This window comes from Pinus tabuliformis, chromosome 4_1 (genome assembly GCF_031772625.1).
Source record: "Pinus tabuliformis cultivar Carrire ecotype Pingquan chromosome 4_1, CPIR1, whole genome shotgun sequence".
Taxonomy (NCBI): Eukaryota; Viridiplantae; Streptophyta; class Pinopsida; order Pinales; family Pinaceae; genus Pinus; species Pinus tabuliformis.
Window position 1 is genome coordinate 644,477,951 of NC_142303.1, and position 72,089 is coordinate 644,550,039.

The 72,089-nt window shown below is 36.1% G+C and overlaps 1 protein-coding gene and 2 pseudogenes across 1 annotated transcript; 1 reads left to right on the forward strand and 2 right to left on the reverse strand.

Moving 5' to 3' along the window:
* Positions 1-14,927: 14,927 nt before the first annotated feature.
* Positions 14,928-19,230, reverse strand: LOC149177698 (transcription factor MYB1 pseudogene; annotated as a pseudogene).
* Positions 19,231-19,255: 25 nt separating this feature from the next.
* LOC149177699 (outer envelope pore protein 16-3, chloroplastic/mitochondrial pseudogene) lies at positions 19,256-19,943 on the forward strand (annotated as a pseudogene).
* Positions 19,944-65,175: 45,232 nt separating this feature from the next.
* Positions 65,176-67,134, reverse strand: LOC149177700 (putative disease resistance protein At4g27220). The gene is made up of 2 exons (XM_089421846.1): positions 66,508-67,134; positions 65,176-66,426 (listed from the first exon to the last, which is right to left on the reverse strand). Exons 1-2 carry the CDS (start codon positions 67,132-67,134, stop codon positions 65,176-65,178), a joined length of 1,878 nt encoding a protein of 625 aa, XP_089277972.1.
* Positions 67,135-72,089: the final 4,955 nt, after the last annotated feature.

The window sequence follows — 72,089 nt, forward strand, 5'->3', positions numbered from 1 at the left end:
CAGAACGTTGTTCTCGAGCAGCTGGAAAATTATACGGCCGGGCTTTGAGAGGCAATCAGCTTCATTATTTTGGACCCGGTAGATATGAGATATAGAGATATATTGAAACTTTTTGCTGTTAGGGCCTTGATTCTGAGTTTCCATGGATCAAGAGCTGGAGAGTTTAAAGAACCCTTATCATTTTCCTGTTCAATAACTGATTTAGAATCTCCAAGTACAGTGAGATCCCTGAGACCAAGCCAAATAGCACAGTGTAGTACCCCAGAGTGTGAGAAGTTTAGCCTGAGTGTTGGGTCCCGAACCACAGTGCCAATGAAATATATAGGAGCGCTCAGGCCCTAAGTGAATGACCATGCCACATCCACAGAGGCAGAAAGATGAAGCACTGTCAAAGAATCCAGCTGGAAAAGAAAACCAAAGGTCACTAAGAGGAGGAGGACATTTAGGAACAAGGGGCGAAAAAGCAGAAAATTCTGAATAGTATGATAAGATGCTGCAGCTGGTCTTCCAAATATCCGACTTTACTTGATCAAAGATAAGGGCGTTTCTAGACTTCCATATGCCCGATATGATAAAGAAAGCCAATGAACGATGGGGAATGTGATCCACGGTCCACCGGCCAAGGCAAGAGACAATGTCAGAATGATCCCATTCAGCATGATAGTTTATCAAATAAAGCACCCAAGTCCAAACCGATGAGGCAAAGGGAGTGGATAAAAAAATGATTTATGTCCTCTCCATATGATTGACAAGGACTACATCTACCCGGGCCCTAGTAGTCCTTCCTGCATAGGATTTCCCAGATAGAGATGCAGTTAATCATTAACCTATCTGTCTTCTAGGCATGGAGCTGAAACAAAAATGTCTAAACAAGCTGAAGAAAAAGAATCTACTATGTGCCGAGTAAAAAAGCATTATCTGATAGCAAAACCGGCTAGTCAAAAGGAACAGAGGGCTAGGATCATTTCCAGAACAGGGGACACAGTGAGCCCTGTAGACAAAGAAAACAGTCAGATCCTTAAATGGGAATATGGCCAGTCCCCTTCAGAAGGCTGTTCTCGAGTGGCTGGAAAATTATACGGCTGGGCTTTGAGAAGCAATCAGCTTCACTATTTTGGATCTGGTAGATATGAGATATAGAGATATATTGAAACTTTGCTGTTAGGGCCTTGATTTTGAGTTTCCATGGATCAAGAGCTGGAGAGTTTAAAGAACCCCTATCATTTGCATATTCAATAACTGATTTAGAATCTCCAAATATAGTGAGATCCCTGAGACCAAGCCAAATAACAGAGTGTATTACCCCCGAGTGTGAGAAATTTAGGCCGAGTGTTGGGTCCCGAACCACAGTGCCAATGAAATCTATAGGAGCGCTCAGGCCCTACGTGAATGACCATGCTACATCCACAGAGGCAAAAAGATGAAGCACTGTCAAAGAATCCTACAGGAAAAGCAGACCAAAGATCACTAAGAGGAGGAGGACATTTAGGAATAAGGGGCGAAAAGGCAGAAAATTCTTAGTATGGTAATATGTTGCAGCTGGTCTTCCAGATATCCGACTTTACTTGATCAAAGAAAAGGGTGTTTCTAGACTTCCATATGCCCGATATGATAAAGAAAGTCAATGAACGATGGGGAATGTGATTCGCAGTCCACCGACCAAGCCAAGTGACAATGTCAGAACGATCCATTCAACATGATAGTTTATCAAATAAAGCACCCAAGTCCAAACCGATGAGGCAAAGGGACAGTGGATAAAAACATGATTTATGTCCTCTTCATATGATTGACAATGACTACATCTGCCCAGGCCCTAGTAGCCCTTCTTGCATAGTTTTTCCCAGGTGAGAATGCGGTTGTGAACCACTAGCCATGAAAAACATTTGAGTTTGAGTGGAAATTTCCATTTCCATGATTGAACTAGCCAAAAGTGGGCCACAATCTGTCTAGAAGGCTCTGTGATTAATCTATATGCCTCCTTAACAATGACCTTTCCCTGTTGTGAGCCTCCAAACCATATTAACCTGTCTTCTTTAGGAGATAGGACAATCCCAAAGAGTTTTAGGTTGGTGATATAATTTTGCCTTTTCGGGTTCATGGCATCTCGTATCTCAAAGTTGAGTTACATCTTTCCAATGAGTGCGAAATGGAGATGAAAGGGCATCATTTGTAATGTCTTTGATCACAAATAAACCCCGATTATGCAAGAAAATAATGAGGGCACGAGGGTGAACTAGTCATACCTCAGAGAGTGCAAACCTATATCTTAAAAAGAACCTGAGCCAACATCCCATATAAGATTTCCAGAAAACCAATGGTTAGTCATAAGGAGATTACGCCAAGATAAGGCGATGTTGGGAGGGTCCAGGGCACCAACAAGAAGCCAACAAATGAGCTCTCGATTCTAGAGGTATTTGGCGTTGATGACTTGATGCTAAAGGCCATCGCTGGTAACAACTCTCCAATTTATTTTTAATAGTAGAGCCATGCTAAAAGAGATGATATCTTTTATGCGAACTGCCATGTCTTACAAGATGATTAACCATCTCCATATTGTCAAGATGAATTTTGTGCTCTTTTTGTGTGCCCATCCACAAAAAACATGATATAATAGAATTTAATTTGCAGATCACACCCTTGGGAAGTTTAAAAATGTGCATCCATAAGATAGGGATGGTATGGAGTACATATTTACTAAGTACTAGGCATCCCTCCAAAGAAATCTAATTATGAGCCCACTGAATGAGCCTCTTCTCTAATTTTTGTATGATCCATTTCGATTCCTTGTTTTTATATCCATTCGGCTTGAGATAGAATCCCAGTTACCGAAAGCCTGCATCCATGTGAATGATTTTAACCCCAAAAATATTGGCAATCATCAAGGTCGAAATTGCATTAGGCTCCTTTGAGATCAGAATGGACTTTGTTTAGTTCATGAACAAACCCGAGGCGAGGCCAAAGTCATGAAAGAGGTCCAAAAACACTTGCCATTCTAAAGGGTCTGATTTTCCAATAGCCATAAAGTCATAGACAAACATCAGATGGGAGAGGGTGACCGCTTTTGCTATCCTGCAACCTGTTAAAATGTTATTAGCTCTAGCATCACTAAGTTTTCTTCTAAGGCCATCAATGATAATGAGGAATAAGAGAGGTGACATTGCACAACTCTATCTGAGTCCTTTGGACACTGAAAAAAAGTCTGTGGGGATGCCATTGATCATGCTGGCAAAGGTGGCATACTTTATGCATGATTTAATCCATTTTATCATTGTTTTACCCAGACCAATCTTCTCCAAGATCATCCATAGGAGTTTCCAATCGACATAGTCAAAGGGTTTAGTTAGATTTATTGTTGGGTCCCTATAATACTAGTGATTACCCCATTACTATTGTAGTTATACCCCTTATTTATATTGTTGTGCCCCTATTACCCCCATGTTGTTATTTCTATGCCCTATAGAATCCCCCTATTGTTATTTTTGTGGCTTTATATTATTATTGTTAGGTCGGCTAGGTTATATTGTGACTCCTTAGACTCCTATATATAGAAAGGAGGTTTTGTCATTTGAATCATCCAAGAATTGTTCATTTATGTAATGTAAAGGAGGTTGCCCCCTCGAAGAGGCTGAATTCTAAGGCGTTGATCTATCTTTTCTTGAGCTGGTTTCATAACATTTGGTATCAGAGCTTTGGATTCTAGGGTTTCGCTGCTCCAAACAGGTCATCGTGGCATTTTCGCTATAACTTTTTTTCTGTGATGTTTCAGAAGTCGCAAAAAAAAACCCATTTGAGAAGAAATCGCGCTGAAGCTTGGGTCCAAATTTCAGAGCTTTTTGCGCGATATTTGCGGAGATATGATCTGAGGAAGTTGGTCTTTTTGCAGACTCCTGAATTACATTCAAAACAGGTGACCTGGGGAAAATCGTCATAACTTTCTCTCTGGGGATCAAATTGAAATTTCGTCAGAAGTTACAGAAAGAGGACGGACTGTAGTTTCTTGTATGCGTGTTTCAGATGCAGAGGTTGGAACAGTGACTTGTGGCACATTGTACAAGTTCGCTCTACTGAACTAGTCTAGAAGCAAGTCACTGTGGGAGATTTCACATAACTCTACTTTGGAGAATCCAATTTGGGTCAGACTTGCGGCATTGGAAAGAGGACGCAGAAGGCTACTACAGGTCGCAATTTCAGAACTGGATGATTTGAAATTACAGAGATACATCAGATTCAATATCAAGCTTCTACAAAGTGAAAAAAATGTGTGTAGTTTTTTTTTTTAATTTTTGCGTAAGATTTGTTTAACGGAATTCAAAGGGCATAGTAAAGAATTATTATCGGTAACTGATGGGCCGAAAGAAAATGAAAACACCTAGTAAGGAACCTGAAAGCTCTAGCACGACTCATGAAGAAGAGGAAGAAATGCTACATGATATATCAAAATTACAAGAACAAGTGCAACATATGTCACGCTCACAAAAGCTAACATAAGCTAAGATAAATGGCGTGGAATCTGAGATAAAGGGCATCAAAGCTAAAATGGATGATTCGAAGACAGAGCTGAAAAGAGACATGGTAGATTTGAAGACAGATTTGAAGACAGACATGGACGAATTGAAGATAAATATGAATAAGTTGCTACAAGAAATGGGCACTAAGGGTGAAAGGGTACTAAAGGAAACTCATGATGAGAATAAAAGAAATGTTAATCATGATTCCATAGATGCTAATGTTGGATCGAAGACTCACCATATTCCAAAAATCGATATGAGGAAGTTTGATGGCAAGGATCCTGCCACATGGATATTACAGATGGAGCAATTCTTCGATCTCAATAATGTGCAAAACACACAAAAGGTACGTATGGCAACTTTATATTTGGAACCAAATCAGTTTGTATGGTATCAATGGCTTTGCTCTCGTAAACAATTTATCACTTGGGCAATTTTTACGGAAGAATTGATAGCACATTATGAGGATACAAAAAGCAACACTTTTTTTAGCCAATTGATAAGTCTCAAACAAAAGGGTTCAATAATGGAGCACATTGAGGAGTTCCAAAAATTGAACATAAGGGTAAAAGATATTCCAGAGGAGCATAGGATTGATGTGTTCATAGGGTCTTTAAAGGATAATATCCAACATGATGTTCGCCTTTGGGAACCTGATTCATTAGAGAAGGCATTCAGGTTAGCAAAAAAATGGAAAGCAAAATTATGGCAACCAGGAAGCATACCACTCACAACTATAAAGACGGAAGTGTTGTTGCCCCTAGTCTTCCACAACCTATAAGGTTGACACCACAACAATTGGAAGAAAAAAGAGCAAAAGGGCTTTGTTACAGTTGTGATAGCAAATACACTAAAGGTCATAAGTGTGCTGAGAAGAAATTATTCTACATAGATTGTGAAGAGGAAGAAGAAAAGGAGCAAGAAAGGTCAAAAGAAGAGGATATACTCCAGGAACAAAGCCTAGATGAAGAACAAATAAATCCGACCATATCTTGTAATGCATTGGCAGGAATTACCACTCCTCAAACCATCAAGATAGAAGGACAAATCAAGAAGAAAAAGGTAATAGTGTTGATTGATTCAGGAAGCACCCACAATTTTATTCATTGTAGGGTAGCAAAAGAATTGAATTGCTTCCTATATCCAGCACCAGAGTGTCAAGTGATGATTGCAAATGGAGGAACAATAAATTGCTCTGGAAAGTGCCATAATATCAAGCTATCCATGGGAGAATATGTATTGACTAGCCCAATGCTTTCCATTCCAATGGGAGGTGCTGATGTTGTACTAGGAGTCCAATGGCTACAATCCTTGGGTACAATAGCTTTTAATTTTCAAGAACTTTTCATCAGATTTTCTACGGAAGGAAAGGAAGTTGAATTAAGGGGTATTGCAGGGAAACCAGGAAAGATAATCAGCTCTAATGGTATGACAAAGCTTCTAAAAAAGGAGCAAAGAGGTGTAATTGCACAATTATGTTCGCTAGATGTTTCCACATTGGAATCATCTATTTCTCCAGATCTCCAAAAAGTCTTGGACAATCATTCCAAGGTATTTGAGACTCCCAAAGGTCTCCCACCTATGCGTGACCATGATCATGCTATTCATCTAGTTCCAGGAAGTGTTCCTCCAAACATCAGGCCGTACAGATATCCCTATGTCCAAAAAAGTGAAATTGAACGTATGGTTGCAGAAATGCTAGAGGCTGGTATAATTCAACCAAGTCAAAGTTCTTTCTCTGCTCCAGTAGTATTGGTGCACAAGAAGGATGGATCATGGCGCATGTGTCCGGATTATAGGGAGCTCAACAAGCTCATTATTCCTGTCATTGATGAATTACTGGATGAATTGCATGGATCAATTTACTTCACCAAGTTGGATCTTCGTTCGGGATATCATCAAATCAGAATGAAGATTGAAGACATTCCAAAAACGGCATTTAGAACTCATGAGGGTCATTATGAATTTTTGGTCATGCCTTTTGGCCTTACCAATGCACCTTCAACATTTCAAGGTTTGATGAATTCAATTTTCAAACCATTCCTTAGAAAATTTGTGTTAGTATTTTTTGATGATATACTAATCTACAGCAAGTCTTGGAAGGATCATGTTGAACATGTTGACAAGGTGCTACAACTATTGGAGGAGAAACAATTATATGCAAAAAGATCCAAATGTTTCTTTGGAGTCCAGGAGGTGGAATATTTGGGTCATATTGTATCTCATGAAGGAGTTAAGGTAGACCCTAGCAAAATTAAAGCCATTAAGGAATGGAAAATCCCCACATCCATAAAGCATCTGCGAGGATTTCTTGGGTTGACAGGGTATTATCGCAAGTTTGTTAAGAATTATGGGAGAATAGCAGCACCTCTAACAACATTATTGAAGAAAGATGCATTTTCATGGACTCCGGAAGCAACAAAGGCCTTTGAACATCTTAAAGAGGCAATGTGCCAAGCACCGGTCTTAGCTACACCAGACTTCACAAAAACCTTTATTGTGGAATGTGATGCTTCAGGAAATGGAATTGGTGCTGTTCTAATGCAAGATGAAAGACCCATTGCTTTTGAAAGTCGTCCAATCAAGGGAAAGTTTTTAAGCAAAGCTATTTATGAGAAGGAAATGTTGGCAATACTCCATGCACTTAAGAAATGGCGACCCTACCTAATGGGAAGACACTTCAAGGTAAAAACGGATCATGATAGCCTTAAATACTTTTTAGAACAAAGATTATCCTCTGAAGAGCAACAAAAGTGGGTCACAAAGATGTTGGGTTATGACTTTGAAATCATCTACAAAAAAGGGAAGCAAAATGTGGTGGCAGATGCACTCTCAAGAAAGGATGAGGATGTGGAAGCATTGTTGTGCGCCATTTCTATTATCCAACCAGATTGGATAAACGAAGCAAGGGAGGAATGGAAGAATGATGAAGAAGTGTGGGCACTTATTCGAAAGCTACAACAAGATTCCAGTACGTCTGATACATTTAGCTGGAAAAATGATTCGTTATGGTACAAAGATCGCTTATACCTCTGTAAGAATTCCCAGCTAAAACAAAAGATTCTTATGGAATTGCACACTTCTCCCTTAGGAGGGCACTCAGGATTTTTAAAAACTTACCACAGGGTTAAGAAGGAATTTTTTTGGGATGGCCTTAAATCAGATATTCAAAAGTTTGTGGCGGAATGTTTGGTTTGCCAACAAAATAAAGTTGAAACAATTAAGACACCGGGTCTATTACAACCTTTATCCATTCCAAGCCAACGTTGGGAGGAGGTTTCAATGGATTTTATCACAGGTTTACCCAAGTCTGAGGGAAAGAGTGTCATCATGGTGGTAGTTGACAGACTTACCAAGTATGCACACTTTTGTGCATTATCACATCCATTTAAAGCCAGTACAGTTTCTACTGCATTTATGGAAACAATTCAAAAGCTACATGGAAACCCAAAGATTATTGTAAGTGACAGAGATCCCATTTTCACTGGAAATTTTTGGACAGAATTATTTTCTTGTCTTGGTACTCAGTTAGCTCATAGCTCATCTTATCATCCTCAATCTGATGGGCAAACTGAGATAGTAAACAAATGTTTGGAAGGATATCTTCGTTGCTTTGTATCTGATAAACAGACACAATGGGTCAAATGGTTGCCTCTGGCTGAATGGTGGTATAACACTTCCTTCCATACAGCAACAAAAATGACCCCATTTATGGCACTTTATGGGTATCAACCACCATCCATCACATCATATTTAAGAGAAAATTCTAAGGTTCAGGCAGTGGAACATCACATCGAACATCAACAACAAGTCCTCCAACTCTTAAAGGATAACCTCGTGTTGGCACAAAATAGAATGAAACAACAGGCAGATCAACATCGCAGTGAAAGAAGTTTTGATGTAGGTGATTGGGTATTCCTACGGCTACAACCATATAAGCAAATGTCCCTAAAGCAAGCTAAGAAGGATAATAAATTATCACCAAAGTATTATGGTCCGTACAAGGTGTTGCAAAAGATTGGTACTATGGCATACAAATTGGAGCTTCCTGCAGCTTCTCGATTGCACCCAGTTTTCCATGTTTCATGTTTAAAGAAGGTTATAGGCGACAAGCTCCCAGTTCAAACAATATTGCCAGAACTTGACGAGGAAGGAAAAATTATATTGGAACCGGAAGCAGTCACAGAAACAAGAACTCGACAGCTACGAAATCGATCAATTTCAGAGTATCTTATCAAGTGGAAGAACTTATCCGCTGAAGATTCCACATGGGAGGATGAGAATTTTATGCAGAAGTATCCAGAACTACTCAAGCGTTGAGGACAACACTTTTTTGAAGGAGAGGGGCATGTTGGGTCCCTATAATACTAGTGATTACCCCATTACTATTGTAGTTATACCCCTTATTTATATTGTTGTGCCCCTATTACCCCCATGTTATTTTTGTGCCCCATAGAATCCCTCTATTGTTATTTTTGTGGCTTTATATTATTATTGTTAGGTCGGCTGGTTATATTGTGACTCCTTAGACTCCTATATATAGAAAGGAGGTTTTGTCATTTGAATCATCCAAGAATTGTTCATTTATGTAATGTAAAGGAGGTTTCCCCTCGAAGAGGCTGAATTCTAAGGCGTTGATCTATCTTTTCTATCTTTTCTTGAGCTGGTTTCATAACATTTATCTTCATAAGGCAGGTGCCCAAATGGCCCGTCTTGACAGAATGTATACATTCCTAAGTGATTGCAACCACATCATGAATCTGTCAATGCTCTAGAAAACCAAATTGTTCAACATAAATATGTTTGGACAAGAATGGTTTAAATTGATTTGCAATCATTTTCGAAATCAATTTATAAAGAGTATTGCATAAGGAAATCCGTTGATAGTCAGAGAACGATACCAATTTTGGGACCTTCGGAATGAGGGAGATGAAAGTAGCATTTGTGGAACCAGAAATCCAACCAAGCCATTGAGACTCTTTGACCATCTCATTGATATCTTCAATCATTATGTCCTGGAAATGCAAGAAATTCCATGGTCCATCCATTTGGACTAGGACTTTTACCTCTGGCATGTTCTTTCAATACTTGGAGGACTGAGTAACAGGGCGTTCCATTTGTATGTTTTCCTCCACACTAATCACATAGGGAAAAAGTTCACACAGTGCCAACTGCTTGCAAAAAGGAACGTGGGCCCTGGAGCAATGGAAGAAGAAAGAGAAGGAGGCTGCATAAGAATGCATTGCTAGATGGCGGTATGGTGCAGACATATATTTCAATGCCACTAATTATGCATATTATCATCTTGTGATTGATGTTTTAATTGCATGTGGTTATTATGTCTGATGGATGGACTAATGGTAGATCTTATGCCATTTTAAATTTATTAATTGTTTTCCCAAAAGGTACCATGTTTTTTAAATATGTGGATGCATCTAGTCAGATGAAGGATGCACAATTATTATTTCATCTTTTGGATGAAATGGTTATGGAAGTAGGGGTCGCAAATGTTGTAAATGTGATCACAAACAATGTCTCCAATTATGTTGTAGTTGGAATGATGTTGGAGGAAAAAAACCCCACTATTTGGTGGACTCCATGTATATCCCATTGTTTGGACCTCATGCTTGAGTATATTTGCAGAATTTAGTGGGTGAACAAGTGTGTGGAGTAAGAAAAATCCATCACTAGGTACATCTACAACTGCTCATGGATTTTGAACCTTATGATGAAACACAATGGGGGAAAAGAGATTGTTCGGTAAACCATTATTCGATTTGTAACAAAATTTCTTTTGTTGCAATTTCTTGTTCAACAAAAAACAAACTTGAGAAAGATGTTTTCTTGTGATGAGTGGAATGCATCTCAATGCATCAAAAAAGCTAAATGAAAACGAGTGGTTGATCAAGTGTTTGAAATAAATTTTTGGAAAAAGACAAAAGATATGTTGTTTAGGGAATCTCTTGTGAGGGTGTTTCGGATGGTTAATGGTGATAAACCCACCATGGATTTTATTTATGAGGCCATGGATCAAGCCAAAGAGGTAATAAAGATAACATATGGGGATCAAAAGGAAAAAGTATCTTCCTCTATGGAGAATCATTGATAAAAGATGAAACAAACAACCCCATAGACCTTTACATGCAGCTGGATACTACTTAAACCCAAGGCAATCAATTTTAATTTTCAAAGTTTATAAGTTTGGCTATTCAATGGAAAAGTTTTGCTAAAAATTGAAAATCAATTGATGAATATTTTGTTTTTTTGAACTTTGATGGTACCATTACACAAAATATTTTGAGGTAGATGCTGAAGTAAAAGCGAGATTATATAGATGCATTGAGTGCATGGTCCCAGATCTAAAAATTCAAGACCAAATACATAGCAAGCTCTTGAATTTCAATGAGAGTGCTGGTACCTTTGGGATTTCTATGGCTATAAGAAGCAGAGCAAAGGATCCATCAAGTAAGAAATGTCAAAGTTTTCAAATTATATTAATCATTACAAGAGTTGAGTCCAAGTTTCAAAGTCATTTTCTAATACTTATTTTCCTTCAACTCTTATTGCAACTTGTTGGTGGCAAAAATTTGGTAGCTAGTGCTATGATTTGTAAAAATTTGCATTTCATATATTGAGCCAGACATGTAGTGCTTCAAGGTGTGAATGGAATTGGATTGTATTTTAGCGTATACATACTAAGAAGAGGAAACATTAGGAGCAAAAACAATAGAATGGCATGGTTTATGTGTTGTACAACCTTAGGTTGAGGCATAACTAGTTGTTGAACGAGACCCCTAAGTCAAACAACATAGTTTTGGGTGACCTCGATCCATCATTAGAATAGGGTGTGCGGAGTAAGCCATCAACGTTTGACAATGAAGACCTTTCTTTATTGGACTTGGATCCACCTCCATAGGGAGAGATATCACAAGCTTCAAGGCTTGGGAAATAGAGTCAGAATCCCACTACAAAGGATGAGAATGAGGGGGACACACTAAAATACACAACAGATGATAAACGTGGGATGCATTCATTACTCAAATGGTAAACATATTAATACATCGTTTATCCCTTGATTTTCTTCTTCTAAGAGGTCTCTTGGACTTTTATGATTGTTGGCATTCGTCCACACCAACCCTAATAGATTAGTTGTCCAACGTCCCCACTTAGTTCGAAGGGGTGTATGTGAGTCCAAGAACAGAGTTGAAATGCTAAGGTGTATAACAACCAATGGTTGGATGTGATATTTGACATGGTGGTTTAAGGAAGACAAAAAACCAAATGAGGTAGTAGAAATTGAAGTCTTCTAATAATGATGATTTAAGGCTGACTACCAAATCTAGAACATGGCTCGAAGTAGTTCCTGGAACAATTCTGAATCTCACTAAAGCTAAAGTATTTTTTCAAGTAAAGGTTCTCCTTGATAATGGTTTAAAGATAACCATAAATTGATGAATATGGAAAGAAAAGCTGAAGTCTTCTACTGGTGGTGGTTTAAGGCTAGCCACCAACCAAATCACGCTCATGGAACATGAATTTGTCTCTAGCTACAACTCTGACTCTAGCTCTAGGCTCTTAGAATTGGCTCTGGTTTAAGTTGTGGCTCAAGCTTGCTTGATATATCTTTGAAGCTAGTAGTTGATGATCCAGGTGGATATTGGTGGCTAGCTACCTATTCCACTTGGACCCCCACTGCTTTTTCTTTTCAGATTCCTTAATTGTAGCACAACTTACTATTTTTGGCAGTTTTTTAGGTCCTCAACTTCCGAAGCTGTTTTGAGGGACTAAAAGACGTTTGAGAGAAAACAGAGAGACCGAAAAAGTCCTATACCAATTTACAAGTTTTTTTTTTTTCAGCCTCCTCTTCAAGATCTTCGAAACAAGGTATTATGATAGCCAAACGAAGATCGTATGCCAAAGTTACGACTCTGTATGTATATGGGTTTTGAATCTTAACAGTGATGGAAGCTGACATTGTAGGAAGTTCTACTATACACAAGTCAAAGTTGCAATTCATTTCCTATGTAAATAAGGGAAGTAGCTGCAAAGCAGCAAGTCCCTACCTGGTTTAACGATTCAATAACTTGCAGGGGAAAAAACAGAAATAGAGTGATAATCTCTAAACCTTTGGGCTAACATGATGGGGGATGGGAAGATAGTTATTATGTGATGTTTGTGTTTGTTACCGATGTTAATAAAACATCGCACAACACAGATGATGCAAATAATTTGCAATTAAATGCATTCAGCTATGACAGTTGTGGATTCACCTATAGAGGAGAGGCACCATTTCTCTGACCTTTCCACTTTTTATTATATTTAAAAAGAAAGTACATATATCAGAGAAAGATTTCTCATAGTTGCCAGTGATAGTGATAGAGATGCAGTTAATCATTAACCTATCAGTCCTCTAGGCATGGAGCTGAAACAAAAATGTCAAAACAAGTTGAAGAAAAAGAATCTACTATGAGACGAGTCGAAAAAACATTATCTGAGAGCAAAACCTGCTAGTCAAAAGGAATAGAGGGCTAGGATCATTTCCAGAACAACCTATTAGTCAAAAGGAATAGACGGCTAGGATCATTTCCAGAACAGGGGACATAGTGAGCCCTGCAGACAATGAAAATAGTCAGATCCTTAAGTGGGAATATGGCCAGTCCTCTTCAGAATGCTGTTATCGAGTCGTTGGAAAATTATATGGTCAGGGTCCGTGCAGCAACCCTCCTTTGAGAGGTAATCAACTTCATTATTTTGGATCCAGTAGATATGAGATATAGAAATATATTGGAACTTTGTTGTCAGGGCCTTGATTCTAAGTTTCGATAGATCAAGAGCTTGAGTCTTTAAAGAACCCCTATCATTTGCCTATTCAATAACTGATTTACAATCTCCAAGTATAGTGAGATCACCAAGACTAAGCGAAATAACACAGTGTAGGACCCCTCAGAGTGTGAGAAGTTTAGCCTGAGTGTTGGGTCCCGAACCACACTGCCAATGAAATATATAGGACCGCTCAGGCCCTAAGTGAATGACCATGCGACATCCATAGAGGTAGAAAGATGAAGCACTGCCAAAGAACCCTGCAAGAAAAGAAAACCAAAGGTCACTAAGAGGAGAGGACATTTAGGAACAAGGGGTGAAAAGGTAGAAAATTCTTAATAGTATGATAAGATGTTGTAGCTGGTCTTCGAGATATCCGACTTCTTGATCAAAGATAAGGGAGTTTCTAGACTTCCATATGCCCCATATGATAAAGAAATCCAATGAACGATGGCGAATGTGATCCACAGTCCACCGACCAAGGAAACAGACAATGTGAGAATGATCCCACTCAGCGTGATAACTTATCAAATAAAGTACCCAAGTCCAAACCGATGAGGCAAAGGGACAGTGGATAAAAATATGATTTATGTCCTCTCCATATGATTGAAAATGACTACATCTACCTGGGGCCTAGTATCCCTTCTTGCATAGGATTTGCCAGGTGAGAATGCGGTTGTGAACCGCTAGCCATGAAAAACATTTGAGTTTGAGTGGAAATTTCCATTTCCATGTTCGAACTAGCCAAGAGTGGGCCATAATCTATCTAGAAGGCTTCGTGATCAATCTATATGCCTCCTTAACAATGACTTTTCCTTGTTGTGAGCCTCCAAACCATATTAACTTGTCTTCTTTAGGAGATAGGACAATCCCAGAGAGTTTTAGGTTGGTGATATAATTTTGTGTTTCTGGGATCAGGGCATTTGGTATCTCAAGTTGAGTTATGTATTTCCAATAAGTGTGAAATGGAGATGAAAGGGCGTCATTTGCAATGTCTTTGATCACAAATAAACCCTGATTATGCAAGAAAATAATGAGGGCATGAGATAATAAGTGTGAACTAGTCATACCTGAGAGTAAGTCCAAACCAATCTCTTGAAAAGAACCTGAGACGACATCCCATCTGAGATTTCAAAAAAAACTAATGCTTAGTCATAAGGAGATTATGCCAAGATAAGGAGATGTTGGGAGGGTCCAAGGCACCAACACGAAGCCAACAAATGAGCTCCTGATTCTAGAGGTACTTGGCGTTGATGACTTGATGCCAAAGGTCATCGCTGGTAACAACTCTCCAATTTTTTTTAATAGTAGAGCCATGTTAAAAGAAATGATATCTTTGATGCCAATTACCATGTGTTACAAGATGATTAACCATCTCCATACTGGGAAGATGAATTTTGGGCTCTCTTTGTGTGCCCGTCCATAAAAAGCATGATATAATATAATTTAATTTGTAGACCACACTTTTGGGAAGTTTTATAATGTGCATCCAGAAAATAGGGATGATATGGAGTACATATTTAATAAGTACTAGGCATCCCTCCAAATAAATCAAATAATGAGCCCATTGAATGAGCCTCTTCTTTATTTTCTATATGACTATTCCAAGTCCTTGTTTTTATATCCATTCAGCTTCAGATAAAATCCTAGGTACCGAAAGCCTGCATCCATATGAATGATTTTAACCCCAAAAATATTAACAATCATCAAGGTCGAAACCACATTAAGCTCTTTTGAAATCAGAATGGACTTTTTTTAGTTCATGAACAGACCCGAGGTGAGGCCAAAGTCATGAAAGAGGTTAAAAAACACTTGCCATTCTAAAGGGTCTGATTTTCCAATAGCCATCAAGTCGTCCACAAACATCAGATGGGAGAGGGTGACTGCTTTCGCTATCTTGTAACCTGTTAAAATGCCATGAGCTCTAGCATCATTAAGTTTTATTCTAAGGCCATCAATGATAATGAGGAATAAGAGAGGTGACATCGCACAACCCTCTCTAAGTCCTTTGGAGACTGAAAAAAAGTATATGGGGGTGCCATTGATCATGATGGAAAATGCGACATAATTTGTGCAGGATTTAATCCATTTTATCATTGTTTTACCCAGACCGATCTTCTCCAAGATCATCCATAGGAGTTCCCAATCGACATAGTCAAAAGCTTTAGTTGGATTTATCTTCATAAGCCAGGTGCCTAGATGGTCTGTCTTGACAAAATGTATACATTCCTGAGTGATTGCAACCGCATCATGAATCTGTTGATGCTCTAGAAAACCAAGTTGTTCAACAGAAATATGTTTGGACAAGAATGGTTTAAATCGATTTGCAATCATTTTTGAAATCAAGTTATAAATAGTATTGCATAAGGAAATCGGTCGATAGTCAGAGAACGATACCAATTTTGGGACCTTAGGAATGAGGGAGATGAAAGTAGCATTTGTGGAACTAGAAACCCAACCAAGACATCGAGACTCTTCGACCATCTCATTGATATATTCAATCATTATGTCCTGGTGTTGGGCCTCAAAATAGTCCTTATTTTCACTCCATTATTCCCCAATATCTTCACATTTTACCTTCATGTCACCTCCATTCCACCTCCACATCATTACATTTACCTCATTAGTAGGTCACAACTATGCTTTTCCAAAGTTTACTAATTCTTAACATTTTTAAATGGATTTATGGCTAAACTTTAGAAAATAATATGCTTATACTTATACCTAACAATTAGCATGAGTTTGTTGACATGTGTAGGTACAAAGGAAGCTTCCAGGGCATCTTTATGTGGCCTTGAATGATCAAATTCGAATTTGATAAAGATAAGCCTCATGGAAAAGATCGTGATCTCATGGAGAAGATCATGGACCTCATGGAGGAGATCATGGAGGATAGGGTTATGTGTCTAGATGGTTGAGAAATGTATGGAACTAAAGAGAGATTAGTGGATCAGCATTATGAGTTTGTTATCTCATCCCATTGTATAAATAGGAGTACCTCCTCCATTCCAAAGGGAGGACTCTTAGAGCATGTATCCAACTTATGATGGAATAGAATAAAGCTTCATTTTACATATATTTCCATTATGTAGTTTTAGATATAAGTTGCCTTAATGTAGTATATGGAATAGCTTGTCACTTTGTTCTTAGGAGAATTGAGCTCACTCTAGAAGGATCAAAGGAACATGTTATTTCATATTAGATCTTATTTCATTCAATTGCTTAGATGTTTGAGGATTTGTTTGTGATTGATGAATGAGTTTTAAATTAGAATCTTATCAGCATATGAGAGGACAACCAAGGGTCTAAGTTAGGCTCTCTCTCCATTTGATTTGTATGATAATTGAAATTCATTCTTTTGCTTTTATGTTTCAAGTTATTTCATTTCTTATGCTTATGAATGAATCTTAGTTTAGTTTGGATTAGTATATGAGGGGACAATCAAGAGACTAAGTTAGTCTTTCTCTCTCTTTGAATATGAACAACAATTAAAGTTCATTCTCTTGTCTTTATTTCAAGTTTCTGGTTTTATGTAATCAATGATTTCTCTATGATACTGTAGGGAAGGACAACCAGGACCTCCTTAGTTAGGAGCCTCTTCCCTTGCATATTATATTGAATCGTAAATAATTTAGCTAGACATAGAGTTAGTTGCCTACTCTTGCATATATATTGCTGGCACCATCACAAGCTTACGAGTTTCCCTGGTCGATAATTTAATGAAGCAATTTAAGCAAATAAATTGCCCAACATTTTGGCGTCGTTGCCGGGGATGGTGCTAAGGGATTAGGCATTAGGAATTTAATTTAGTACTAGTATTTTTCTCTAGAAAAACTAACTTGTGATACCTGGTGACAGCAGGATCTTCATTAGGGAGTTCACGTTTGAGTTTTCTGATGGTTTAGTGTTAGCTAGTTTTAAATTTCGTCTTTTCAAAAACACCCCCCTGCATAAATAAAAACAAATCAAGCGATTAGTATGCTCTCTTCCTGTGCTTCATGCGATCAGGAAGATCAGAAAATCTATTGATTTTGTTCAAATAAAAATACTCTTGCTGGAGAGCTAATTTGCAAAAAGACAATAAAGAATTTTGTGAATAAAAAAAAAACATCTTTAAATTTTTAGATGAAATTTAGTTTTTTTTTTTTTTTTTTTTTTTTTTTTTTTTTTTTTTTTTAAATAAAAATTTCGGCTAATAATAATAATATATGTATCATATATACACATATTATTATTAAAAAAATAAATAAATAAAAAATAACCATTTTTTTGTTTTTGCTTTTTTTAGATATTTAAAAAAAAAAAAAACACTAACCATTTTTTTTGTTTTTTTTAGATATTTAAAAAAAAAAATGCAAAACATTAAATAAAAACAACATTAAAAAAAAAATAAAAAATCATCTTTAAAAATTCATTTTAACAACTAACCATTTTTTGATAGGATTACCATTTTTGTTTTTCAAAGATAGGATTAATTCCATGTTTTTTTAGACTTAAAAAAAAGAAAAGAAAAAGAAAATAAAAAAATCCCACCAACATGCTCATGGCAACAAATTCATAATAAAACCATTCTATATGCATTAAAAGAGATTACAAAACGAAATCTACAAAAAACTAAACAAACAAAAAAAAATTGAAAACAAAAACTTGGTGTTGGTTACAACTCTGCCATGGGGTACTCATTCGTCTTGGCTCTTTCTTCCTCCGTGCGATCTTGAATTTCTGTTGGACAATAATTAATTTGAATGCAGTCAAACAACAACATGCGAGTTGTGAGCATTTCCTTCTAATTGGATTCCATTCAGCTTTGCGGTTCAAAATAGTAATTTCTATTTTTATTTTTTATTTTTTTCTCTGTTGAGCCATTTCCATGCAAGATCCTCGCATCTCATTGTATGCGTAATTGTACTCAGTGTAGATTGCAGCAACTTCTTGTGAAAATTGCAAAGTAGGATTTGGTGGTTTGAACACCAGATTCCCTGTTTGCCATCATAGCTTTGGCATCTTGCGACGTTGAGTATTGTCCTACCAATGCTACGTGGCTGTTTTTATGTGCTTTATATGGCAACATGTCCAGGGTTTGGTCATTGAAAGGCAAGTGATATGGTTGTGTGATGTTTTCTTGGACGTTATACCTTGCAGCACAAGGCGCTGACAATGGAGTAGATGATAAAATCTCATTCTGGAAGTACGGAAATGATTTCCAAAAAAAAAAAAAAATATGCAAATGAATGCATTAGCCTTGCAATAAAAATCTCTGCACATGGATAATCGGAGATAATCCTACTAAATCCGGCATAAATTTCCACCTTTTATGCCTCTCAAATTTCCTGTGATCTCTCTTCAAGATCTGGAATGCCCCAATCCTTAATTAAATGCGATAGATCTTACTCATCGTTCCCCACATGGCAATGATGATCCTCCCAACAAATCTTCTGATTAATCCATTTTGTAACAAGATCCTAGAGAGACTGTAGGAAATCATAAATTTGGAGGATTTTTCTCTGATTAAGTTTAGCGGATGCGTACAAAATTGCAGGTAGTTTAAACTGTTTATTGCATTATTAGTTCTCCCCTGTAGCATCCTTGCAATGGATGCCCATTTATTTCCATGGATTGCATGAGCAGCAACAATTGCTCTATCTTCTTCATCAGTGAAAGGCTTGCGTTTAACCCCTGGGTTCAGCTGATTACACCAGCGAAGACAGCATGATTTTCCGGATCGACCAGGAATGCCTCTGGCAATCAAGCTCCAATTCCTGGCTCCAAATTTATCCACAAGCCGACTCAAAACGGCATCCTCTTCAGGAGACCATGGCCCCTTAATGCGCTCATCTTCCCCATTCCCATTGCCAACCTTGCTGTCACTCTTCATTCTTCAGCTGCTTTCAGTACTTATAAACTCTCTCTGGAACTGCCGAGGTCTTCACAGAGTTTCCGGATCGCTTTGCGGGCAAGATATCGGTGGCACGATGAGTGGTTTCATTGGGGGCTCCGTCTGGAGAGCTGTGGTGGCCAGTTGGTACGATGTGCCCAAAGTTGAGAAGAGCGTTGCCCTTCAGGGTCTGATCAGGACTGTGAAACTTCGAAGGGGTCTTTGCATTGACCGATCATGTGGCTGAGCAATTTCGAGAGAAGAAGGACTTCTGGAATGGAGCCATTGGTGGCTTTGTTGCCGGCGCCTCCGTTTTGGGTTTGAGAGGCCGCACCATTTCCTCAGCTATTTCTGCTGATGCTGCGTTGGCAGCTACTGCTGCTATTGTTGATGCCAGTGGACAGACTACATGGATTGATAACGGAACAGTGTATTTTCCTTACACTATTGAAAAGAAGCCCTAACTAATTGGTCAGTCAAATTGCAATTCTTATTAGTTTGGGTGAACTGAATTTGAGAGTAATCCGTTGGGTGGATGTTGGTCCAAGTTGAAAATCACTGGGCCAGGCTGAACCTTTCTCATGTTGGGATGAAATATGTTTGGTGTTCATTTGTTAATCTCCATCCTTGTTGCATAATTACACTTTCTGTTGGACAAGGAAGCTTGGACCATTTATTTGTCATTATCAAGTGATGTCTATCATCTTGTAAATTTCAAGTTCGGCTCACCTTGCTTAGGGATTCACTTATTTTTCCTTTAATATATTATTTAGATTTTTATTTCTTTTTGTTAAAAAATAAAATGCTAATAAAAAATAAAAATAAATCAAAACACCACAAAACAACTTTCTTGTAATTTTCTTATTTTTATTTTATTTTTAATAACAAAACAAAACAATTAAAAAAAAAAAAAACTAACTAACTAACTTCATTTTAGTGATAGTTTATTTTAGAAATTTTCTTTATTAGGTTTTAATAAATAAAAGTTTGTTGAGTTTAAAATTTTTTTCAACTTAAATAATAATAGGAAAAATTATGTTTTCATTTATTTATTACTTTTAATATTTTCTTTTTAAAATTTGTTGTTTAAAAAAAAAAAAAAAAATTCACAAAATTCACAAAATTCACAGAGATTTGAAAATAAAAAAATGGAATACTTTGAAACAAATTTCAAAAATCGATTTATCAAACATTGGAGGATTCTTCTTTCGATAGCTTCAAGTTGGCATTAACCCATCACATCTTTCTGTTCTATGCTTTATGATGCACTAATATGCAGAACAGAATTGCCAAGCACATTTCATGAGTTATCTGACACAAACAGGGAGTATTATTTTTCATGGTTGTTTTTAAGATTGGATTGAAATTGATATCATGAATTGAGTTACTTTCAACACTTTGATTTTTCTTAAATCTGTTTTATTTGGTATGAAATTTTTGCGTAAGAATCATGAAGGAAATGCGCAATTCTTCTTGAACAAACTTATGTTTTCTTTCTACCAAGTTTTTTTTACAGGTTACAGGATAACAAAGTGATCATTAAGGAGATTGCATTGTGACCAATCCATGAAAAATTCTGAAGACAAATCCATCTCCACAACCACTACCTTCCACCTCCCTTTCTGAAAAAGATTTTGAATTCCACCAATTGTAAGCATGACATTTCCATATCCATTTTTCATAGCAAGAGTTCTTATTCATACCTCATGCATTTCCTTACATCCATTCCTTACAAGCTTATTGCCATTTTCTTTGTCCTTACCATTCCCCTTCATTTCCGCCAATAAAACCCTGCTTGAGTCAAAGTCCTAGAATCTAAGTATCATAGAAAAACACCTAGAGGCTTGCATGCCTTAATGGCAAGTACTCTTGCCAATGAACAATGGGAGAACATTAATATCCCTTGTTCATTGGATCTTATAGGTGACTTGACCACGACAAATTTATTCGTACCTACAAAGATGTGTTAGGCATCCTGACTCCCATTGGAATCAATGGTGGGAGCTCTTGTGTTGGCTAGGGGCATTCATTAACGGCCACTAAGTCAACAACTTCTTGCTATGTTCGACATCGACACATTTAATCACATAGTAAGATTTGTGCCATCGAGCGTTGAAGACTTGAAGACCCATATTTTGTAGCAGATGAAGCCAATTTCCTTTCATTGTTTTTCAGTTTGTCATCACTTGAGGACAAGTCAATAAATAAGGCTGGGGGGAAATGTAACTTCTATATTTTGTATACCTTCCAAGCCTTATATATTTTCAGCCATATTCAGCGGACTCATCGGATTCATCATCCAGCAACAGAGGATCCAACAGCAGATACGACTTTCAACCATGTTCAGCAAACTCCTCAGATTCATCATCTAGTAGCAGAGGATCCAACAGCCGATACAACAATATAGATCCATCTTTCATCCACAACTTGAAGAAGAAGCTTCAGAGCAGAATTGTGGCAGCTGAACATGCATGATTCATCCACCATTTTCCCAACCAAGTAAAGAAGACTATGAACAACAATTTTTGCAGCCACACGTGCACAACTCTCATCCTTTTTTGGAAGGGTAAGTTAAGGTATGATATTTTCTAACTTTTAAGCATTAAATTCCTTGAAAAGTTAGAATAATAATTTTTGGAAAAACTTCACTTCCTTTCCCCATTTCACATAACTTCCCAAACCATCTATTTAAGGGGAAGGATACATTTACATATATACTTTGTCACATTCATATATCACATTCTAAACCCCACTTACCTTCAAAATATATTCACTATTACATGAACATACAAATGGCTTTGTCAAAAGTATTTAAAAGTTAATTGGATGCCAACACAATCATGGTTGTTACACAAGAACCAACCATGATGCATTCCAACAAAAATACTCTGCAATAAAAATCACATTATCAATATGCAAAGATCATACATTGAATGCAACAAACAAAATATGGTTGAAACACAAGAACCAACCAAATTGCAGTTCATCTAAAAGCTTTGCAAAAGTTAAGCAAATGATATCATGCAGAGTTTAAGCCAAAGCTCAAGTACCAAAATGTAATGTAATAGATTGCATGAGGACATACAATACTTTCAGTTTGGGGGTATGTTGGGCCTCAAAATAGTCCTTATTTTCACTCCATTATTCCCCAATATCTTCACATTTTACCTTCATGTCACCTCCATTCCACCTCCACATCATTACATTTACCTCATTAGTGAGTCATAACTATGCTTTTCCAAAGTTTATTAATTCTTAACATTTTTAAGTGGATTTATGGCTAAACTTTAGAAAATAATATGCTTATACTTATACCTAACAATTAGCATGAGTTTGTTGACATGTGTAGGTACAAAGGAAGCTTCCAGGGCATCTTTATGTGGCCTTGAATGATCAAATTCGAATTTGATAAAGATAAGCCTCATGGAAAAGATCATGATCTCATGGAGAAGATCATGGACCTCATGGAGGAGATCATGGAGGATAGGGTTATGTGTCTAGATGGTTGAGAAATGTATGGAACTAAAGAGAGATTAGTGGATCAGCATTATGAGTTTGTTATCTCATCCCATTGTATAAATAGGAGTACCTCCTCCATTCCAAAGGGAGGACTCTTAGAGCATGTATCCAACTTATGATGGAATAGAATAAAGCTTCATTTTACATATATTTCCATTATGTAGTTTTAGATATAAGTTGCCTTAATGTAGTATATGGAATAGCTTGTCACTTTGTTCTTAGGAGAATTGAGCTCACTCTAGAAGGATCAAAGGAACATGTTATTTCATATTAGATCTTATTTCATTCAATTGCTTAGATGTTTGAGGATTTGTTTGTGATTGATGAATGAGTTTTAAATTAGAATCTTATCAGCATATGAGAGGAAAACCAAGGGTCTAAGTTAGGCTCTCTCTCCATTTGATTTGTATGATAATTGAAATTCATTCTTTTGCTTTTATGTTTCAAGTTATTTCATTTCTTATGCTTATGAATGAATCTTAGTTTAGTTTGGATTAGTATATGAGGGGACAATCAAGAGACTAAGTTAGTCTCTCTCTCTCTTTGAATCTGAACAACAATTAAAGTTCATTCTCTTGTCTTTATTTCAAGTTTCTGGTTTTATGTAATCAATGATTTCTCTATGATACTGTAGGGAAGGACAACCAGGACCTCCTTAGTTAGGAGCCTCTTCCCTTGCATATTATATTGAATCGTAAATAATTTAGCTAGACATAGAGTTAGTTGTCTACTCCTGCATATATATTGCTGGCACCATCACAAGCTTACGAGTTTCCCTGGTCGATAATTTAATGAAGCAATTTAAGCAAATAAATTGCCCAACACCTGGAAATGCAGGAAAACTTCTATGGTCCATCCATTTGGACTAGGACTTTTACCTCTGGCATGTTCTTTCAATACTTGGAGGACTTCTTCTTGAGTAACAGGGTGTTCCATTTGTATGTTTTCCACCACACTAATCACATAGGAAAAAAGTTCACACAGTGCCAGCTGCTTGCAAAAAGGAACCTAGGCCTTGGAGCAATATAAATTACTAAAGTAATTCTTGGCCTCCTCTTCAATTTCCTTTTGAAATGTAAGGCGTTCTCCAGATTCTGACCTACGATACATTTAGGAGAGAACAATTTATGGGTGAAACAAACATTAAAAGCAATAAAGAATAATTCAAGGCATTTGCAAGTATGGAAGCAACCCTCTTTCTTTTCTAGCATGATTAGTTGCACTATATATATTGGGGAACGAGGAATAGGAGGACAATGGGATGAACTTTTGAATAGCAAGAAGACAGAATTTTCTAGGTTTAGAACATAGGACTATAATACAACTCCATAAAAGTTCTAATTCTTAATTTATGGGTATAAATTAAGAAAGGGACTAAGTGTCTGTAATACTATAGCAACCTTGCAATGGGTCGTTGTTGTGGCTGTGAGTGTGAACCTATTATTTTTATCGTCCTGTCTCTTCCCATGTTTGGTAAGGGCAATGGAAGTTTTGCATTAGTGTTATCAAAACCGCGATGTAACCGGTTGAACCGTAGGATCCAACCATCTTTTTTCCCCCAAACCGGTTTGACTAGTGGGCTAGAACTGGAAATGGCCGGTTTGGTACCGATTTTCACTGAAGTGGCCGGTTTCGTACATTTCCATCAAGCCACACTCAAAGCCACAAAAAACATTTTTTAAATTAAATTTATTTCAAGGGATGACCAACCTCCAATGTATCCCTAACCCGCTAATTGTTCTTTAAAAATCCCTCACACCTCTCTATTTCACTCACTGTTCATTTGGGTTTCTTGAAATTCTTGAGCTAAGTTTCTTCAATGCATTTGGAAAGATATTTGCACGACTATTTTGAAGGGGTTCCTGGGCACATTTGGAGAGCAAGTTGAAGGGATGAATTGGAGAGCTTCGGAGCTGAATTTAATAAGGAAATTTGTAGTTGATTCAAGGGTTTTTTTTGGCAAAGACATTAGACTGTTCTCAGCTATTTTGGAGATAATTGAAGGGGCGATTTTCAGATTTTGGAGGGATCTTAGAGAGTTGTTTCTCCATGTTGTTTGGTGCTGCTCTTCTTCTCATATTTTGAAAGGCTTCCTAAGGTATGATAAGGCATCTATTCTTCTTCTAATTTTCTCCTAAAAAATATTATATCATAGAAATCCTAGGGTTTTCATTTTGTATGCAATTTTTGTTATTCTTTTGTCACTGTAGGAGTTTCCATGGTCCCTAAAAACAAGAATGATCCAACATGAATTGATTGCCATTCAGATGAAGAGGGGAAAAAATATACAAATTTTGTGGGAAAAAAAATTAAAGTTGAAGGGATCCATAGTGTTAAACAACACTTAGAACATTGGTGCGGGCAAGTAAAACCTTGTAAAAATGTCTTTGATGAGCTAAAATTATTATTATTATTATTAATTTTTTATTTTATTTATTTATTTATATTTTATTTTTTTATATCTAATTGAAACCTAAATAGAAAAGAAGAGCAAGCTTGATAAAATAAAAAAAGACAAGATAAAATCAAAAGGATGATGCACTTTTAGTGACATTAATCTTGGAGGGAAAATGCCTAGTTTTGAAGACGACTTTAATTTTTTTGTTAGAATTGAGAATAGCATGCTTTTTGCCCTAGTTCATCTAGTTTAAAGAGGCCACATAGAGGGATTGACTATTTCTTTGTACCCGCGCACCACCCCTAGAGCTCAACCCACCATTGATGTCAAATGGAAGAAGAAAGAGAAGGAGGCCACATAGGGATGCATTGCTAGATGGTGGTATGGTACAAACATATCTTTCAATGCCACTAATTATGCATATTATCATCTTGTGATTGATGCTATAGTTTCATGTGGTTCGAGCTTCAAATGCTCTATTTTTCATGACAATAAAGGGCCATTTTTAAAAAATGAGGTCCAAAGAATAAATGAGTACCTTAAAGAGCTCAAAAAATCACGGATCAAAACATGGTACACAATTATGTCTGATGGATGGACTAATGGTAGACCTTATGCCATTTTAAATTTATTAATTGTTTTTCCAAAAGGTACCATGTTTTTTAAATAAGTGGATGCATCTGGCCAGATGCACAATTATCATTTCATCTTTTGGATGAAATGGTTATGGAAGTAGGGGTGGAAAATGTTGTAAATGTGATCACAAATAATGTCTCCAATTATGTTGTAGTTAGAATGATGTTGGAGGAAAAAAAACCCACTATTTGGACTCCATGTGCATCCCATTGTTTGGACCTCATGCTCGAGTATATTTGCAGAATTTAGTGGGTGAACAAGGGTGTGGAATAAGCAAAATCCATCACTAGGTACATCTACAACCGCTCATTGGTTTTGAACCTTATGAGGAAACACAACGGAGGAAAAGAGATTGTTCGGTAAATCGTTATTCGATTTGTAACAAAATTTCTTTTGTTGCAATCCCTTGTTCAACAAAAAACCGACTTGAGAAAGATGTTTTCTTGTGATAAATGAAATGAATCTCAATGAATCAAAAAAGCTAAAGGAAAACGAGTGGTTGATAAAGTGTTTGAAATAAAATTTTGGAAAAAGACAAAAGATATGTTGTTTAGGGAGTCTCTTGTGAGGGTGTTGCAGATGGTTAATGGTGATAAACCCACCATGGCTTTTATTTATGAGGCCATGGATCAGGCCAAAGAGGTAATAAAGACAACATATGGGGATAAAAGGAAAAAGTATCTTCCTCTATGGAGAATCATTGATAAAAGATGAAACAAACAACCCCATAGACCTTTACATGTAGCTAGATACTACTTAAACCCAAGGCATGCAATTTTAATTTTCAAAGTTTATAAGTTTGGCTATTCAATGGAAAAGTTTTTCCAAAAATTGAAAACCAATTGATGAATATTTTGTTTTTTTGAACTTTGACAGTACCATTACACAAAAGATTTTGAGGTAGATGGGGAAGTAAAAGCAAGATTATATAGATGCATTGAGTGCATGGTTCCAGATTTGAAAATTCGAGACCAAATACATAACAAGCTCTTGAATTTCAATGAGAGTGCTGGTACCTTTGGGATGTTTATGGCTATAAGAAGTAGAGCAAAGGATCCATCAAGTAAGAAATGTCAAAGTTTTCAAATTATATTAATCATTACAAGAGTTGAGTCCAAGTTTCAAAGTCATTTTGTAATTCTTATTTTCCATCAACTCTTATTGCAACTTGTTGGTGGCAACAATTTGTAGCTAGTGCTCTGATTTGTAAAAATTTGCATTTCTGATATTGAGCCAGACATGTAGTGCTTCATGGTGTGAATGGAATTGGATTGTTTTTTAGCATATACATATTAAGAAGAGGAAACATTAGGAGCAAAAACGGTTGAATGACATGGTTTATGTGTAGTACAACCTTAGGTTGAGGCACAAATAGTTGTTGAACAAGACCCCTGAGTCAAGCAACATAGTTTTTGGTGACCTCGATCCATCATCAGAATAGGGTGTGCAGAGTAAGGCATCAACAATTGACAATGAAGACCTTTATTTATTGGACTTGGATCCACCTCCACATGGAGAGATATCACAAGCTTCAGGGCTTGGGAAATAGAGTTGGAATACCACTACAAAGGATGAGAATGAGGAGGACACACTAAAATACACAACAGACGATAAGCGTGGAATGCATTCATTACTCAAATGGTAAACATATTAATACATCGTGTAACCCTTGGTTTTCTTCTTCTAAGAGGTCTCTTGGACTTTTATGATTGTTGGCATTCGTCCACACCAACCCTAACATATTAGGTGTCCAACATCCCACCTTAATTAGAAGGGGTGTATGTGTGTCCAAGAAGAGAGCTGAAATGCAAAGGTGTATAACAACCAATGGTTGGATGTGATATTTGACATGGTGGTTTAAGGAAGACAACAAACCAATTGAGGTAGTAGAAATTGAAGTCTACTAACAGTGATGATTTAAGGCCGGCCACCAAATCTAGAACATGGCTCGAAGTAGTTTTTGGAACAATTTCGAATCTGGCTGAAGCTAAAGTATTTTCTCGAGTAGAGGTTCTCCTTGATGATGGTTTAAAGATAACAACAAATTGATGAATAGGGAAAGAAAAGATGAAGTCTTCTATTGGTGGTGGTTTAAGGCTAGCCACCAACCAAATCACACTCATGGAACATGAATTTGTCTCTAGTTAGAAGTCCAACTTTCGCACTGGCTTACTCTAGCAATTAGATCTGGTTTAAGTTGTGGCTCAAGCTTGCTTGATGATCCAGGTGGATATTGGTGGCCACCTGCCTATTCTACTTGGACCCCCACTGTTGTTTCTTTTCAGATTCCTTAATTGTAGCACAAATTACTATTTTTTGCAAATTTTCGGGGCTTGAACTTCCAAAACTGTTTTGAGAGACTAAAAGACGTTTGAAGGAAAACGGAGAGACCAAAAAAGTGCTAAACCAATTTACAAGTTTATTTTCAGCCTCCTCTTTGAGATCTTTGAAACAAGGTACTATGATAGCCAAACAAAGATCGTATGCCAAAGTTCCAACCCTGAGAAGTTGATATACCAATTTACCCAAACAGGGCTTATAGTTTTGGCGCTTCATCTCCTAGTGTTAGGTTTTTGGATGTTTAGGTTTTTCCATTGTTTCTCAATAATAAGTAGGCCTTTGAGCCTCATTGTAACATATTTGAGAGGCATGTAGTCACCACATCGCTCTTTCAGAGATAAGTTACCATGAACCAAGCTAGTTTATTTCCATTTCTGTATGTAAGCATATTTAAGCTCTTTTATATTAATGAAATAAAGTTTATTTCTGCTACATCTCTGTGTTTATATGTATATCTGTATTATGTTTCATTCTTGCGTAAGTCTGGATCAGTGGTATCAAAGCATCTGCTCTTTCTCTGTTTTTCTTTGCATGTTCCCGACGAGGTCATGGTATAAGGAGTTAGGGCTTGAACTGGTTGAAACTTTGAAAGATCAGCCTTGCAAACCTCGACGATTTCCCATGGTGCAAGAAAAGAAAGATGAAGGGGCAGGAGATCCTTTCAAAATATTGCTCGAGGAAGCCCTCGAGTGACAAAGGAATGTGATGATGGATAACTATGACCAGATACTTTGGCGGCTACCCACAAGTGACACATCTTCATGCAACAACCGCTCTGGAAGCACCACTCTTTTTAAGGTACAAGTTAACTCTGACATTCCCATATTTGAAGGTTAAATAGATGCGAATGACATAGATAGATGGATGAATGTTTTGGAAGGATATTTTTTAGTTCATGACTTTTTCAAATGGGAAAAGATTACTTTTTCACTCCTCAAAGCTGCCCCACATGTCAAAGATTGGTGGGAAATCTATTATGAACAAAAGGACGAGAGGGAATCCTCACTGTTTTCAGCTGCACCCACTTGGAATTCTTTCCAAGACACCATCAATGAATAATATTACCCTATTGGGAGCTATGAATATAAATACATAAAGTGGACCATGCTGCGGCAGGGAAGGGACCAAGATGTGTTGGAGTTCATAAATTTTTCCCATACCCTTCGCACGAAGTTGGGTATTAAGGACTCTGAGTAGCATTTGATACTCAAGTATTGCGATTATCTACACAAGTACGTCCAGGACAAGATGGAGTTCCTGGACATCTCGCTTGGCGCTGCCTATCGATACACTGTCAAGATTGAGCAGAAATTTAAATAGAAGAAGCGAGAATTTGGATCTGCGAATCTGAAGCAAGGGAAATGTGCCCCGAAATTGCAGAACAAAGGACAAACCCCAGGCGAGGCGACCGAGGACAACCCGATGAAGTCGCAATAAGAGCCCCACTCAAAACAAAAGTGAGTGTTGAGCCAAGCAATCACCGGTGGCCGAGATGAAGGCTTCTGACTCCGATGCATGTTCCGACTCCGAGTCATAAATAAACAAGGGAAATGACAAAGGGAAGTAGATTATGCGGAGCCTAGTGCCACCATTTCCACCACCAAAATCCAGAAGGATGAGCCTGAAGATCCAGAGGAGGGGGAGTGACTCTTCCACTCTGTTAGGGTCCCACCCTAACCCCCTTATTTATGTAGTAGGAACAAGTCCTAGTTATAGTTAAGTAAAGAGTCAATAAAGCCCATATTAATAATTGTAAGCAATTAACCCGCACTTAATGATGGGACCACAGTTAATTGCAAATGGGCCATGGTATTAGATAGATGGTATTAATAAGAACCATGGTATTGATCCATGGTATTGCATGTATGAGTCATATAAAAAGGATAGAGACTCCCTGCGAGGAGCATTACGTCTTATTTTGTAATCGAGCTCTGCTCTACTGGAGGTTGCCCCCTCGAAGAGGCAAGTGAACATTGCTTTTTGAATAATAAAATACTTGCTATGGTTTCTCACTATTCTATGTTTTGGTTATATTTCTACGCATATTCTGTATTTTGGTATCATCTTGCAGGTTAAGAGCATAACAAGTGATATTAGAGCTCTTTCCAGGGCCGGTGGGATCTCCATTTCTTAGCAATTTTTTTTTTGGCTAGAGACATGTTCCGGCGTCTTTAAACCATGGGATCTGTCGTTGAGCGCATAAACCTGTGGATTTGGGGAGGCATGCATGTAGGAAATACAAGAGGTGGTCACGCTTGTTGGACTCCCTTGTAACCCCTGTGGTACCCCTTCGAGTAGTAGCGCATTAGACAGAACCACGCACGGACTGTCTTCCAAGTACCCTCTAGGTATATCGGAAGCCTCCTACCTCCTTTGAAACCTCGCCATAGATAAACCGTCAGCTGTCTTACTACTACAGTACACCAAGAAGAGCACTCAGAGAGATTACTCGCCTGTACGATAGGCTAGTCGGGTTGTACGGCTAAGGGTACGGTTGATCCTCCTTAGTTAGAGCCCTGAAACATTGGGCCGAGTACTACTGTCAGACGCTTATGTATATTGCATCTGTAGCACCTGACACTCCTTGAGACCATAGTTCCCTTTTCTATCTTGGGATCACGCATAATCTCTGCCAGATCAGATCTCGCAAGTGGGGTTGCAGCAGCAGCAGACATCAATCCCACAGTTCCGAGTTAACAGAACAGGCATTCCGATCTATTAGATCCATCAGATTTGCAACAGTAATCTATTCCACCGCTCAGAGATATCCGATCATCCATTCAGATCTCTCAGATCCACTAGATTTGAGTAGTTGTGTGGGGTTCCTATACCGGGGCATGATTTTCGCAGGACTTTTGGCAGCATTGACATTTTTGGGATTCGGCTACTGCAGTATTCCTAATCAAGGAGTAAAACTCCGTTAGGAGTTTTCAGACCCCTTGGGGTGCTTATTCGTGATCTAGCCCATAAGAATCAGGACAATGAGCTGAGCAAGGTGGTACCATTCATATGTTAGTGAAAAAAAATTCGGGCAGTCCCAAATTTCAAGTACATCAGATCAGTGCATGGTAGAAACTAGAGCTCAAGCTTTGGCCGATGAGAAGATCAACAAACTAGAACAATCCTTGAAAGACATCCAAGATTAGCTCGACAAACTAACTAACACACTCTCCAAGGGCAAGGCAGAAGCCTGCGAGGCGGCGTATATTGGCAATGAACACAGTGAGGGTGAGTCTAGCCACTCTCTTCACATCTGGGGCACCCACCAAAAATCCCATCCGTGACCTCCCAAGCTGGATATGCATAAATTTGATGGTTCTCACCCGATAGCATGGGTAGCACAAATGGAGCAGTATTTCAATCTAAATTACATCTTAGATAATGAGACTCAACTTATGGTGGGAAGCATGTACTTGGACAATGAAAGATGGCAATGGTGGCAATGGCATCAACATTGCAATGGAAGTTTTTTGACTTGGGACGCCTTCAAAAAAGCTCTTATAGAGCGCTTTGACCATGACTTTTCTTTTTTGGGTCGTCTCACTAAGCTTCGACAGACTGGCACAGTGGATGAATATGTTACAGCCTTTGAAGCCTTAGCTTTTCGCACTAGGGGTCTCCTTGATGCGTTCTACACGGAATGTTTTATCAGCAGTCTTAAAGAGGCCATACAAGCCCATGTCCGACTGCACCACCCTCCCACATGGTCGGAGGCTTGCAAGGTAGCTCGTAACGTGGAACGTGCGTTAACAACCCAGTCCATTCGCCCAAATTTCACCACCAAGGGTTGTCCCCCACAGTCTCACAACACGATTCAAACACTTAAGGTTCAAAAGATGTCACCTGTAGAAATGGCTGAAAGAAGAAAGCAGGGATTATGTTACTACTGTGATGAAAAATACTGCCCAAGTCATAAATGCAAGGATCCCAAATTCTTTCAAATTGATGCCACTGATTACAGCTCATCGGAGGAAGCCCCACCACTTGAGGAACCTGAGGAGGCAGAAGAGGACAACCAAAAGGACAATGTCCCTAACAAACTAGTTATTTTGCTGCATGCTTTGGCAGGGATTTCTTCGCCTCAAACTCTCAAAATCATAGATTTTATTAAGCATTGCCCAGTAGTAGTTTTGATTGATAGTGGAAGTACACTTAATTTCATCCATCAAAGAGTCGCGGAAGCAGTGCATTGTTTTGTACGAGCAGTTTCTAACTTCTAAGTCCAAATTGTAGATGGGGGAACAATGAAATGTGAATGCCATTGTGAAAATGTCAAACTTCAAATGGGGGATTATCAGTTGAAGATCCACATGTTTGCCATACACATGGGAGGGTGCGACATTGTCCTCGGTGCTGAATGGCTTTGCACTCTTGGGCCAATCACAATGGATTTCCAGGAGTTATATACGAGCTTTAAGTAGAACAACTCCACACATACCCTCCGCGGACTCCAGGCGGGAGCTCCCTCTATCATCAGCTCACATAGGATGGGAAAATTGTTAAAAAAGGACCATCATGGAGTTATAGCTCAATTTAATGCCATCTAGGCTGTTGAACCCAATTCTCTACCGATTCATCCTGAGATGCAACATATTTTAAATAACCATCTACCAATCTTTGACAAGCCTCATGAGCTTCCACCCTCGAGAGGGGAACATGATCATAGCATCACCTTGGTTCTAGGGGCCCACCCAATGTGCGCCCATATAGATATCTGTTCACCCAAAAGAATGAAATAGAAAAAATAATCAAGGAAATTTTGGAAGTAGGCGTCATTTGTCCCAGCATTAGTCCTTATTCATCACCGGTGGTCATGATGCTCAAAAAGATGGGGAATGGCGTATGTGTCCAGACTTTAGGGCCCTCAATAAGTTGACAGTCAAAGATAAATTTCCCATCTCGATTGTTGATTTGATGGATGAACTCAATGGGGCTCAATTCTTCACTAAGCTGGATCTTCGCTTAGGCTACCACCGAATTTTCATGAAGAAAGTCGACATTCCAAAGACTGCTTTCAGAACTCATGAAGGCCATTATGAGTTCTTGGTCTTCACAAGCCAACAACTAAGTGGCAAGAATCTGGGACAATCTACCTATGAGAAGGAAATGATGGCCATATTACATGCCGTAGATACCTGGCGACCTTACTTATTGGGGCGACATTTCCAAATCCGCACAGAACATCACAGTCTTAAATATTTTTTGGAGCAATGCCTATCCTCCCCACAACAAAATAAATGGCTCGCCAAAATGCTGGGATATTATTATGAGATCATTTACAATAAAGGGTGCAAAATTATTGTAGCAGATGCATTATCTTGCCAATTTGAGGAGGAAAGTACCCTGCTCACAATTTCCCTTCCCATTCCAGAATGGATTGAAGAGGCTCGCAGGGAATGGTTTTCACATCCCTGGCTCTCCCAACTCATTACTCAATTGTAGGCGGATCCAAATTCCACCAAGGGCTACTCGTGGCAGGATGAGATTCTTCGCTACAAGGACAGAGTCGTAATATCACCAACATCCATCCTTAAAAGCCGTATTTTGGCGGAATTTCACTCATCCCCCACTGCAGGACATTCATGCTTTGAAAAGACGTATGCTCGCACTAGAAGATTATTTTTTTGGACAAGCATGAAAAAGGACATCCTTACTTTTGTAGCGGAATGCGATATCTGTCAGCGCCACAAAGGGGAGAAAGTCAAAGCACCAAGCACATTACAACCATTGCCCATCCCAGCATCAATATGGACAGAGGTTTCTATGGATTTCATTACAGGTCTTCCAAAGTCAGGAAACAAGTCAGTCATCATGGTGGTTGTGGACCGACTTTCTAAGTATGCTCATTTTTGTGCCCTACCCCACCCTTTTACACTGACTTTGGTCACTCAATCTTTCATGGATCAGATCTTCAAATTGCATGGCATGCCCACTTCTATTGTGTCTGATCGTGACCCGATCTTCACTAGTAATTTTTGGCAAGACCTCTTCAGGCTACAAGGCACCCAACTAAAACTCAGTACTTCCTATCATCCACAGATGGATGGTCAAATTGAAGCCATAAACAAATGTCTGGAAACCTACCTTAGGTGTTTCACTTCAGAAAAGCAACATCTTTGGGTACAGTGGTTACCTCTAGCTGAATGGTGGTATAACACCAACTATCATGCCACCACCAAAGTGACTCCCTATGAAGCAGTTTATGGTCAACTCCCTCCTTCCCCTACGTCTTATATCAAGGGGTGCTCAAAGGCATAAGTAGTGGATCAACTCCTACAAAACCGCACAACCATGCTCACCCATCTTAGAGAGAATCTTCATCAAGCTCAAAACCGCATGAAGCAACATGTAGATCAACATCGCTCAGAGCACCAATTTCAAGAAGGGGATCAGGTATTTTTGAGGCTGCAACCATATAAGCAAACATCACTCAAAAACAAGGGTTGTTAGAAACTATCTCCAAAATTCTATGGAACGTATCAAGTACTTCAGCGCATTGGAGAAGTGGCCTACACGCTAGCTTTGCCACCCACTGCAAAAATCCATCTAGTTTTCCATTTCTCATGTCTCATGCCTCAAGAAAGTGATTGGGAAAAATTGCAGAATTCAAACCAGTCTACCTGAATTGGATGAAGAAGGGTCAATCTGGCTCCAACCTGAACAGGTCCTAGACACACGAGAACGGCATCTGCGTGGCCACATGATCAAGGAAGTCCTTTTCAAGTGGAAAGACACCTCTTCGGAAGATGCAACCTGGGAACCAACCACTATTCTTTAGCAGTTTCCATAGCTTCAGCCTTGAGGACAAGGTTATTCGTAAGGGGGAGGGCATGTTAGGGTCCCACCTTAACCCCCTTATTTATGTAGTAGGATCGAGTCCTAGTTATAGTTAAGTAAAGAGTCAATAAAGTCCATATTAATAATTGTAAGCAGTTAACCCGCACTTAATGATGGGACCACAGTTAATTGCAAATGGGCCATGGTATTAGATAGATGGTATTAATAAGAACCATGGTATTAATCCATGGTATTGCATGTATGAGTCATATATAAAGGATAGAGACTCCCTACGAGGACCATCATGTCTTATTTTGTAATTGAGCTCTGCTCTATTAGAAGTTCCCCCTCGAAGAGGCAAGTGAACATTGCTTTCTGAATAATAAAATACTTGCTGTTGTTTCTCACTATTCTATGTTCTAGGTATATTTATTCGCATATTCTGTATTCTGGTATTGTCTTGCAGGTTAAGAGCATAACACACTCACATATTTGGGTGAAGGGTTCTCCACTACAGTTCATTGTCGACAATGGGAGCCAAAATAACCTCATTTCAACAGAGGTCATGAAGCGATTGGGCCTACCTACCATACCACACCCACAATTGTATACCATCGGGTGGCTTCACCAAGGGTGAGATCTCTGCATCAACCAATAATGTCGCCTTCCCTACAACATCAAGCCCTTCACATATGAGACACTGTGTGATGTTGCTCCTCTTGAAGTTTGTGATGTATTATTAGGCCAACCATACTTGTAGAAGCAACATGTTGTGTATGAGTCTAGGCCTCGCACTGTTATTACTTTGGGAAATAAGTTTTATAGGATAGTGGAGGTAGCACCGCCTACAACCATTTCTTTGATCTCTTTGAAGCAATGTAGTAAGATCAATTCCTAGACTGGGAATTTTTTTTTCCTTATGATTCACCCTCAAGGCAAGAATAATATTGTAACCACGGCTTCTAGACAAGGCTCCTCCATATGACAACAATATATGGACAAGGTTGTGGAGGAGTATAAGGACATCTTCACCTCACCCACAAGGGTACCTCTACATTGTTAGGTCAAGCACTCCATCAATTTGACCTTAGATGCGTTGTTACCCAATGGACCGATCTATCGATGCTTTGTTATGAAGAACGATGAAATCAAGAGGCATATTCAAGAGTTACAGAAAGGGCACATCAGGCCAAGTTCATCGCCTTGTGAGAGCCTGATCGTTTTGGTACAGAAGAAGGACGGGACCTGGAGACTCTGTATTGAATATCGAGCACTGAACAAGATCACTGTTCGGAATAGGTATTCAATCTCATGGATTGCTAATCTTCTGGACTAGCTCAAAGGGGCCAAATATTTCAGCAATATTGACTTGAAGTCTGATTATCACCAGGTACCAATCGAACCCTCCGATGTGTGGAAGATTGCCTTTAAATCCAAGGAGGGAATTTTTGAATTGTTGGTCATGCCTTTCGGGTTGATGAATGCCCTCACAACCTTCATGAGGTTGATGGACATCTTGCGACCCTTCACTAACTCATTTGTGGTGGTGTATCTAGATGACATTCTGATCTTTAGCCATAGTTGGGAAGAGCACCTCCACCATATTCGACAGGTCCTCCAAACCCTGCGACAACACAAGCTGTCTGTCAATTTGGAGAAATGGACTTTTGGTATGACCCAAATTCAATATTCGGTGTACATCATTGATGAATGAGGTGTGCAGGTGGACCCAAACAAGATACAAGTCATTCGGGATTGGATAACCCCAATCACTCTAACAGAGCTCTATAAATTTCTGGGTCTTGCCAACTTCTACCATAGGTTCGTGTTGGGGTTCTCCCATATAACTTGGACTTCGAGTCAAGTCACCAAGGGAGGAACGAAAGCAAAGTTATTTTGGTCTGAATCCCAACAGAAGGTGTTTGTTGAGTTGAAGCATCACCTCTACTCTACACCAGTGCTCACATTACCAGACCTTCAACAACCATTTGATATCGAGACAAATGTATCTGACTATGCTATTGACGTAGTTCTTACTCAATAGTGGCATCCCACGACATATTACAAGGAGACACTTTCAAACACAGTTTGAAAGTATTCCACCTATGAAAAATAGATGTATTTCAATGTGCAAGCCTGCCGATAATGGAAGCATTATATTATGGGAAAGGAAATGGTCATCCACACATACCATTTACCCCTATAGTTCATACAAACACAAGAGAAGTTGCAGAACGATCGCCATTAGAAATGGTCCACATACCTGGAACAATTCCATTTGAAAATTAAGTACAAGAAGGGCAGCACCAACAATGTTGCATACTACCACAACTGATCGTCGATCATGGCATTGACCACTATGCTCGACTCTTGTGGGCATGAGACTGTGGGGTGGCCACATCTTTACAAGAGAAAACCAAAATTTGACAACACATACAAGATGCTCCTGGAAGGAAAACAAGTTCCAAATTTTCACCACTAGGATGCACTATTATGCCACCTGGGACACCTCTATGTTCCTTCAAGCGAGCATGCTAAGATGATTTGGGAGGTGCACTACAATCGGTTCATTGGACATTTCAAGGTAAAGAAAACAATTGCAGTGCTGCAAAAGTATTTTTATTGTGCGAACCTTCGACAGGATGTTGGGAAGTACATCAGATCCTATGTTGCCTATCCCATTGCCAAACCAACCATCAAGAAGAAATGCCTATACACTCTCTGCCTTCTACTAAGCATGGCAACACATGTGTTTTCATCGTCATCGACAAATTCTATAAGATGGCCATTCTGGCGGCTTGCAAGAAGAGTATCATAACAAAAGCCATTGTTAAGATCTTATTTGAATGAGTGTGGGTACACTTTGGGATCCCACAGTCCATTATCCCAGATTGGGACATTAGGTTCTTAAGTACATTTTGGTCAAGTCTTTGGTCAATGCTGGATACCAAGCTCACCAAGTCGACAACTTTCCACCCCCAAAATGATGGCCAAACAAAGGTCGTCAACATGATGATCATGCACATTTTGCGTATGTACAACTCGAAGCATCCACGCACATGAGATGATAACCTTCCCTTTGTCCAACACAGCTACAACATAGCTCTCCATAGCTCAACTAGCCACAACTCCTTTCAAGTGGGGTTGGGATTCTAGCCACTATGTCCCATTGATATGGCCATACCATTTGCAACTACTCAGGCAGATTCGACTCATGTCTAGTTTGAAGTTGACAGGGCTAAAAAATTTATTTAGCAGATTCAACACATCCACCAGTGGGTCCATGACATATTGGACATACCTAATGCTAAGTACAAGCAACGTCGTGATCAAAATTGGGTGCCACACAAGTTACAGGTGAGCAACAAAGTTTGGTTACATTTGCTGAAGGAGTGCCTCGCTGGGCCCCACCACAAACTTTGCCCACTTCAATATGGGCCTTACACCATCACTAAGGTTTTAGGGGACAATTCTTTCAAACTCAACATTCCACCATTCCTTGGATTGCACCCAATGTTCAATGTGGACCACCTTCGACCATACTTTCCACCATTGTTGGACACATCCAATATTGCAAAACAACTCACTCCTATAGAGTTAAGCCCAAATTGCATGGAACATGCCAAATTGATTGGATCATGGACATGCAGATCAAGAACACTCACCAGTAAACAAGTCAACTGTATCGGGTTGTCAAAGCTGGTCAACTCTTGCACCAAGGAAAGTGGCTTACCAGGGACCAAGTTCAGTAGAAGTTTCCCCATCTCATGGAGGCACTCAATGCAATGGGGGCCATTGCTTTCGAAAGGGGAAGGATTGATCCAGGTGGATATTGGTGGCCACCCACTTATTCCACTTGGACCCCCACTGTCGTTTCTTTTAAGTTTCCTTAATTGTAGCACAACTTACTTTTTTATCAATTTTTTGGGTCCTAAACTTCCAGAGCCGTTTTGAGGGACTAAAAGACATTTTAGGGAAAATAGAGAGATTGGAAAAGTCCCAAACCAATTTATTGGTTTGTTTTTAGTCTCTTCTTCGAGATCTTTGAAAAGAGGTATTATGATAGCTAAACAAAGATCATATGCCAAGGTTACAACCCCGGGAATTTGGTGCACCAATTTACCCAAACATGGCCCACATTTTTGGCGCTTCATCTCCTAGGGTTAGGTTTTTGGATATTTAGGCTTTTCCATTGTTTCTCAATAATAAATAGGCCTTTGAGCCTCATTGTAACACAATTAAGAGACATGCAGCCACCACATCTCTTCTCAGATATAAGCTATGATCATTTGAGCTAGTTTATTTCCATTTCTGTATGTACCCCTATTTCAGTTCTTTGATATTAATGAAATGAAGTTTTATTTCTGTTGCATCTTTGCGTTTATATGTATATCTATATTTTGTTGCATTCCTGCACAAGTATAGATCAGTTGACCATTAATTTTGTCTTGTCAGATACAAGGTGAGAAGATGAAGATATCTCCATTGTGAGATGTGTCAATACTCGAGAATGAATTATGAGGTATGGCCAATATATGTTCTTAGCTATTGAAGACCATTGCCATGAAGCAATCCATCCAAGGTGAATCTTTGCTCTTTTAGGAGTCTTATGTCTGGAACATCTGTCTAAACAATGACTATGTTTTCAACAATGCTCACAAGGCTGAAGATCAAAACGTTGATCTTTCACATGGCCAACCTGATCACAGTGTTGGCATTTGACAATATGAAGCAAATGTGTATGTGGAGCAAGGGAAGATGAGTTGTTTTCGAGAAATCCAACACTCTGAAACTGGATAGGTTTAATATAGTCTGGAATGTGAAAGGACACATCCTTTTCATATCCAAGATTGGTTCTATGCTTGTTGTTAATGACTTCTTCCCAAGGTCTAATGACGGGCTTGGGAAGTGCAAGCGGAATTACTACATATTCATGTGATTCTTCTCCTAAAATCACCTCACTGATCTGATCAAATGTTGGTGGTTAATGGTGTTAGAAAATCAGAAAGGCAAAAAGATTCTCTTATGTTGATAAATACTTGTAATATTTTTGTATTCTTGTTAACTTTTTTTATATTCTTCATTTATCTTCTTTTCATCAAGCAATCTTCATATCAAAACATGAAGATCAACGACACCAAATGTAGGAACTTGGCCAGGGCTAAAACCCCTCTATAGGGGAAAACTCAGCAAAACTCTTTCACTAATCAAATTGAGATAGACCAAGACCTTAGACCTGACAAAAGACTCTTCTCACTCCACCAAGTCAACCCTCAATCTGTCCTTCTAGACTCCAAAGGTACACTGCAATAACGCTGCATCAATATTGCAACAAAAACAATATTTTGGCCCATATACTTCAGAATTTCAACCCAACTACTTTAGAATTTAAGCCCAGCTACTTCAGAAATTCGGCCCAACTACAAAATTTTGGCCCAGCTACTTCAAAATTTTGACCCAGCTACTTCAAAATTTTGGCCCAACTTCAGTGCTACAATTTCGTCCCTGTTGTAGTTCAGCCCCTTCGCACGTGTGACACAAAGAGAGAGAAAGTTTGACGTATTTTTCTTGATAAATACTTCCTTCTCCTTCGCTAGTTTTTCCTTCTTCTTCCTTGAATTTCACACCATTTTTCTGCTTCCAACTATAGTAGATCAAACTTGTGTTAGGGTATCTTCAAATGAATCAATGTCCCTCTCTTTATATTGCTTCCATGAGGTCGAATTCCCTTGATGAGGCTGACTTGTCCTTCTTTGACGCCGATTTGGTGGAGGAGACCTAAAAGACCTAATTTACATTAAAATAAATTTCTTTCTTGATAGATGAATCCCAAGAAGGGCCTTTTACATGATGACAAAGACAATGACTCTTCATATAAACCGTAGAAGCCTACAATGCAGGTTTTGAACTATTAACCATTGACCCAAGCATGAAACCCATGCTTTAATAAGTCAATTTATTTTATAATAAAAATTCTTTTTCTTTCTTTTGACAAATACATTACATCATGACTCAAATACAATTACAAAGACCAACACTAGTTACATTTTTCAACGCTCCCTCTTAACTAGGGAGGTATTCATAATTCCAAAGGTACATGGAAGATCTCAAAATGATACAATCTATGAAGAGTCATAGCACACATAGTGCTATGGATTAGATACCTAACCAAGGTACTCTAATCAGGTGGGACTAAGGTGCACTCAATCTTTAGTCATTCTAGGTACCAATGAACTTTTTAGCTCTAACACCAATCCAGGGATCTAGGTGTGTATCCAAGGTTGGAGCTCCATGACCAATGCCACCCTCCGTACTTTGGGATCTAGACATCAACACATAGGTTGGCCAAATATCCTCCCAAGCATCTTATTTCCACAAGATGCTTTATCTCTCCTAAACTAGATACCAATCCAAGCATGCTTCAAACGTTCAACCTTTTTATGAAGAGATCCTATACAATCAAAACCGCAATCATTAATAAACATTCAAATATATTTACAAGTAAACATAAACCTTTGGGGTCTTCGATCATTCTTATGCTACTTATATCATCATCAAGTTATCCAAATACAACTTGTCAGAATCTTTCTTCTTTCATTTCTTCAGCAACACCAAAAACAACCTTGTCACTTCTCTAGTCTTTTGTTTGAAACTTTATCTGTAGTAATTTCATTCATTCTTCGGTTTTGATTCTTTCTTCAAGGTATTCATTATGAATAACAAAATATTCCCTCCCTCTCAACTGGGGAGATATACCATTTCTTTTATCTAAGCTCCCTCTCAACCTAGGGAGATCAACAACTCCCTTCTTTATGCTCATTATTATTATTACGAACATCTTCAATGTCTTGAAGATTATATACTTGCAAAAATTTAATAGAAAGTACAACTAAATACAGATATAAGGAAGTATGAATTCAACTATATCAAAATCATGTCATTATAATGGAAGCATCAAAACATTGATGCTTTTCACATCTAATACCTAAACCTTGTTAGGTTCATAATCAATAAGGGTTACATCTTCTTACATACTAGACATCAACTTCTTGCTAGGGTTTTGTCATAAACCCTAGGCTCTATCTTTGAGACATAAAGCCTTTTATATCAACAATTCAATCAAATAAAAATCCAATCATAGTACTATACATCTAATGTTTCAATATTATTTCCTAGAATTCATAATAGATTCCACTAGGATTTTGTTACAAACCCCAGGTTTCATTAACAATAAAGTTAGCATACTCGCATATGCATATCTAGTATTTCATTATCATGCACTAGCATCTCATATCAATATCTACTAGGTAAACCTAATATACAAACATCAATACATTGAGGTATATATACAATAATTTTGACCAGGCTAGGGATTTGATCATAAAAACGAATATACACCTAGTGTATTAATCCTAGGATCTTAATTTAGTTATTACCATAAACCCCAATTCACCAAACCCTAAAAATATAGGGTTTCATTTATACATTAACAAAAAAACCCAAAGGACTAGGGTTTTTACCATGACATTACCAAAACCTTAAACTTCAAAAGAATAGGATTTCATCAAATATTCTAGACTTTATCAACAAACCCTAAGAAAACTAGGGTTTCATAATCAACATTAACATACCCTTAGCATCAAGAGGCTAGGGTTTTACAATGAACCCTAAAGGTTAGGGTTTCACAAGAATGATCAAATGACAAGAGATAGTATAACAAGGGTAGATTCAATCTAATGATTAATCACCCTAACAATAATATTTATGATTAAAAACCCTAGACATAAAGATGTTAGTAATATAAAGCAAATTTTAAATGAGAATGATCATGCCCTTTTGTATGAGGATAATATTTCAACAAATCTTGTACTCTAAGGCATACCTCGAGTTGTTCTTAACAAACCTTGTAGGACATCAATTTGCAACATATTTTCTTTCATGATTCAAGTATTTTCTTTGAAGTCTCCTCCACAACCTTTGGGTATTCTGCAAGCTTTTCTACCAAGGAAAATATAAAGAAAGGATTATGAGTATACAATACAAACAAATCTCGATGTGAGGAGGAAACCAAACATGAAAGATGAAACAAAGAAAAATATGCTTATCTTTTGGTAAAATGGTTTTGGCTCCCTCTTAATCCAATCTTTTTGAGGGATACCTACAACTTTAAACAATTCAAAAATTTCTAACAAGATATATTAGATCTACGAACTCTAGAAATCAGAACATAAAAGGAAAACATTACAAAACTTAAAGTAGAAGGATATGCAAGGGATAGTATCCCTAAGAGACTTTAGCAAATAAGTCTTTGACTTCAGATTCTTCAATCTTGTTTTTCTTGGGTGGAGCTTCATCGACAACATTTTCATGTTCTCTTTCTCTCTTCTTATTTCTTGGATTCTCAGGACATTGACTTTTGTAGTGTCCCATCTTATGACAATTTTAACATTCAATTTTTGATAGATCAACCTACTTATTTGGTCCTTGAACTTCTTGTACACCCCCTTATTTTTGTGATGATCATAATAGGCATTTTAAGTGTTATTATATTCATCCTCCTTTTTGTCATTTACTAATGAGATGCAGGCTTCTTCTTGACTGCATGCATTCCACATTTTTTCAAAGGTTGGTGTATCCTTCGAACTGCTTATTCCTGATGCAAAAGAGCTCCAAGATTTTGGTAGACCTAGTAGTGTAGAAATCACGAGTTCTTTCTCTCGTACAACTTCATCAATAGCTTGAAGTTCATCTCTTATTCTAGATACCCTTACAAAGTATGATGATACAATGTCATCTTTAGGCATCTTTATTGTTCTTAATTCATTCTTGAGACTAAGTATCTGACCAATTTTCTTGATGGTAAATAACTTGGAGAGAGCTTCATACATTTCTTGCACAAAATCTATATTGGATAGGTATGGGATTAAGTTATCCTTCACTCCATCTATTATTAAATTCATGGTTAGGATGCCAGTTTCCCTGTACTTTTCCTTTTCTGCATCATCTGTAGGTTTCTTAACTTTTCCTTGAGGAAAGTCCATAACTTTGTGCTTATCAAGAATAAGATACATCCTCTTCTTCCATGCCTTGTAATTGGGGGCTCCTTCTAGCTTATTTTTTGTCTTCATTTAGGTTGTCATAGTCTTTATATATAGTAGGCCCTTCTTCTTCTATGATCCTTTCCTTAATGACCTTGTTTTGTCCCTTCCTTCTTAACCCTTCTTTCAATAGAACTTCAGGCTACCTTTCTCTTTCCTCCTTCACCTTAACTCTAAAACCATGTTAGAAAATGAGAAAGGCAAAAATATTCTCTTATGTTGATAATTTCTTATAATATTATTGTGTTTTTATTAACTTTCTTTATGTTCTTCTTTTAATCAAGCATTCATCATATAAAAACATGAAGATCAATGACACCAGATGTAGGCACTTAGCTAGGGCCAAAACCCCTCTTTAGGGGAAAACTCATTCAAACTCTTCCACTAATCAAATTGAGATAGACCAAGACCTTATACCTAAAAAAGACTCTTCTCACTCCACCAAGTCAACACTCAAATTGCATTTCAAGACTCAAAAGATCAACTACAACAATACTACATCAATATTGCGTCAAAGAAAAAATTTTGACCTAGCTACTTCATAATTTCAGCCCAGCTACTTCATAATTTTGGCCAAACCACTTCAAAATTTCGGCCCAACTTCAGTTCTGCAATTTCAGCCCTCCTCCAGCTTCAACTCCTTCGCACATGTGAGACAAAGAGAGAGAAAATTTGACTTTTTTTTCTTGATAAAGACTTCATTCTCGTTCTCTAGGTTTTCCTTCTGCTTCCTTGAATTTCACACCCTTTTTCTGCTTCCAGCTATAGTAGATCGAACTTGTGTGAGTGTATCTCCATATGAGTTGAGCTCCCTTTATTTATACTGCTTCCATTCGGTTGAATTCCATATATGAGGCGAACTTGTCCTTCTTTGAGGCCGACTTGGTGGAGGAGACCCAAAAGACCTAATTTACATTAAAATAAATTTATTTCTTGATAGATGAAGCCCAATAATGGTCTTTTACATGATGATAAGGACAATAACCCTTGACATAAACCCTAGAAGCCTGCAATGGAGGCTTTGAGATATTAACCATTGACCCAAGCATGAAACACATGCTTTAATAAGTCAATTTATTTTATAATAAAATTTCTTTTTCTTTCTTTTGACAGATACATTACATCATAACTCAAATAAAATTAGGAAGACCGCTATTAGTTACATTTTTCAACAAATGGGTGTCTTTCTCTAACTCAAAAAGAGAATTGTTCTGAAAACAACCCAGTTTAGGATGATGCCTCTTCTGTTGTAGTTTGTCTCATTGGAGCTAGGATTCAAATTGCAAAAACTCAATCTTGTCTTGTGCATTTTGCAAATAGGTTTGAATATCAGTGAGAGAGGCATTTTTAATTTTGATTGTAGAGAGTCTTAGAGTGTTCAATAACTTTAATAACCTATGAAGTGTGGCCATTTTATCAAGCTTGGAAAATCATAAGTTAATGAGGGAAAAATAGATACCAACTTGGTCTTTAGAACATGCAAAAAAGACACAAATCAAGGCATTGCAAACCACCAAATAAACTATTAGCTTGCTGATCAAAAACAACCTTCAAACTGTAATGAATGAAAATAGGGAAAATGATCTTTCAGAAGAAGTATTGGTACCTTTTCTTATGGAAAATCCCAGCCACAATGTCGATAGATATGTCCTTTCAAAGAGTTGAGAGAGCTACTCCACAACACTAGCACTATTACTGGCAATGAAAAGAATATTTACAACATTAAAAATCAACTTACAGGTCTATATCAAAACCCTATCCCCGACAATCCCAATCTATGTAATTTAGTAAAATTTGATCAACTCTTATCTCTTCAACTACTTTTGCAAGTTTATATTCTCTAAGAGGTCCAGCAATCAAAGCAACTCTGATGCACAAGACCCACTACTTGTGTTGAAGAAAGTGTAACTAGGTTTGGTCTTCATAAATGTAATTTTGATCTTTGTACTTGTAAAAGAAACGAATTATTATTTTTGTCATTTGTAAAAATTAATTTCTTGTTCATTACATAGGTCAAGCACATGTTTAAGTGCTTCTAGGAAAGTCAAAGAGTCAATGTAATTGTTAAAGACCCATGAGGTCATGTTACACTATGTAAATCTGTGTACTAGAGTCAAAGAAATATCTCAAAGGTGATCCTCCAAAGCAAAGACAAGTTTCCTCTTTAAGGTTGGCTCAAAAATGATTTTTTTAGTGCACTTAAGGACATGTCGGCCTCACTAGCTCAAGTTGGTCCAAATAGAAGGGACAATGTCCTATATATAGGGTAGTTCGACCTCACAAAAGTATCATAAATCGTCTATGAAATCAAGGAAGAAGAAAGGATGAAAAGATGTGCGGAAAAGGTGCATATAAGGTGATTTTAGGGCAGTGAAGAAGAAGGAAGAAGAAGCTGAGTTTTGTAGGTCTATTTTGGGGTCAAATTTTGTCACATGTGTGAAGGAAAAGAGGGTAAGTCTTCTACCATATCAGACCCAGAATTGCAAAAACCTAAGAGAACTCGTTTGGGTGGAAAAGAGGCTCCAAATAGTACACCATCTCAATCGAAGAAGGTCCCACCTCAAGTGAAGGAAGGGAGAAAGCTAGAAGGACAGTCTTGAGCCCTAATCATCCACACATGCAAGGAAGAATCAGATATGTAGTAGGGTCAGAGGATAAACCTCTAACTCATAAATATACCTCAAGACGAACCTCATTCTCTATCCCAAGTATCAAAGAGAAGGAAGATTACTTAGTGAGGTAGAGAAGGAAAGGAAGAAACTGAAGAAGAGGTATCTAAGGAAACCTAGGGTTTCTGCAGTTGCTAGAAAAAGAGCAAAGAAAAGTTCTTTCAGTTGCTAGAAGAAGTGCGAAGAAAGAGATCAAGGTGAAGAGTAGAAGAAGGCATGGATTGAAGAACCAAAGGAAGAGAGACTATGTCTTGTGCTTGCAGGATCTTCTAGTCAAGGGTCTAGGGTTTGGAATTTGTCAATTGAAGCTTAAATAAGAGAAATTTGCAGAAAGGTTTTTCTCTCTAGGAGAGAGAGGTTTTTCTATGGCTGAGAGCCAACATATTGTGTTCTTGTCTCCTTTGTTTTGGTAACTATTTGATGAAGTAAGATAACACAATCTAATAATAATAAGAGAAGATTGTGCTAATAAGAAAAAGTAAAAAGTACCTCACAAATAGTTATCATCGTCAAAAGAATCTCATCCTACCTAGATGCCCTAGATTCTTCAACAACTCGATCTCAATATCTCCTTCCAATCCATTTAATTGGGGAAGGTTGAATTGTTCCTCATGTAACACAAACATATATTCGATGCATTACTTGTATATATTATTCTATTTTAGATACATGTAGAATACCTATAAAAGGCATCCCAAATTCTATCTTGCATTCAAACAATGCTTTGAACTAATACAAGATTATTGCTCAATATGAACCCCACATTGGATCACATAATATTCCTTCTTAAGGTCCCATATCTCATCTTTGTTCATAAGGGCCTAAATAATATTAAAAAGGAAATCAATTAAAGTGCATTTGTAAGAAATCTTGGGAGGTAAAAAGAGGTTACTCTGCAACCCTTTTAGGCCTAACGTTTTGCTCATTGATGTTGTTGAGAATTAAATAACAATTTTTTATTGGGAATTTGATAAATGTTCAACAAGACATCACTTGCATAGTCATTAATGGGCACATATTGCCTATATAATTCCTATTCCTCCACAAAATTCTAGATTTACTAGTATGGGCCACCACACTTCTGCTACACCACATTAGAAAATGGCAAAGTCACAATCCTCCATGCTTACAACAAGTGGAGCTGCAAACATAGAAGGAATCTTGTGGGTGACGGAGGTAAATGAACAATAAGAAAATTACTTCGATTCAATTTGTATGTTCCTTGACATGGTATTTGAGATCCCCTTCGAATGCTATAGGAACCACAACTTCATCATGCACAGATGGGAGGAGCTCATTTATAATCGTAAGAACTGGATTGGCCTTAACACTGGAAACTTCTTGCTTCGTAACTGTGAATATTCGTTCGACATCCTAGACTAATGGGCACCTACGGGACCCAAGGGGAATTCCCTCTCGATGTTGGGACACTGCTCGAGTGCACGCTTGTTGGTTGAATTGAGTTTAAAGTTGACGACCAATCGACATAGGTGTACTTCCTATTCATGCAAAGGGAAAAAAGGAGGCAACAAACATATGGACACATAAAAACACACAAGAGACTCAAGTTTGTAAATGTGCACACAAATGAGGCTTTTCACACTACATAAACCCTTTTTCACACCAACAGAGAGGAAAGGGGAAAGAAAACAATCGGGACTGAGTCTCAAGCTAAGGAAATAAGCACCGAGGAGAGGAAATGAGCTAGAGGTTACCAGGAAGAGGAAACACACACGAGAATGGAGATGTTGCAGATTCATATGAGAACCTTTTGCATAAAACAATGCAACACTAAGATAGAGACACAAGACAAATTGAGCGTAGAGTGAATTTGTTAAGAAGTAGGGAGAGACCTGGGCGATGCAAAGAAGAGTTAGGTCCCCAACTTTGGTGGGTTCCAAACTAGTGGAGCATACGAGAGCACCAAGCAGAGAGAGGCCTAATAAGCAAGCACATAGTGGATAAATACCAAAAGCCAATGAAGTGTTAGGGTTTCTTGAGGTTTCTTGAGAGCAGAGACAAGCAAGTGCACAATGGAGCGTTAAAGAGATTAAGCATTACAACTTGTGCACAAGGAGGAATCTAGAGTTCTTAATAAGTCACAGAGATAGAGGTGACATAGAAATGTTATGTCACAGTTGACATGATAGCCAAAAAATCTTTGTGAATTTACCAAAATTATACAACACATTTTTGAAAAAAGAACGAGTTTAATGCTTCCCCTCATTCTCAACCTTCACAAATCATGGTCTAGTAATATAACAAAAAATTAGAAATAAGATTAGAAATTAGAAAGAAATCAAATAAGATTATAAATCAACATCCACACTGAAATCAATGCATCTAGTGCAAGTAGTCAATAGGATTAGAAATCACCATTTACATTTAAATCAATGCACCTAGAGAAAGCAATCAAATAGGATTAGAAATCAACTTCTACACTGAAATCAATACATCTAGTGCAAGCAATAAAATATAATTAGAAATAAACATCTACACTGAAATCAATGCACCTAGTACAAGCAATCAAATAATATTAGAAATAATCATCTATACTAAAATAAATACATCTAGTGCAAGAAATATTCTTCCATCTCTCCCCACTCCATCTATAACTATATTTCCCTCCATCTCTCCTTATTTGTCTCTCTATATCACCTCCCCAAAACACACTCTCTCCCCATTTATCTTTATATCTCTCTCTTCTTCCCTCTCTTTACCTCCCATCTATATCTCTAGATCCCTCCACCTCTTCTTTGTCTCTCAATATCACCCCTAAAATATACACATTTTTTCTCCATATCTATCTGTCTCTCCCTCCCTCTTCCTATCCCTCTCCCTCTCTATTCCCCTTCTCTCCTTTTCTCCTCCTTCTATCTCTCTTCCATCCTTCCCTCCTCTCTCTATCTCTCTCTATCTCCCTGATCACTCCCTCTCTCTCTCTCGACCTTTATGTCTCTATGTCTTTCTTCTTACCTCCTTCTCTCTACCCCTCCAAGTCCATTTCTCTCTCCCTCCCTCTCTCCTCTCTCTCATGTTCTCTCTCTCTCTTCCTTCCTCTCTCTCACTTTCTCTCCCACCTCCCTTTGTCTCCCCCTACTATCTCTTTGCCCTCCAACTTTGTCAGTATCTCTCTACCTCTCTCCTTCTCTCCCACCTTCCTTCCATCTCTCCTTCTTTGTGTCTCTATCTCAACCCAAAACACACACTCTCTTCATCTATCTGTTGTCACTCCCCCTCTCTCTCTCTCCACTTTTATCTCTCTAGCCCTCCCTCTCTACTCATGTCTCTTAAGTCTTCTTTTTGGTCCTCCCCGCCCTCCCTTTCTCTCTTACCTCCCTCTCTTCCCCCATCTCTCTCTCTCTATCTTTCTTTCTACCCTCCAAACTTGTAACTATTGCCCTCCCTCTTTCCTTCTCTCTCTCTTCATTCGTCCTTTTCCCCATCTTCCATTTTATCTCCATCTCTCCCTTTTCACTCCCTCTATCTCTCAAGCTCTATCACTCTATGTCTTTGTTCTTCCCTATATATATATATATATATATATATATATATATATATATATATATATATATATATATATATAATGGGTGATAGCATGGAGCTGGGTTACACATTTTTGTGAAGCAAGGGTGCATTTTGGTGAAAAAAGGATGCTCGATCAAACAATTTTAAGCACTCATTCAGGCATTTTTTAAGCACTTGATCTAACAATATTTTTTGATCGAGCCTATAGCTCGATCGAGAATTATTTCTTATTAAAAACCCTAGTTGTAACCTTGCGCAAGTCATTTTGCTCAAATCGTGAGAGGAAAAGGAGTTCGACAGAAGATTTCTAAACTCAACCGGGATGGAGGAACTCAATCCAGCTACCCATTAACTCCACCAACGACCCAAAGCCTCAAGCCGAGGTAGGTTTCCTATCATTTTTGTCTCTTTTTTTTGCAAAATAAAATAAATTATTTTGAACAGAAACCTACCATCCACAAACTACAATTTTTTTCTTTTAAGAAAACCAGCATCAAAACCACAAAAAACCACCAAGAAAAACCTTGAAAATCACAAAAAAAAACCTACAAAATCACTAAGAAAACCATTGAAGACCAAAAACAACTTAGAAGACCACTAAGAAAACCCTTGAAGAGCACAAAAAAACTATAATTTATGGTAAAAAATTCATTTTTTAATTATTTTAATTTTCAAAGTTTTTTTTAAGAATTTAGTGAAATAAATAATAAAAAAAAATGAATGCGCAAATTTTTTTCAAGACAATTAAACTATAACCAATAAATAAATAAATTAGGAGCTTTAAATTAACATAATGAATATGGTTTCTCATGGTGAGCCTCTTTTAAATCAAATAAGGAAATTTATTTAATTTTAAGCAAAATAAATTTATATTTTAAATATTTTTTTAATAATAAATGTAGTAATTTGTTTTAAAAAATTAATTGTACTTAAATAATATATTAACTAAATTAAAATTCCAATTTTTTTTTTTTTTTTTTTTAATTAAATTTTACTAAGCCATTGTCATATATATATATGACATGACACACACACACACATATAACATAACTATCAACAAATTTTTAAGACTAGAGTTGATCTATAAACTATATTTTTCCTTAAAATTTCCACTAATATTTGTAGAATTATTTAATATAATGATATAACAACTATATATCTCTTAGTTCCCACCCTTATATAATTTATTAGTTGACTAATAATTTTGTAGCTTACACTTCCTATATTTTTATTTAACTATATAACACAAGATAACATATGTGTGTGTGCGTGTGTTCAAGTTTCAACAATGCATCATTCATACATACATTAAATTCATAATAAAAAGTGCATTTAAAGTGAATATATAAGAATTTTGGCTCTTTTCTAATTTGTACCATATTGTTTCATTATGTAGTGTGTCATAACGGAAACATTGTCTTCATGTGCTTACAACTAGTACATGTCATGTGTCAAAATAAACCATTATAAGAACTTGTCTTATGGAGTATTTGGTTGGCATGAAATTTTATTAGTTTTGCAAATGAGTTTATTTCAAATTTTTACATATATTTACACATTTCTTCTCTATGAATAAAATGAATTATTCATAAATGGGAAAAAGTGTAAGTTAGATTTGATCACATTTTTTTATTGTGTTTACATGGAACTCAATACTTTGGTTGATAATTTATCAAAAGAGACACTTTATTTAGTTTAGGGCTTAAACCTAGATTATTCTACTTGAGTTTATAAATAATTTTCTTATCAACGTTCTTTCTATGCCAACATTTTTTTCTTGGATTAGTTTATATGTACTATATCTAATTTGCATATCCATCTCCCATATGCACCCCAACCACAGCCTATTGAAGTGTTGGGGGATCCATTATACATGGTTAGGCTAGATCACGTAGCCATACTAGAGTGTTTATTCCACTCATAGATCCTCCCTCCAACGACAGTCAAAGTGTCAGAGGCAGTGTTTTTGTCTCTGTGGATTATCTTGCTACGGGTAGTGAACCTTTTTCACCTGTTGCATGCATACATCTTGCATTTTAAATCCTCTTTAAACTTTGTGTTTATGTTTTGAAATTGTCTTAATTTTAAATAATATTCAATTTATGTGTTTGAATTTAATTTATATGTTATTATTCTTCTAGTTTGTTGTATATATTAAATTATGTTTATGATTTGCAAACCCTCAACAAGTTGAATACAAGGATCAAAGTGCAGTGTCGATCCCTCCATGGAACAATGCTATAGCTAGTATCATAGTTGAGGATGTTAAGGCCCAGAAGACATGGATCACATGAGAGTTGGATAAAATGTATGCTAGTTCACCTACTAGGTATAGTTTGTCTTTGATGTTGGATAACATCAACAGGTTGATCGAGACATACCAGAGGGCGGGTCTGCAAAGCCACCTCCTATATTCCATATATAGGATTAGGAGGCTGGAGGTTAGAGGCCAACATACTTGGAAGGCGGTGAAAGATGCCACCAAGAACATTGATGTTTGTGGGGAGTTGTTTGCTTCTTAGTGAGCAGAGAGATAGGTTATTCACTTGCAGGTTGTGCTCCGTTGAGCAAAGAAATTGTGATACATCTCTATTTACTAGATTAATGCAAGCAAACATTGGGGTTTTTAACATATTTTTTTGCCCAAGAAACATACTATTTGCATGTGTGTGATTTCTTATTTCACGTCTGAGATTTTTGTTCTAAATTGTGAATTAATGTCGGCAGAGCAATAGAGTAGGTTTGTATCTTACGATTTTGATTTAAATTTCATGAGAAATTGCAAATCTACATCATAATTTCTACACGATGCTTTAATATCATGACACTACTATTGTTGGTTGATGTAGCTTATGTCACTAAGGGATTGGGAATACTTGAAAATCATTTTCTCTTGTGGATAGGATTGCCCTTTGTCTTAATGGTTTTATATAGATCTAAAAAGGAGTGTTGAGAAAGAGAAAGAGTGATGGCATCTTGGTAATAATTTATTGATATAGGGTGCATGATCGGTGGTACCCAACATTCCACAAATTAAGTCAAGAATTGAAGTTATAGATAAATTTGGCACTTGAGAAACTAGTGAAAGCATGGTGAGAAAATTGAGAAATACATGTATAATAAAAATGAGATATTACTTAAAAAAGATGTCAGAAATAATGAAAAGATTATACTTGAGCTAAAGAAAAGATTTAATATTTTGATGGAGTTGCGAATACAAAGCCTAAATCATAGTTATGAGCTTAAAAAAAGAGTTAAATGGCCTATTGTGTAATTATATGCAAGGAAGGTGATACGTAGGGTGAAAATGTGGGTTAAAACAAAGGAAAAACTTAGTAGCACTGCATATGGACATAAATCCATGAAAAGGGAAGGAGTTATGATTTATGAACTAGAGCAAGGAGCAATGCTCAGAGAAGATGATGATGAAGATGAGAGACTCTACGAAAGTCTTATGGAGTGTTTGGAGGATTTAGACCAATACGAGGAAGAGATGCTAGAGGTATCAACATATACGAAGGAGTCCCATGATTTTGAAACTATGGATTTGTCTATGTATATGAGTTATGAAGATTGAAAACCACTAAAGGCTATCATAAAGGAAGAAAAAAATGTATAATTGTCTCAAGTAGGCAAAGGTGAAAACGATAGAGGCAAGAAAATCTTACCATACAGAATGAAAGGTAGTAACTTTATGACAAAGAAAGGGAATGCAAATGCTAAATCAGAAGGAAAACACTTAGATGCAATGCTAATTAATTATGATGAAGAATTAAAGCTTCTGGAAGAGTGGATAAAAAACCAAATATGGATGAAAATTACACCATAAGGGAAGATGCAATAGATAAATAGGATAACATGATGAAGCAATTGAAAAAGAATTCAAAGGATGAAGCCACAACAACAATCATGATGGTTTTTTAGGTAGGAATGAAGCAACAATTGTAGGATAGTAGTATAAACCAACAAATAACATAATTGGATAATGAGTTGGATGTGTTATGGAAGATTATGATGAAGATCCCTAGGTGGAGGTACAATGAGGTAAAGAAGATAATTGACAATAAAATATTGTTGGTTGAAAGGACATATGTCAGCAAGGCATGTGGACAACAACAACAATATAAAGTATGGAATCCAGGTAGAATGCAACAAGGATGGAGACTCATGGACAAGATTCCATGAAATTTTTGTATCCCGTGAGTTTGATGCCGAAGCATCTTACATGTATCTTCAAAATGTAATTTTATAAGTCTATGAAAAGTCTCTAAAAGTTCTATATTATGCAATTTTTTTATTATAGAAAAACACGTAATGGAAACTAATTGTATTTAGAAAGTAAGCCCTAAGATTATGAATAATTCTAGAAACATTACATTTAGAAAGTAGACTCCTAAAATCAATAGTATTTTTTTTCAACTTCTTCCAAAATCATAGGAGATGAATTATCTCTTGTGAATTTCTAGATCTTTTCTTCTCTACGTATTGTGAGTTCTTGTGATTTTATGTCTGAATATAGGTTCATAGGAAATTACTTTTGGTATAGAGCTTCTGAATATTAATATTATTTGTTTCAATTTTTTTGTTTTTAGTTGCATCATTTAGTTTTGATTTATGGGTAGCTTTTGTTGTGGCACTCTTTCATCATATCTAAATAAGAGACTAACTTGAATTCATAAAAACTATACTTTAAGAAATAAATGTCACTTAAATAAATTTTAAATTGGTATATATCTTACATACTCTACTTATACTTCATAGTGGATTTCTAAATAAGGTAGACTTTCTTATTTATAATATTAATTTAAATTTGCAAATATTGTTTTATATAATAAAATAAAAATTTATACTAGATAAAAAGTGATCCTTATAATAGAGGTGCTCTATAATTGAATATGGGGAAGATGTTGTCAAACAATTTTACATTTAAAAATAATAAAATAAAATTGTATTAATAAATTAAAAAATAATAATCACAAAGGGATCTTTCAAATTCAACCATAAACAAATAAATTAATTGAAAGTAAAAAACAAAATTAAAAAAATCTAATTTCATTTTACTTTTTAATATGAAATGTGTAATTCCTTCGTTACTTATATTGCATTGGAAAATAACATCTAAAAATAATATTAATATTATAACTATGTAATTCATTGTATCTTCAAATGACATACGATATTTGAAAAACCATATATATATATATAACTTGTTCATTTTTTAATATGATGTTGATACACACACATATGAGTGGATGGAGAGGCACAACACTCTCATTTTATTGGTGGATGCTTTCTAATACAATATATTGAGGGAGCTTTTGTAATTCTTTTATTACAACATTTTCAAAAAATTATTAATAATAAATACATTATATGTAAATAGATAGAAAGAATATATAAAAATTGAAAATGAAAATAAATTGATAGTTAAAACATTTTATTAGTGCGTTGCTTAAAATGAGGGAGATTTGTAATCCTTTCATGTTGAGCATGGAGTTTGACAAGTGGCATATATATATATATATATATATATATATATATATATAACCATCATAGATGACACATGACATATATAAAAATAACCATCATATATCCATGTTAATTATGGATCTATTAGGAATGAAATCTCTTGAGGTACAAATCTTCTTTCAAGTTTTGTACTTTAAAAGATATTTTCACCTCAGGAAATTTGATTTCCCTTGACATAGGTTAACATGAATCTATGAAATATGACATATATAAAAATAACCATCATAGATCCATGTAAATTTTGGATCTAATAGGAATGAAATATCTTGAGATACAACTTTTTTTGTCAAATTTTGCATTTTAAAAAATATTTGCACCTCACGAAATTTGATTTCTCTTGACACAGTAAACATGACTCTATGAAATTTGATTTCTCTAAACATAGGTTAACCTGAATCAATACCAATGATATTAATTTGAGTTTAAATATGTGAATATTAATAAAATATATGTTGAGTAAGTTTTTTTTGTTTGGGACAAAAGTTCAAATTAGATACATATGGTTCAAAGAAATATCTTAAAGGTATTTATTATTGAAATATTGGGGAAATGTCTTTGTTTAAAAAGTTAGAAGCCTTAACAGTGTTTCATCATTAATACATTATTAACTAAATTTTATTAAAAATTAATTAAAATTTATTAATGCACTATATTTTATTTATTATAATAATTAAATAAAGAATATATATATATATATAATTATTAATTATATATATAATATTTTTTTGTTATATTAAATATATAATATAGATAAAAATTAAATATTTTTTTATAATTTTCTTTAAAATTTAAGATCATTCTTATTAGAAATGTAAAAAAAAGAAAAAAGAAAAAGTAAGAAATCAATTTTATATTATTTATAAAAAAATGTTGATTAAGTTTTTTATTACTTCAAAATAGATTTCATACAAAATTAGATATAATTGTTTAACCTTAGTAGTGTTGTGATCTGTCATAAGCGAAACCAAAACTATTGATAATAGTATATTTAGTAAAAATAATCCTAAAATAAATTAGTTGGCAGATTTTTGCCATACTTTGGGCTAGATATACAAAAACATTAGTTTTAAAACTAGCATTTGCACTACATGTTGCAAAGGAAACGCCTTAAGGCAATGGCATAAGAAACAATAGCATAGAAGAAAGAAGTCAAAATTTTATGCAATTTTGTTTCTTTATTCGTGTTTCTTTTTTATCATATGTTATGTTTTGGGAGATTCCAACCAAGATATGTTCAAAGTGAAGGTAATGCACAACACTTCACTCCAAAGGATTTATGAAAATGATCTTCATTAAGATTCTGGAACCTTTATAAGTAAATGATTTAAATCAAACATTTCATAACAAAGTAATCTCATATCACCTTAATTCATAATGCAATGGATAATAGTTTTTGTTCATTAGAAATTGGTCTAATTTTATGAGGAAAGCTTAATAGAAAGACTTTAGTAGTAAGGGGAACATTAATAAACTCCCTCATCATTTATTATATGATGGTGTTAATTTAGTTATTTGTTGCTTCTTATCCTTATTTCACTTGTGTAAAATGTCCAAACTATAAAATAATGGTATTATTTGTTGTCTCTTTGGACCATTGTATTTTATCTAACTCAATCATTTCCATAGCCTCAACTAGGTGCCCATCATTCTCTTTCCATAGTGACTCAATGTCTTCAAATGCATTTCATAAATTTGGTTTAATAAATGTTGGTGGAAAACCAATATATTTCACTTTGTAGAAAGGAGTGTACATTGGTTGGGATAAAATTGTATTGCTCTTACCATGTGATGATGTCATCTAAATCTTGAATCTTTCTCGCCACTTATGAAATACCCCATTCTAATTGTTATTTGACCATGATGACATTGGCATCATAATCCTTGTTCGTGAGAATACTATGTAAGAAGTCAATGATAAGTGACACAATTTGTTCCTCACAATTCTGAAAGTAAAGGACAAATTCATTCACATTATGTTTGAAAACTGTATACTAAGAGTGTTGATTCATGAAATTTTATATCCTCTCCTTTTGTTGTTTTTTAATTTGTGTCATCTCAAAAATATGTTTCTCCAATAACCTATGTTATTGTTATCTTAGCACTTACATTGCCATTAGGTTTTCTTGCTTGACGTTAAGAACAACTAAGTTTGTAGTTTCAATTGAAAATTTCATGCCTCCATTCCATTTTTGCTATAGAAGGCAAAAGATCCCTAAAAACAATAGATGAATCCTCATCATGAAAGCTAGGAGGTAGCTCATTAATCATCTATTCATCCATGGTGTCATGTCCATGTTGTTGGTAACTTCACCAATGATTCCTAAGCCTCATGTTAATACATAATTAATACTTTACATGGGAAACATGTGTGTACTTTTGTTTAAGATTGATGTATATTGGCCTTGAATGATACTATATTGAGCCTACATGATGGTCGTAGTACCTATAGGCCCGACCCTTAGGATCTACCAAAATCTCATTTTTGCTCCATATTAATCATCACTTGGTCAAGTATTCTCCACAATTTTAGGATAATCTATCTTCTTTCAAAATATATCATCTTTTACAAATTTGAGCAATAAGCTAGTAATAATAAATCTATCAAAAGAAGTAAACCTACATAGTAAAATATTTTAGCACAATACAAGATCTATTGTGATGAATTATTCTAGTGAAATATCCATGGCAATGTACAAGTCATTTGTCATTGTGCATTTCCTATCTTAAGTGATACCCAATAATGTGACGATTAATGTGAGGACTTTACAAAATAAGGTGCCTTCAACATGCTATTCACAGTGCATAAGAAAGGTAAACATTATGCACCCCACCACAAAGAAATTAGTGTTGTATAAACTAGGATATATATGTTCTAGAATTACTTCAAATCAAATGGTATACATCTTAGCACTTACAACACTAGTTGCTTTGTTGAAAGGGTGTTTATTGATAGCTTAAGTGAAATTCAATTAATATATTTTCTCTAGAGAATCTACTACCATAGTCTTCTTTTGAAATTGATTTTGATGCTTCCCTTGCTAGTGGGTGAATAAGAAGTGATGAAGATTTTTTTAACCCAATGGCCCTATGAATTTCGAGTTTAGAGCCTTTCTCACTAAGCCATACACTGCCAACCAATGTCTTGTTCCCTGGATAATTTTTTTGAAGTGTAACTTTTTGATCTTGTGGATCATTACTATACATGTATACATAAAAACAAAATATAGTATGCTAGAAATCACTAGAGAACATTTAGAACCAATCTACCACCTATTCGTATGCATATCTAAATCCATAAATGTTTGTTCCTCTCAGGTTGATTTAGATCTTGACAAGGGAATCCACAAAGGAAAAACAATATCCACTATGTAAACTCTTTCTTCATGGAATTTAGGCAGAAATTTTGGATATAAGTAATTAGGGAGGACTAGTTAAAATTAGAGTTGGTCAAATGGGGGTTGTATTGAAATTTACAATGAGTAAGATACATTCTTTAATTAACGTGTAGATAAACAATTCAACTGCAGTAATGTATCCATGATTGTAACTAAGAAATTATTAAAAATTGTTTGTGTTGGATGATGCAACTCACTCCCAACACTTAGATGGAAACAAAAATTGCCTCTTAAGCCATCTTAAACCCTTTGTGAAAGAAAATAATCTAGACACCTACACACTTACATCATTAAGTGTTCTTTCTAATAGTAAGTTTTGTGCTAAAATTGTAGTGAGCAAATCTCGAGTGTCTGTTTGTGTTGGATGATGCAACTCACTCCCAACACTTAGATGGAAACAAAAATTGCCTCTTAAGCCATCTTAAACCCTTTGTGAAAGAAAATAATCTAGACACCTACAGACCTACATCATTAAGTGTTCTTTCTAATAATAAATTTTGCGCTAAAATTGTAGTGAGCAAATCTCGAGTGTCTACCATTAAGGAGTCTAACCAAGACTTTATTACAATCAACTATACGAGGGAGCCATCATCACAACATACCATCCCACCATCATATTCCCCATATAATGCAAACTATGTGTATTGGAAAGATGTGGAAATTAACCCCAACATAATTTCACATGACATAAATCCCAAAACATATAGATGGTATTTGATACGTTTATGTTTCTTGTTTTTGTTTCACTGGTATCTGCGTTAGCCATGTCTCATCTCTCTGCATTGTTTTGCTCCTTCATGTCATGCCTCTGCTTTCTTCTTTTGTGTTTATTGCAGGAATTACATACATCGACGATGGTGATCTCTATCGATATTGATCAATGAGCACCTAATAAGTACATTTATTTATGAAAAAAAAAATAGTGTTAATGTTGATGTAAGTGGGAAATTATGCATTTCAATGTGTTCAATGGACACACTGTTGTCGATACCAAAGAAATTGGGAAATACACTGTCCACATGGAAGGGCCTAGATTTGTGTGGTTTAAAATGGGATGGTGAGCACCTAATAAGTACATTTATTTATGAAAATTTTTAATAGTGTTAATGTTGATGTAAGTGGGAAATTATGCATTTCAATGTGTTCAATGGACACACTGTTGTCGATACAAAAGCAATTGGGAAATAAACTCTCCACATGGAAAGGCCTAGACTTGTGTGGTTTAAAATGGGATGGTGTTTCTTGCATCGCTAACCAAATAACTTATTTTTTTGCTTGTTGGTTTCATTATCATGACAACATTTCATCTTCTAAATGAATATCCATGCTGTTCATGGAAATTGCTTGAGCTCTATAGAAAACGTTGGGAGTTTCTTCTGATTGAATCTTTCCACGAATAAAATTTAAGATCATTCTTATTAGAAATGTAAAATATGAAGAAGTAAGAAATCAAAAAAATGTTGATTAAGTTTTGTATTACTTCAAAATAGATTTCATACAAAATTAGAGATAATTGTTTAACCTTAGCACTGTTGAGATGTGTCACAAGGGAAACTAAAATTGTTGACAGTGGTCTACTTAGTAAAAACTATCATAAAATAAACTAACTTGCAAATCTATGCCATACTCTGGGCTAGATATACAAAAACACTAGTTTTAAAATTAAAAAAAAAAAAAAAAAAACACACAATCTAATATTTCTATAAAATGATGAATATTATTTAAAATAAACTAAACTTCATTTAAATAATTATAAAATAGAAATAATAATTATACAGAATCATAAACTATATATTTTAGAAGGTAATTGAAACCATTTATTAAAAATATTGCATAGAAAATAATGTTCATTAATTTGAGATTTATCTCAAAAATAGTTATATATTTTTTGCTTTTCAATTTAATTAAAAAAAATGTCACATCCACAATTATTATTAATTATTGTTACTTTAATATATATTTTTTTCATTCGGCCTGGAGTATGTCGTAAAACTGCTTCTGCTTGGCTAAGAGCTCGTCTTCCTCGGACGTAAGGAAACAGGTTAACGGCCCAAGACCCAGAGGCATCTGGCAGGAGTGAAAGCCTGCTCCCTTACGGACCACCAGCGGGTTATTCCAGGTGGCGTGGTTTTCCTTGATAACAGTGATGAGTCAAACCGACATTCGCGGATAGCAGCCAGAGATGGCTGTCCTCACTGTTGGTTTGACACCTGAGTTTGATAGGTTTTGCCACCTTCGGGAAAAAAATATATATTTTTTTCATTACACACACAACACACATATCTATATATATATATTAATCTGGTAATATGAGATATATCACGAGACAAGTATTTTAATGTTTACTATTGATTAATGTGTGTTTTTTATATAACTATGCTAATCTATGTACTATACAATTTAAATCTTATTCTTCATTCATTATAAATATAATTTATTTTTATTAATTATTTTTAATATATTTTTCTTAATTTAATAATATTTTTTTAATATATATTCTTATATCTCGTGACCATGAACAAAGGAAAAGAAGTAATGAATTTGGCACGTTTTGAAATAATTTTATGAACATAAATTTTAACAATATGATTAGTGTAATTCTTACCAAAAATAGTATGAAATAAATTATATATCAAAATCATTGTAAATAAAAAATATAAATTATTGTAACTAAAAAATATAAATTATTATAACATTAAGTAGTAATTCAAATAGTTTAGTGAAAGTGAAAAAAGAGATAGGCAATGCAAATTCCAAACTCTATGCTTTATAGCTATATGCTTTATTCAATTTCCTTTCCTTTTTAATTCTAATTTATATCCTTTCTTTTTTATATTCGTCCAAACAATTATTAAAGATTGCTTCGGCAGAAGAGAAGAATAAGAACAACAGAATTCCAAAAAAAAACACATCATCATCTATGTTAGGTTAATCACCTATGTTCTCTTTGCACTATGTAAAACAATTGAACGATTTCAATGTTGTGCATTTTTATAATTATCTCATTTTTCCTTGCATTAAAAATGTCTAAGGGGAGACATTGTTAGTGGTTAATATGAAGAGTTAGAGGTTTTATTGCAAATACCAATTCTAGGATCTAGAGATTTGGAGAAACTAAAAGTTCTCGTAATTTTAAGCATTATCTCTTACATGTAAGCATTTCAAAAGCTCTTTTTATATGATATGTAATGTAAAAGAGATATGCACAAATAAATGTGTTCAATTTAGGTTAAGTAAAATTAGTTTTGTTGGTCTAGATTAAAACATTGGCATTTGTGTGTAATTTTATTTATGTTTTTTTAGTATTGCATTACAATTAAGAATCTTAAAAGTTTTTGAATTTACAGTAAGTAGTAGTTGTAGAAAGTTCAAAAGTAAAATTAGCAATTCAAAATGCATATTTTTTATTATTATTAAAAATTATTTTATATATAAAGTTAGTCATGTTCGGGCGAGCAGGGGAGGAGCAGGTAACGGGAGGGCAAGCAGCTAAAGGGAGGGCGAGCAGGGAAGAAGCGGCGAGTAGCGTGGAGTGAACCCTCGCAGCAAGCAGTGGCAAGCAGGTAACGACAGAGAAAACGGTCTGAGAATAGTCAGGTGCGAGGAGACGGGGCGGGCGAAGTCTCTGAGAGGTGGAGATCCTGCGAAAGGTTGTAGCATATACCGCGTTCTCAGGCCCTGCCTCCAGTGGATAAGCACGGCAGAGTCCCAGGCGGGCGCCACCATTTTTTGAGCAAAGTTCTATTGCCGTGCGGGGCTGGTGAATCTTATTAGCAGCGGCCTATAGCATTTGAGACCCGGGAAGGGAGCTGCGAGCAGCGGCGAGTAGGGGAGATGGGTGATTGATGCACGGCAAGCAGCGGCGAGCAGGGTAGTAGCGGCGAGCAGTGTGGAGTGAACCCTCGCGGCAAGTAGGGGACGAGTGGCGAGCAGTGTGGAGAGAACCCTCGCGGCGAGTCAGCGGCAAGCAGCGGTGATCAGGGGAGGAGTGTAGAAGCATAAGGGGCGGAGCAGGAGCACGAGCAGGAGGGCGAGCAGGGGTTTGAGCGTAGGAGGGCGTACAACAACAGCAAGTAGGGGAGGAGCGATTGCAGGAGTGGCGAGCAGGGGAGGAGCGTAGTTAGTTTTGTTCTGGCTTCATCTTCTGGTCTTTTAGTCTTCTCTTAGCGGGGGCGAGGTGGCTCCCCTTGCCGCCTCTGCCCCCGGTGACGCCTCTGCTCCGGTGGGTCTTCTCCTTCTCGGCTGCAGTTAGGTTTTTTTTGGCCACGACATTTCCTTTGGAGCGTTGAGGGAACAACAGTGCTTCTGCCCTGTTTCGTGCCGCTTCTATGGAGGTCTCCATTGGTCTTTTCTGTAGGCAGATGCGGATGTTTGTGGCAGCGTTCTTCCTCTGTTTCTCGTCCGATTCGGGTGGAGAGTTTTGAGGGGGTGGGGAAGGAGTGGTTTCTCTTGCTGCTCTCTTCCTCATTTCGTGCCTCTCCTTCCATATTGGGCAGACAGATCTTGTTGCTTTTTCTTCAGATGTTTGTCTGCTTGGTTTTCTGGTGCCTCTTCTGCACCTTATAGATGGGCTGCCTTGTCTGGGGGCAATATTAGCCCTTCGGGGCTTTATTTGAGATCTGTTTTAACAGATTTGTGCAGATCTTCATGTGGCTCGGTCCACGTTTCTGCATTTGCTCTATGTAATCTTCTTATATGACTGTTTTTGCATATGCTTCTTGCATTTGCTCTATGTAATCTTCTTATATGAATATATTACGCTTTTTTCTTCTGAAAAAAGTTAGTCCTGTTCAACCTTGCTTTAAAACATGTTCTTTTCTTTTTGGTTCACCTCCAACTCTATATGTAGCAAAGGCCTAGGCCTGATTGAATAATTGACATCATTAAATTCAATGCTCTGCATAATGCACCTAGGGAAATCCTCTTTGTATGATCCTGAATACAAATGAACGCTGTCACCCATAGCAACCCAAGACAAGTATCCTTGCTTAATAGTGATAAAATAATATAATAAACTATTTAGGAGCTCAAAAGAAAAATCAGAAGCAAAACTGAAATTAACAGCTTGCTAGGAAGGAAAGCAAGCTACCAGCTCTCCTATAAATCTCAAGCACAGGAATAATGTAGAAAATAAAAGAAATACTCTTATTCGAGACTCTTATTAGAGAAACCACACAACACCAAAATATGCTTTTCCACTCCAGCAATGGGAAAACCAATGCCTTAAAGTCCACCATGATTATCACTTGTAATTTTGCAAAACCACATGTTAAGATGTTAAAAAAAGTTGTGCCTCACAAACTAGTGGCAAAACTAAATCAACGCCTGAAAACGTATGTGATCCATCAGTCGTAATGGAGATAAAGTAACTCTTTTTATGTTTATAGATTTTGATCGCCGATCACAATTGACTTTCATCATTAACAACTGCAATGAAAAAAAAAACAACCATAAAAACCTCTTTGCTGCATATATGAGCAGTACAGAGTATTTTATGGTAACTATTTATGTCAACAACAACTATGGCTAAAAATAAAAAAGAAAATACAAATCGAAAACAATGAACGTATCGAGATCTCACCTACTCTGAACCTATCTTATATTAACATAAGCGCAAGGTTCTTGAGAAAAAAAGGAATTGTATCATCATATGTAATTACAGCAAAAAAATATTGCTACTATTTCATTACCATTACCTTGAAAGCTGAATTGCTAAATAAATTATACACTTTCAGTTGTGTATAATAATAAAACTATATTAATAATTGTATAGAGTTCAAGGAAGTTTTATTTACGATATATTTTAACTAAAATTTGACTGGAGTTAACATTGCCAGTCCATGATCTCATGTAATTATATAAGTTAACAATGGAGAGATGACCAAAAACACTGGCCCTTTTGATTTTGAAACATTTGTTATATACTATACTAGTTTCAAATAGTAATAAAGTGAATCATATTTTGCCATTAAGAATATTTCTCACTCCAGGCACTTACAACAGTTGATAAAGATCATAAACAGCTTTGAAAGGAGAATGAACTTAGAAACAACTCTTTGTCTACAAGTATAGTCACCATGAGCTTATAATACAACATTATACTGAGATGCTTGGAGACTCTTGAGATTTTTAAGCTCTCTTATATGACGAGGCAGTGATCGCAGTTTGGAACATCCTGAAAGATCTAGAAACTGAAGTCGATAAAGATTTGTTATACCTTCTGGCACATCTTCAATTTCTGTGTAACTTAAATCTAAAAACTCCAGCTGTGTGAGTTGCCACAATGATGTTGGTAATGTTTTTATCTTTGTCCTAGATAAATCCAACACCTTGAGGCAGGGAAGGCTGCCCAGAAATGCTTCTGGAATATTCTCTAATCCTTTATTTCCTCTCAAGATTAGACTTACCAGTTTTGTGCATTTCAATCCTTGTGGTGGGAGATGTGTAATATTATTCTCATACAGTGACATTCTTTTGCAATCCTCCCTAATTTCCAGGGGAAACTGTTCATGTATTTGACCTGCCCTAAACAAGCAATTTTCTTCCTTCTCCCCAATGAAGATCGCCATGTCACGGAGGACATCGTGAGTTTTTAAGAAAACTATTCCCTGTGGAAAGTGCGCTACCTCAAATAAGCAACGATCTACAAGCAAGTTTATATAACTCTTAGCTGTCTCCATCAAATTTGCTGGGTTTTTGCTTTCAACAATCCCTTTTGCAATCCACATTCCAACCAACTTGTCCACTTCAATTTCTTTGTCTTCAGGAAACATGGCACAATACAAAAAGCAATTCTTGAAGTTAGCATTGGGCAAACGATCATAGCTCCATCTCAATATCTGATACAACTCGTATTCAACCCGAGGATGAGTACTTGGAAAATTCAAATCCACTGTTTTCATCTGGCTTAAAGCAAGATTCCACTGATCTACACCCATGATGCCAATCATTGTTGAGGCAATTACATTTATTGCTAAAGGCAAACCTTTACATTCATTGCCAACTTCTATGGCAATGTGCTCTAAATCATCAGGAACATGGCCTTCTTTGAAAGCTATATTGCGAAACAGCTCCCATGCTTCTTCTGGGGCTAGGGGTTGTAATTGAAAGGATTTTCCTGTGTTCATTTGTCGAACCAGATCTCCATTGCGGGTAGAGAATACAACTTTGCTTCCTCTGTCATTGCCAAATTCTACTCCTAATTGTTTCAGATTGAGGGGATTCCACATGTCATCTAAAATTAAGAGAAATTTCTTGATTTTGAGATGTGCAGACAATTTCATCTTCCTCAGATCAGAATTAGAATGGAAAACAGTGAGGTCTAAATTGATTGTCTGAGCAATACAACTCTGCAAATCTATGATAGAAAACTGAGAAACAGTGACCTAAATCACTACATCAAAAAAACCACTAACCTTGTAATAGTTATAAACCTTTTTGAGCAATGTGGTCTTTCCAACACCGCCCATGCCCCATACACCAATTAGATCTACTTGAGGAGCATCGGTGAGCCAACTCTTTAGCTGTATCTCCGCAGACTTAATCCCCAAACCCACAAAGCCGTGATCTGGTGCATCTTGAAGTAATAGCTCTGTCTGATGCGGTGCGGACGTAACAATCCCTCGAGCATTGTCAAACACAGACAAGTCGGTTTGAAGCTCTGTAAAGAGCTTCTCAAAATTTGACTTCCATTCTCTGATTTGCCTCGAGAGGTTGGGCTTGCAGAGGAGGCAATCGAGGAGGCATTGCTTCGGCCTTAGCGAGCGATCGATCAAATCTCGGGCCTTCCCAACTTCATTTTCCATCCTTCGCAAACAATTGTTCACGGTCGCTGGAGGCGTCCTTTGTTGATCTCCGAATTGATTGTCAATATCGAGTAAGAGGCTCTTCATTCGATTTAACTGAGTTTCCAGAATCTTTCTGTTTTCATCCAAGTGAATCGCATCATCTATTTGTCGGAGGAGTGGATTAATAATCACGCTGGTTATTGTGTCGGCAATGGCGTTGCTTGCACTGCCTGTGGCAAGATTCAAAGCGGCCATGGCTACTCCAGATCACAATATCAAGATAAAAGAGGCAGAGGGAGGATAGTATCAGTTAACACGCAGCAGAAGGAAGTATGAGTATAAAAGAAACTTCACATAATTGGTTTTTTTTCCCTCAAACTTTATTTCAACATCTACTTTAACTGATGTTTTTTTTTTTTCCATTTTTTTCAATGTTCCCAAAGAAAAACAAAAAAACATTTCACATCCAACATCTCCTTCGTTGGATTCTTCTTCAATTTTCTCTTCTCGTTCACACTAGCGATCACTGGTTTGGTTTGGTTTTGTTTTTTTGTTTTCTTTTAAGGAGTAGTCTTTAACGCGACTTTTTGAAAGTCTTTTCGGCGATTTTTTCCGGTGAAAATCCGGCAGTAATTTATTGGAATCCAAGTTTGATAGCTAATTTCTGCACAATGAAACCGTCCCAGGGGTTTTTCAGGGTGCTGAATCCGAATATGCAGTTAAAAAACCATTTTAACTGCAACAAATCATGATTTCATCTCAATTTCTTCCGCCGGATTCTGTCACCGGAATCTCAAAAAGTCGCATTATAGACAACTCCTTGTGCTCAATAATTTCTAATTTACACGTTATATGAAAACGATTGATGTCCAAAGATCTACTTTATTGATTTTTCCATTGTTCCGGGTCAAAGTTCTCATTCACCCACAATATAAAAAACAATTTACTTGCATATCGAAATTTCATCCGCTTGATCCTTTTGTCAATATTCTTATCATCTTCTCTCTTTTCTTTTTCCTTTAAAATTTTTCATTTGCATTAATTCTTAAACAATTCACATCTATAGTCATGGTCATACCATGTGGTTTTGCTGGTTTACGCTATAAAATTATCCACTATACAATATATATTTAGTTTCTATCTATTGGCAATAGTGTATTTAGTTTCTATATTTATTGGTGATGATAAGATGATAATATATATTAATATAAATATATATCAGTACATTTATATAAATTGAATGGTGGAGAAATAATAATAAATATTAATTTATGATAAATATTAAAACACACTTTATTATATATGTCAAATTAATAAAATTAAAAAACCATCAGAACTAAATTATAGCTTTGTTTTATTATTATTATTAATAAAATTAATATAAAAGTTAACAATATAAATATTTAAAAAAACAAAACAGGGTTTTTAATCATAGATTATGGGTATTCTTAATCTATAAATAAGCTTTGTTACAATATCATGAGCCAATACATAACTTATTAATGTCACATGCAAAAAAAAAGCTCATTTCATTTGACACTTGTTTATATGACAATTTTTTAACTAATGAACTTAATTAAAAATGAAAAGAAAAACATTACTACTTTGGAAATAAATTTCAATATTTGTTTTGGGTATACTACCAATAATACTCTAAAATATTGTATGGAAGTTAAATCCCTACCATCAATCTAATAATTATAATTATTGATAATTAAATTAAATTCTAAAAACTCTATTCCAAATTAAACATGCATGCCATCATAAAAATAATAATAATTTTCATAAAGTTGTAAGTATAATAATATAAATAAAGCAAGCACAAATATATAAATTAAATGAATGACAAAATATTGATAAAAATCATAACACACTTTATAATATGTTGCAAACAAAAAAGTCAAACTATAAAATTTAACTAAATAACTAACTATAATATTTATTATTAGTAGCATTAATAAAAATAAATAATATATGACTTAAAAATATATATTTAAAAAAAGTATGTGAACAAATTCTTAACCAAAAATATTAATCTCCACTTTACCATAATGAATATTAACTTGTAAATATGCTTTATTACACTATCAAGATGAATACCACAACTTATTAATATGACTTGCCCAAAAAATTACAACTCATTTCACAGTGAATATATATATATATATATATATAAACAAAAACGGTATAAGTACCTTTGCGATAAATCTCAACCCTCCTCATTACTACTAAACATATTTTGAAGTTAAATCCCCAATATTCTGAACTTAAATCTCTATCATCTATCTATTAATTATTGATAATTAAATTAAAATTTTGAAAGCCCTATTCTAGAATAGACATGCCTAACTCAATTAAACTCATTAGGTATAAATTAGTTGGTTTGTGTGGGGTTTAGTCCTCATTGGGTTAGGAATTGAGGTTGGGAGCTAACTGTAAGAGATAAAAAGTGTGGGAGTGTTGTATACTTTTAGTGACAACATCCCTAATTTAAAAATAAAATAAAAATTAATCCTTACACAATCCTGGTGACAACATCCTTGAAAACAAAATTAAAATTGTATTATTGAAAATTTATTTCATCATAACAATTAATGGTGCGTTTCTATTCTCAACCATCTTCAGTTATTTTACCATTTTTTTTCATGGTTTTCACTAGATTAGTGTAATCATATAAGTTATATAAGTTAAATGGCTGATAAATGTCACATCAATCCATGACAAGCATCAAAACCCTAGATCTACTAAGAAGATTTCTATAGAAGTGCAAAACTTGAGAAAAATTTGCACACTCTAGACACTTAATAGATGTGAAGTTAAGATGAATCTATGCTGATATCTATATATGTGAGCGATATTTTAAAATGACAAGATTTATTTAAAAATTATATATATATATATATATATATATATATATATATACTTAATTTTTTATCATATATATATATATATATATATATATATATATATATATATATATATATATATATATATACTTAATTTTTTTATCATATATATATATATATATATATATATATATATATTTTGTAATAACCATACTCTCTCTTCATCCTCCAACTCTGTCATTATCTCCCTCCCTCTCATATTCTCAATGATATTTGGCTATCCATCCAAATAATCTTTTAGCAGATTGACTTAATAAAACAGGCTACAGAAGCCATACAGAGAGTAAAAGCAGAATTGGGAGACATGCCAGAGGAAGCTGCAAGGATCATTCACTTCCTCAACTCCAAAAATAAGTATGAATTGCAGGAATTAGAGATACCTGACAGAACAGGTACAATTTTGGAAGTGAAAAGGGTCCTCACCAAGAGGAATTTAATGTTAAACCTTGAAGATAAGTGCCAAACCATGCAATTGGCCATTGACAGATTTATGGTTAAATTTGAAATTTTGAGGCAAAAGGGTTTACCAAATCCTTTGGTAATAAACAATAAGTTAATGCCACAAGAGGACTACAATAGAAAAATCAGAGAAGTAGCTAGAGATCAAGTGAATACTTCATCCATGAAGGGGATACCTACTGGCAAGGTCTTATACCAAACTTTTGAGAATTTGTTTTACCTCCAGCATGAGGTAAAACACTTTTTTATGAATAATCCTACTTTTACCAAGTATACATATGCAGATGAGATTTACAGGAAGATGATGAATATCCAATTACCAGATGCCGAAACATGGGAGAAATTAAATGACTTACTATAGAAATACATAGTCAAAAGGTAAAAATGTACAGTAAGAGTAAAAAGGCACAGTAAAAGGATAATGACAGGTCAGCCAGGTGAAAGTGTATCAAGTGAAAGTGTATCAGTTGAAAGGTCAAAGTAAATAGAACATCTAGTGTGAAGACCAAACAGTGAAGCAAAGATTAAAAGGAAAAATATGAAAGTTTAAAGACAACACAACCTAATAAACATGGACAACAAACAACAGTTCAATAGTTGTCTCTATCTTCTTGCATGAAGATATTTCTTTCTCCTAGATTAGTTCCCAAGATAGTTTGGGACATTTTGTAAATTATTTTTGTACAAATACTTCATAATTCGATGTATTGGGTGGATTGCTATACATTTGTAAAGTTATTTTGATCATAAACCTAAGGGTTATTGTACCAATTTTTCAAGTCAGTAGACTGGACCAAGTAATAAAGATTTTGCATTACAGGATTCATGTGTTGAGCTATTACAGTGAAGTATTTTCTTTGTTAAATCTTATTTTTTTTTCACAAACTTAAATGTTATCTAAATTTGAATGAATTAACTAGAAGTTTATCTCAGAATTTGTTTAAGTACACTCTGTTTTCAACTTTTAATCATTTACATGTTTTCTTCTGATATCCGGATTTGAGAATCCTTAATTGCTCTCCCATCTCGATTGACCTCTTTCACTTTCTTCATAATCCGGCCTAAGGAACCCTGAATTGATCTTTGGATCCAATTGAAAACCACTTCACCATCCAATCTTGAGATCTGAAGTAACTTTGCTATCTTGCCCTATAGACATTGTTTTTAGAACTTGATCCAGTCCTGTTTGCTTGACATCTGACCCCATAGCCCAATGGTAAAAGACACCCCTCTTTTCATCTAAGTAAGTGATCCCACCACTATATCTAAATTAAAACACAAGAACAATCATAACTACCCTAAAATTAAATAACTAAACAAAGTTAAATAAAAAAGAGAGAACCCTCTCTAAGAATTAGGAAGGCTAGATCCTAATCTCCAAAGTTGGTTTGTGGTTACCTCTAATCATTTCTTTCTCAAACACTCTAGAGAAATATTGGAGTGATAACAATCTCTTTGGACCATTGTATTTTATCTAACTTAATCATTTCCATAGCCTCAACTAGGTTCCCATCATTCTCTTTCAATACTGAATCAATGTCTTCAAATGCATTTCATAAATTTGGTTTAATAAATGTTGGTGGAAAACCAATATATTTCACTTTGTAGAAAGGAGTGTACATTGGTTGGGATAAAATTGTATTGCTCTTACCATGTGATGATGTCATCTAAATCTTGAATCTTTCTCGCCACTTATGAAATTCCCCATTCTAATTGTTATTTGATCATGATGATATTGGCATCATAATCCTTGTTCATGAGAATATCATTTAACAAGTCAATGGTAAGTGACACAATTTGTTCCTCACAATTGTTGAAGTAAAGGACAAATTCATTCACATTATG

Excerpts from the sequence above, each read along its gene's own strand:
- LOC149177700 (XM_089421846.1), bottom strand. The coding sequence starts at position 67,134 with ATGGCCGCTTTGAATCTTGCCACAGGCAGTGCAAGCAACGCCATTGCC. Across the intron at positions 66,427-66,507 it reads AGGTTTATAACTATTACAAG|ACAATCAATTTAGACCTCAC; the intron begins GTTAGTGGTTTT and ends TGTATTGCTCAG.